General features: G+C 45.3%; 1 protein-coding gene across 1 annotated transcript; it reads left to right on the plus strand.

Moving 5' to 3' along the window:
- The first annotated feature begins 15,534 nt into the window (after window positions 1–15,534).
- LOC137360536 (probable G-protein coupled receptor 139) lies at window positions 15,535–21,392 on the plus strand. Its single transcript, XM_068025938.1, has 2 exons — window positions 15,535–15,604; window positions 20,488–21,392. Exons 1-2 carry the CDS (start codon window positions 15,535–15,537, stop codon window positions 21,390–21,392), a joined length of 975 nt encoding a protein of 324 aa, XP_067882039.1.
- Window positions 21,393–72,089: the final 50,697 nt, after the last annotated feature.

Below are 72,089 nucleotides of genomic sequence, written 5' to 3' on the forward strand. Positions count from 1 at the left end.
CAAAACACATTTCATCATCAGAATTGCAATGGAAGTTTCATCAGTTAATTCTGAAGAACTGTTCACACCGCTACTCGTGATTAAGGCAGCATAGTGCTGCAGTGGGTTCAATTCTGGGTACTGCCTGTGCGGAGTGGGCTTTCGCTGGGTGCTCTGGTTTCCTCCCACAGCCAAAGTCTTGCAGGTTGATAGGTAAGTTGGCCATTGTAAATTTCCCCTAGTATAGGTAGGGAAATTGAGGGAAGGTGGGTGTGTGGTAAGAATATGGGATTAATGTAGGATTACTATAAATGGGTGGTTGATGGTCGGTACAGACTCAGTGGGCCGAAAGGCCTGTTGCAGTGCTGTATCTCTAAACAAATGTAGTGTAAAGTGAAGCATCGCAACAATGCGTTCTATTTTAAGATGTAAGACAGTGTCAGTGAATTCATCCACAGTGAAACAGAGAAGAAGTTGTGAAAGAGACAGCACAAAATTCAGTTTAGTTGGCAGGCATCTGATGCAGCATCAGATACTCACAGAATAAAATAATATTTCACAACAGCCATAAATAAACAACCAATAAATAGATTGAAATCCCAGTTAAACTGAACAATTCTTTTTGTGGGTTTTTGTGTAACACTGAAACCTTGAGATGTCCCATTATCAATCACTGAAAAGACATTCAGGCAGACATTCCAGGACATTCCAGGTTCCGACAAAGGGTCACTGACCCGAAACGTTAACTCTGCTTCTCTTTCCACAGATGCTGCCAGACCCGCTGAGTGAATCCAGCATTTCTTGTTTTTATTCCAGGACATGCTAACCTTACAGCATAAATATTGTAACTGCACCTGTTAGTCTGATTCCTGCTCTTAGCCCAGACACAAGACTCTAAAACAGTCAGTCCAAAACATTCAGACAAAAAAGCAGCAACATTTCTAGGGTTGGACACCATTATTTCAATAATACAGCTGCTACAAAACTGATTTTTAAAAAAACAGACAGAGTACATGCCATCATTAAACTGCTGGAACTGAATGACAATTTCATAAAACACACTGTGGCAAAAAATACTGTACACAGTAGCACCGTTAGCATGGTTTTTAAACCATAAACAGACTCGATAATGGCATACCAGGAACTCCAACAGCTGCAAGGATGGGATAGTAAATTTCTTCTATCTGATGCAACACTGCGCGCCCCATGTCTGTGAGAAGCAGCGATTTCTGCTTGCCTGGAAGCCACAGCTTTGGCAGGGATTCTAAGCTGATCCTTTCTAATGTCTGCTAATTTATACAGGAGATACGTCCCCACTGACATGGTTATGCCCTGATCGTTGCTATTAGTTACACTCAATTGAACAAACAGATTATATCAGCTGCTATGATTCAGATGTAAATAATCATTTGAATAAATCACAAACACCTCAATGTCCAATGTACTATTTTAGTTGGACATCTCTCAGCAATAAAGAGGAAAGCTCTTCTCATTTTAGGACTGAAAGCACAATAATTAGTATTTTAACTTACAGTTTTCATACGATTGCATTAACTGTGTTCACTCCTGCCGATTCAGTTATCAATGGTGGTGATTTATTCGCAGTGTACGCTGAATCCAGGTACACAAGCAGACCTGTTCCACTCTTTTCCTGCAATTTCCCAGTTAAAAGATGAACTTTGAGATTCTGAAACTGGGACAGTTTAAGCTCACATTCAGGATTGCAGCCTAGTAAAGACTGTGGGTGATATTAGAGGACGGGCACTGAACGTGTCCCTTTGACGTTCCTCTCTCTGCAATGTTACTGCAGATATTTACCTGTTTATTCTGCATTGGGTAAAGGCTGCAGCAGAACTAGAGCCTCCTGACTCCATTCCTTCTTGTCACTCCTGACTTGGGACACAGATTCCACTTTCCATCAACGTCAACTGATCTAAATCTCTCTCTTTCATGTCCAGCCCCATCAAGTCCCAGTTCCTCATCATCCACACCCTCACTGACCTACATTGATTCCCAGTTCATCAACATCTTAAATTTAAAATTCTCATCCTTGGGATAAAATCCCTCCGTGTCCTCACCACTACACATCTCCAGCCTCTCCTCCAAACCTGCAGCAAACTCAACCATGATCGGCCCATAGCTCTGACATTGCTCTCCTTTGGTGGGACTTCCTTCATTTGGCTGCATTATCACAGATCTGTTTGTGGCCAGAGCATCACCGCAGTGGATTCTCTTCCCACAGCAGCATCATTACCTCTGGAATCCATGAACTTTCCATTCTTGCTCACTCCTCTTCCTCACCTAAATGTTGCCCATGAATGAAATCACCTGCAGGCAATAGATCAGCTTCTACAACATGCAGCACCAGCTCTGCACAATCTGCATCGACCCTCCACTACCTCTGCGTTTCAGACTATTTTTTTAATTCTTGGGATGTGAACGTCGCTGACAAGGTCAGCATTAAATGCCCATCCCTCATTGCCCTTGAAAGGCGTTTGTGAGCTGCCATCTTGAAACACTGAACTCTCTGTGTTGTAGATTCATCACAGTGTAGTTCGGGAAGGAGTTTCAGGATTTTTACCCAGCGATAATGAAGGAACAACGATATAGTTCCAATTCAGGATAATTTGCGCCTTTGAGTGTAACTTGCGGGTTTCGATGTTCCCATGTGCTGCTGACCTTGCCCTTGTCTAGTTCATAGATGTTGCGGGTTTGGAAGGTGTTGTCAAAGCAGCCTTAGGCGAGATGCTACAGTGTGTCTGGTATCTGGTGCACACTGTTGCTACTATGCGTTGCTGTGGAGGGTGTGAATGTTTAAGGAGGTGGAATGTTTAATCAAGTGGGCTGCTTTGTCCTGGATGGTGTCGAGATTCTTGAGTGTTGTTTGAGCTGCACTCACCCAGGCAAAATGGTAGTATTCTGTGACCCGCTTGACGTGCCCTGTAGATAGTGGACAAACATTGGGAGCCAGGAGTTGAAACCCTAAACTCTGGTGTGCTCTTGTAGCTGCAGTATATGGCTGCTCCAGTTAAGTTTCTTGTCAATGGTAACCCCCAGGATCCTGATGGTAGAGGATTCAGTAATGGCAAATCCATTGAATGGCAAGGGAAAATGGTTAGATTCTCCCTTGTTTGAGATGGTCATTGCCTGCACTTGCGTGGCAAAAATGTTAATTGTCACTTATCTGCTTAAGCCTGAATGTTGTGCAGGTCTTGTTGCATGTGAGCAATTATGTGAATGGTGCTGAACGCTGTGCAATCATCAATGAAGATTAAATTCCTGTTTCAGTTAAGAGGTAAGTTACGTTTCTTCCATTTTTAAACAGGAGCATACTAACACTCTGGGAATGTCTGTAGCTAGTTAATTAGGTAGCTAGCTTTCACTGGTTTCCGAGCTGGAGCAGAGCTGTTTTCAGAGTATAAATTGAGGGGACACTCGGTGCTCCTTGCCTGCATTAGGTGTGAAGAAGGGAGTTTGGTAAATGAGTGAATTTTAAGGGTTATCTCTTCAGACTAGTTTTTGTTTTGTTTACATCTCGCAATTAATTGAAAGTCCTGTTTGAGTTAAGAGGTAAGTTAGGTTTCTTGAAGTTTTAAACAGGGGTAGACTCACATGCTGAGAATAGCTGTAGCTGGTTAATTAGGTAGCTAGCTTAAACTGGTTTTAAACAAAAGACTTGCAGGTTGATAGGTAAACTGGCTATTGTAAATTGTCCCTCATGTAGGTAGGTGGTAGGAGAATTGAGGGAAGGTGGAGATGTGGTAGGGAATATGGGATTAAAGTTGGATTAGTATAAATGGGTGGTTGATGGTCGGCACAGACTCGGTGGGCCGAAGGGCCTGCTTCAGAGCTGTATCCCTCTATGACTCTATGACTCTATGGTTTCTGAGCTACAGCAGAGTTCCAGCAGAGCTGACAGCATTTTCCTTCAGAGTATAAATTGAAGGGACTCTCAATGCTGCTAGTCTGCTTTGAGTGTTGCTGGAGGGCACTGAGTGTTAAAGTATTTCGGTAACTGAGGGAGATCGGTAAGGAGGCATAAATTAACAAGAAAATAAATTTGGGTTCACAAATTATGAAGTGGAAGTTTGTTGCGTGAGGGAGGGCTCCTTTTTTTATTCTACCTTATAAGCCTCCAGTAGCTGCCTCTCTGTCTGGTACAGGGGAAGAAGTTGATTTGTGAGTACCTGGCAAGTTATTTTACTTCTCATTGTAATAAATATATTTTTTTAAGTTACAGTATGGCTGCTCAGTTGGCCTAGTGGAATATACATCATCCGGTATGTGGGAAGTCATGGACACACGTGTCCTAAATGAACACATCTGTAGGAAGTGTTACTGGCTGCAGAAGCTTGAGCTCCGGCTTTCAGAACTCGAGCGGCAGCTGGAGTTACTGTTGTGCATCTGGGAGGCAGAGGACTACGTGGATAGCATTTTTAGGGAGGTGGTCACACCGCAGCTTAGGGGAATGCAGGCAGAAAGGAAATGGGCGACCGCCAGGCTGTCTAAGAGGGCCAGGCAGGCAATGCAGGAGTCCCCTGAGTCGATCTTGCTTGCTAATCGGTTTTCCAGTTTGGATACTGGTGAGAGCGACGGTTCCTTAGCAGAGTGCAGCCAGACCAAGGTCTGTAGCACCACGGCTGGCTCATATGCACAAGAGGGGAGAATGAAGAGTGGAAGAGCAATAATGATAGGGGATTCGATAGTCAGGGGATCAGGCAGGCGTTTCTGCGGAAGTAAATGTGACTCCAGTATGATGTGTTGCCTCTCTGATGCCAGGGTCAAGGATGTGACTAGACTCTGTGTCGCTGTTCTGATCTCCCTGACTGTAGGCTCTTTGACCAAATGTCGCTTTCTCCTTGTAATCTCTCTCTTTGCAGAGGGACTGCGACCATATTCTGTGTTCCTATTAAGCTCTCTCTCTCTCTCTCTCTCTGATTAGGGACTGTGAATTCATTGTGTGTACATGCTTTGATCAGTCTCGCTGTCGGGAGTGTGGTCCGACGTTGTGTCCGTTTCCGATATCTCTCTCTCTCTGTTTGAGTGTGGACTCTGACCACAGAATTTGATCCTGTTCTGATATCCCTCAGTGTGGCGATTATCACAAGAGGCTTTGTTCATGTCCGTCTGTGTCCCTGTTTTGATATTTCTCTGAATAAGGACTGTGATGAGATTTCACACTCCTATTCTAATCTCCCGTTCTCTCTCTGTCTGTCTATCTGTCTCTCTCCCTCTTACTCTCCCTCTCTCTCTCCCTCTCTCTCTTTCAGAAGAGACTTGGACCACAGCTTGTTTTCGTCTCTTGGGAACAATTAGAAAAATTACATTTAGCCAGCTGAGACATTGTGCAATCAGATTTAATAGAATGATACCAGAAACTGATATTATTCTTATCAGAACACAGTAAACAGTCCGTGGCTTTTTTTTTCCTCATTAGAAAACAGAGGAACTGATGTATGAATTAGTAGACATATCTAAAATCATAATACAATTTGAGAGAGTAGACTGAGAGAGAATGCAGGCCTGACAGTGGTAAGGAAACGTTTAATTGCACAAAACAACCTGCAAGATACGCATAGATAATTATAACTAAGCATGATTAATGGTTTGGATGAAATGGTTGCAGCGACATCCATTCCTCAGGTATTGGCTTTCAATCCTTTGGACAGGATTGTAACTGCAGTGAGACAAGGACACCAGCAGATGGAGATGGTGAGAGAGGGACAGTAACTGCAGTGAGACAGGGACACCAGCAGATGGTGATGCTGAGAGAGGGACAGTAACTGCAGTGAGACAGGGACACCAGCAGATGGAGATGGTGAGAGAGGGACAGTAACTGCAGTGAGACAGGGACACCAGCAGATGGTGATGGTGAGAGGGGGACAGTAACTGCAGTGAGACAGGGACACCAGCAGATGGTGATGCTGAGAGAGGGACAGTAACTGCAGTGAGACAGGGACACCAGCAGATGGTGATGCTGAGAGAGGGACAGTAACTGCAGTGAGACAGGGACACCAGCAGATGGTGATGGTGAGAGGGGGACAGTAACTGCAGTGAGACAGGGACACCAGCAGATGGTGATGGTGAGAGGGGGACAGTAACTGCAGTGAGACAGGGACACCAGCAGATGGTGATGCTGAGAGAGGGACAGTAACTGCAGTGAGACAGGGACACCAGCAGATGGTGATGGTGAGAGGGGGACAGTAACTGCAGTGAGACAGGGACACCAGCAGATGGTGATGCTGAGAGAGGGACAGTAACTGCAGTGAGACAGGGACACCAGCAGATGGTGATGGTGAGAGGGGGACAGTAACTGCAGTGAGACAAGGACACCAGCAGATGGAGATGGTGAGTGGGGGACAGTAACTGCAGTGAGACAGGGACACCAGCAGATGGTGATGCTGAGAGAGGGACAGTAACTGCAGTGAGACAGGGACACCAGCAGATGGAGATGGTGAGAGAGGGACAGTAACTGCAGTGAGACAGGGACACCAGCAGATGGTGATGGTGAGAGGGGGACAGGAACTGCAGTGAGACAGGGACACCAGCAGATGGAGATGGTGAGAGGGGGACAGTAACTGCAGTGAGACAGTGGCACCAGCAGATGGAAATGGTGAGAGGGGGACAGGAACTGCAATGAGACAGGGACACCAGCAGATGGAGATGGTGAGAGGCGGACAGTAACTGCAGTGAGACAGTGGCACCAGCAGATGGAACTGCTGAGCCATTTCTGATGGGAGGCTGTGTTACTGAGAGTTTGAAATTTTACAAAAGTTTCATGAGTTTACTTCCTGTAAACGTGAGATGCTTAAGAAAATAAGTTCAATACAATTTGTGTTAAATGGCTTTTACCCTACTATGTAAACACATTAAACTGGTTGCTGTTTGGAAAATTATCATGAATGATTCAAGGTAATATATAAATAAACAACAGCATCAAATAAAACAAACAATCATTTATAAATTTAAAAAACTCTCTATATAAGTTAAAAAGAAAATGTGTGTCTTTAAGATTCTGTTAAAAACAATGCACCTTTAAGGGAGAAGGATGTTCTGGAGACAGTGTGTCACAGCAGCATTTTTGTTACCATGGGCAACAGCAGGCGAGAGAGGTCACATGGTATGATGCTTCTATAATAAAAGCAAAATACTGCAGATGCTGGAAATCTGAAATAAAAACAAGAAATGCTGGAAATACTCAGCAGGTCTGGCAGCATCTGTGGAGAGAGAAGCAGAGTTAACGTTTCGGGTCAGTGACTCTTCTTTGGAAGTGTGTTTCTACTTGGCTGTGTGTGAAAATGGCAGAAACCAGCTAATGCCAGTTCGTTTTGGAGAGACTTTCCAGTAAGGTGAACTGAAGAAAAGGAATTGTTTTATTCTCTCTTAGCAAAAATTCTACAAGGTGCTACAAGCCGAGTTAATTCCCTGAGTAAAGAAGAAAAGCAGTTCTTTTTCAAGAAATTATTTGTATTGCTGTGCTCATCGCTCAAAGAACTGTTTAATGCTGCTGCAGCCGAAGTGTTTGAATGCCTATCAATAACAGAGTATTTTCATCAAATCCGGGTGACTACTTCGATTGAACATTGACTATTTTCACTTTAGAGAACCTCATTCATCAGGAACGCAACACACAAAGACGTTCTTATTTTATTTATTCTTAAGAGACATCTTATGGAGATGGTGAGAGGGGGACAGTAACTGCAGTGAGACAGTGACACCAGCAGATGGAAATGCTGAGCCATTTCTGATGGGAGACTCTGTTACTGAGAGGTTGAAAGTTTACAAAAGTTGGGGTGGATTGAAAGGGAGAATGTAAGATATATTAATTTGATGTAATCCTTCACTGCTGTGTACACAAACAGAGAAAGATGGATGCGTAGAGTGAAATGTTGGTAGAGAGGGAGAAATGTGGATGAGGTTGGGGCCCAGGTGGCCGGTTCTGATGATCCAGAAGGAAAACGCTCCATTGTAAACATCCATCAAGCTATTCCACTGTGGGAGCCATCACACCCTCATGATATTGGTGCAGAAATCTTGAAATCTATGTCCCTGGTTATTGACCGCTCTGTTAAGGGAAATGGGGCCTTCCTATCCACTCTATCTCGGCCCATCATCATATTATACACCTCAATTAAATCTCCCCTCAGCCTCCTCTGTTCCAAAGAAAACAATTCCAGCCTGTCTAATCATTCCTCCTCATTAAAATTCTCCATTCCTGACAACATCCTCTGTAAATCTCCTCTGTACCCTCTCTAGTGTGATCACATCCTTCCTGTAATGTGGTGACCAGAACTGTACACAATACTCTAGCTGTGGTTTAACTAGTGTTTTATACAGTTCTGGCATAACCTCCCTGCTTTTATTTTCTATACATCGGCCATTAACGGAAAGTATTCCGTAAGCCTTCTTAACCACCTTATCCACCTGTCCTGTTACCCTCAGGAATCAGTGGACATTCACTCCAAGGTCCCTCTGTTCACAGTCCAAGAGAGATAATGTTGGAGAGAGAGAGATGGAGTGTGAAACATCAGGGGACAGAGGAGGAAATATGTCTCTCACTTACCTATTCTCTCTCTGTCTCTGTCTCCCTCTGAACCCTCTCAATCCCAATCTCTGCCTGTGTCATACATTCAACCTTTCTGTCTCTCTCTATCTCTGTCTGTTTCAGACAGTGTAGAGCGAGATTCACTCTGTATCCACCCCATGATGTTCCTGCCCTGGGAGTGGTCTCTGCTTCTGCTGCATTTCACCCGGTCTCAGTTTGAACTGCACAAGACCATTTCTCTGTTTATATGAAAGTAGGCCCTGTATTTACTCTGTATCTAACCCCATGCTGCCCCTGTCCTGGGAGTGTGTGATGGGACAGTGCAGAGGGAAATTTACTCTGTGTCTAACCCCACACTGTACTTGGCTTGGGAGTGTTTAATGGGATAGTGTAGATGGAGCTTTACTCTGTATCCCTGGAATTTAGAAGATTAAGGCGTGATTTGATAGTTTTCAAGATAATAAGGGAAACTGATCGGGTAGACAGAGAGAAACTATTCCCACTGGCTGCAGAGTCAGGAACTTGTGGACAGAGTCTGAAAATCTAAACATAGTCTAAAAACCATTCAGGAGTGAAATGAAGAAACACTTCAACACACCAGTTGTGGTATCAGTTTGGAAATCTCTTCCACAAACAGCAATTGATGCTGAGACACTTGTTAATTTTTAAAGCATAGTTTGAAGGTTTTTAGCTCACAAAAGGTATTAAGTGATATGTAAAGTCCCCTCAGAATCTTGTATGTTTCAATAAGATCACCTCTCATTCTTCGAAACTCCAATGTGTCTAAGCCCAACCTGTTCCACCATTCCTCAGAGATAACCCCTTTATCCCAGGAATCAGCCCAGTGAACCTTCTCTGAACTGATTCCAATCCATCCAGGCCTGACCATATATCCACTTTCAAAGCTGCCAAACACCTTAATATTTCCCCTCTCACTCTGTTTAATCCCATCCAATATGTCACACTCCTCCTCTTTAACTACAATGTCTGCATGGTTCCCCATCTTTTATCAACACATACACAAAGTATTCATTAAGAACCATGCCCACATCATCCACCTCCACAGGTAGGAAGAAGGAGGAGAGGCAATCTAAACTAAAGGATACATTTATAAAGGGGTTAACGTTATATGCCTTTTCCTTTGCTTTGATATAATCTTTGATTTCTATTGTTAGCAACGGTTGGAACAATTTACTGAGGTTCTGTCAAGGTCCCCTCACATTCTTTATCTGTATCTCTCTGTCTCAGAGAGATGGTGAAAAAACTATTGATGTGTTTTGTTCAGTTAAGTTTGATGTCAATCTTTCCCCAGGATGTTGATGTTGGGGATTCAGCGATGGGATAATGCTTTGAATGCCATGGGGAGGTGGTTGGATTCTCTCTTGTTGCAGATGGTCATTGCCTGGCACTTGTGTGACATGAATGTTACTTGCCACTGGTCAGCCCAAGCCTGAATGTTGTCTGGGTCTTGGTGCATGTGGCTCTGGATTGCTTGATTATCTGAGGCAAAATACTGTGGATGCTGGAAATCTGGAAACCATCGAGCTGAATCACTACCTCTGTTTCTCTCTCCATAGATGCTGCTTGCCCTGCTCAGTACATCCAGCATTTTCTGCTTTGCTCTCAGCTGAAGATAGTTGGGCTGAGGACACTACCCTGATAAACGCCTGCAGTGAAGGCCTGGGACTGAGATAATTGACTTCCAACAACCACAACCATCTGACTTTGTGCTCGGTATGATTCCAACCAATGGAGAGCTTTACCCCTGATTCCCACTGTCTTCAAGTTTACTCGGGCTCCTCGATGCCACACTCGGTCAAACACTGGCTTGATGTTAAGGTCAGTTTCTCTTCCCGGTAGCAGACAGGAGTGAATCATTCCCATAGACCCGTTGTGTACTGAACATGTTCTGAATCTTCACAGCCTGATACAGGACTGTACGTGGCCAATTAATGTAGCCCAACAAACACTCCCAGAGCAGGTTCAGCACAGCTTAGGAACAGAGTACAGTTCCTTCAATATTCTCTCTCTGTCTCTCCCTCCTGCAATCTCTGACATTAGGAGAGAGACAGAGGGAGAGAGGGTTTGATATGAAGGCAGAGAGAGGGCTGTAGAGAGGGACAAATTTGGAGGGAGAGAAATTGTTGAGGTGGATGGAAAGGATAATGTAAGATATATTAATTTGATGTAATCCTTCACTGCTGTGTACACAAACATATTCGAGATAGGTATGGAGAGAAAGAACATCAGCAGAGGGAGAAATGTAGAGGAAGTTGGGGCCCGGGTGGACACTTTTGATGATCCAGAGGGAATAGCCTCCATTTTAAATATCCAGCTAGCTATTCCACTGTGGGAGCCATCACACCCTCATGATATTAGAATCATGGAGTGAAACAGTACTGAAACAGGCCCTTCGGCCCACCAAGTCTGTGCCGACCAACAACCATCTATTTATAGTAATCCGTCATTAATCCCATATTCCCTACCATATTGGTTGTGGAAATTTCATGCTGGCTTATTGGTTAATTTTTAAACCTGTGATTGATAGATTCTTGTTAACCAAAGGTATGAAGCGATAAGGGGCAAAGGCAGGCTATATGGTGTAAGTTAGATCACAAATCAGCCCTGATCTCATTGAATGCCGGAACAGAGTTGTGGGGTTAAACTGCATCCTCCTCTTCCAACATCCCCTGTTAAATATCCTTCTTTCTCTGTCAGTCACCCTGTCAGTCTGTGTCTCTTTGTTTCTCTCTTTCTGTCTGTTTCAGACAGTGTCTAGTGAGATTCACTCTGTATCCACCCCATGATGTTCCTGCCTTCGGAGTGTGTGATGTGACAGCAGGGAGGGAAATTTACTCTGTGTCAAACCCAACATTGTGCTTAGCTTGGGAATGTTTAATGGGACAGTGTAGCTGGAGCTTTACTGTGTATCCCTGGAATTTAGAAGGTTATGGGGTGATTTGATGAAGGTTTACAAAATAATAAGGGAAACTGATAGCGTGGACAGAGAGTAACTATTCCCAGTGGCTGCAGAGTCAGGAACTTGGGGCATAGTCTAAAAATATAAACAGTGGCCACTTTGACTTCATCCCATCGTGTCATATGTACATTCTCACATGTAGCAGGTATAGCAGCACATATATAACAGGATAGCAGGTCTAACTGTAGTCATAGTATTCAGCTGAAAATTGATCAGTTACATTGTTATTTCAGTCTATATTTACAGTACACACGGTACCTTATTGTTGCAATAAGTTCATATAGTATCTATTCATCCCACTGGGGCAAATTGTCACTGGCTCAACATTCTCACCAAATACTAAAGCATTCCACAATGCAAGACTCTCAAATTCAACACAAGTTTCCTTTTTTCGATTCTCACTGGCCGGTTCTGATTCTCCGAGGGATTACTGATACTTATCCTCCACATGAGCAGTCGTCCTAATCCCGTGTGCCTGCCCCGTTCCAAACCCGGCATCCGCTTGCATTAAGGCAAGTGATACAGGAACGTCTCAGTGACTGAGGCAGGTGAGACTTGAGCCTGAGCCGGGCACAGTGAGTGACCCGGGTTAATCCGACACTCCAGGTAAAAGGTGGTAGTAGTTTGGAACGTGTCTTCTGGACACGCACATTGATGCAAAATCAATTGTCATTTTTAAATTGAAGATTGATCTCATCAAATGCCTTTTAAAAATTGTAATATTCTTCTTTCGCTCTCTGTCCCTGAGTCACTCTGTTTCTCTGTTTGTGTGTGTCTATCCCTGTTTCTCTCTCCTCTCTCAGATCCTTGGTAAAACTCCACATACATCAGTTTGCCATTTGAAGTCAGCTGCTTTTGGTTTCACCGCATCTGCAGAGGTTGCACTTCCTTATGCAGGCTGGCAAGAAACCTGTATTCCACAGTTGGCTCCAATGTTCCCGTGAAAATTTAGAAGTTGTGCGTGTCCAGTTTTTTTTCCATGAGCTGTCCCTTGAAATATTTGAACAATCTTTGAAGACGTGTGCTATTTATTGTGGAACAGGATCTGGGTGGGACCTTTGAGACTGCTACACGCAGATTTGCAGAAACACAGACTGACACTCTCCCTCCCAATCTCTTTCTCTTTCTCTCTGGTACTCTCTCTCCCCATTGCTATCCTTCCCTCTCTCTGTTACTCTCCATATCTATCGCCGTCTTTCTCACTGTTACTCTCTCCATCTGGATGGAGGAGGAGAAAGAAAGGCTTATATAGAGGCAGATTGATGCTAAATCAATTGTTCATTTTTAAATCTCAGATTGACCTTGTCGAATGGTTTTTGGAAATTGAAATATTCTTCTGACACTCTTTGTCCCTTGGGCTCTGTGTGTGTCTGTGTGTGTGTGTCTCTGTCTGTCTGTGTCTCTGTCTGTCTGTGTCTCTGTCTCTGTGTCTCTGTCTCTGTGTCTCTGCCTGTGTCTCTGTCTGTGTCTCTGTGTCTGTGTGTCTGTCTCTGTCTGTGTGTATGTCTGTCTCTGTCTGTGTGTGTGTGTGTTTGTGCGTGTCTGTCTCTGTTTCTCTCTCTGGATTTTAACTGCCTTCTGAAATTTTCAAGCAAACCAATCAGTTAGGAGCAACTAGCTATGGTCAATAAACGTTAGCATTGCCAGCAATGACACCATCCCTGCTTTTTTTTAAAATAGGGAGTCTAAATGGGTTAAAGGGAATACTGTGGCTAGCTGGTATAGATGGAGTAAAGGGAACATTGTGCATAATTTGGTTGGACGGACTGAAAAGTGTAATGTGGATAAGTTGGCTTGCCAAGCGAAACAGAACAGCATGAATAGAAGGGTTGAATGGCACACTGTGAATACTTGGTCTAGGTGGACTGAAGGTAACACTGCGGATAGGTGATCGAGATGGGATGAAGGAAACAAGCTGGTTAGATCGGCTGAGGAGAACACTCTTGATCGAGATGGACCAAATGTCTTCTCCTGCCTGAAAGAAAAATGCTATTATGTCACAATGCGCAATATCTAAATCCAGCTAAATCTGTTCCAATTACAGATCATGGCCACAACAACTGTGTATAACCCTTAATCTTGTCTTCTTAAGACTTTAATTCAAAAAAAATCACCGTGCTGAAAAAGCAGGAACAATCTTGATCTTTGTAAATGTGAGGGACTGAATTTCTTTTAATGGGTGCTCAGGATTTGGGCAATGTTGACCAGACCCCATTTGTCGACCATCCCCGGTTGCCATTAAAGCTGAGCTTTCTGCTTAAACTGTGCAGTCCTTGTGGTGATTCCACAATGGTGTGCCATACAGGGCCCCAGCTGCCAAGATTGAGGCACACATTATTTCGCCACATGAACATTAATACTTGAAACTGCGTCTGAGAAGAAAACAGGTCCTACCACATGGAATTGCCAAGCGCCTGACAGAAAGACATTTTCATAGTAACAGATAGTACTTGGAATGGACAAAAGGTGACACTCCCTGCTCCTATTTAATCCACAATGGAATTTTCATTACTGGAAGTTGAAGGTGGAGAGACTAGCATTCCAGGTTAATGCCTGCAATGGCCGAACCCACAAACAGACGCGGGCAGACCAGTTTATTTACATGACTAACTGACAGTTGGAGTTTTTTTTTTAATTTGATCTTGCCACAGAGAATAGCAACTGAAAAAGCTCTTTACCTTTGGACTGAGAACTTCTGTCTCTCCTGTCTGCTCTCATTTCTTTCTCATGGATATGAAGACCCATTGAAGACACGTGAATACCTAGAGAGAAACGACCCCTACATTAAACAAGGTTTAAGAAGAATACTGGGCTCCAACGAAAAGCAAGATTACTTCCAAAAGGACTACAGTGAGCTCGAAGCACAGTAAACAAGAAACTCTTCTGATATTGCCTCAAACCTCTCTATTCTTCTTCTGCTCTTTTCTATCCCAATTCACATGTGCATGCTGGCGTGGACGTGTCGTAGATCTGTAGGCATTAACTGTATTGGAGCTTAAGTTTAAGTTTTAATAAATTCCACTTTTCTTTTTTAAACCTAAGGAGGCCTATTTGTGCTCATCTCTTTGCCTTATAATTGGAAAGCTGTAAACAAGGATTCACCAAGCGGGAGCTCAAAACACAATACGTTTAAAAATTAAACACTGATACAATAAGCCCAGGTGAAGGCTGAAAAAACCCTTAGACACCTTTCAGACCTAGTCGTAACAGGTGTTAAACATTGAGTTCCAGGGATTTGACCAGTGATGATCAAGGAACAGCGTTCAATGTCGCTGTCAGAATGATGGTTAACTCGAAAGGAAATGCTCAAAATAATTTGCAGAACAAAGCCCCCACAGTTAAATGTTCTCAGGTCTAAGTCCATTGCACATGAATTGGAGTTAGAAAAGGTGGAGTGTATGTTCATTTAATAATATTACTTTAACAACAGCTGCGTTACTACCATGAAAGCTCATTTCTTTGTTCTGAACAATATGGCAGCTGTCTGCTTTGTGGCGCAGTGGTTAGCACCGCAGCCTCACAGCTCCAGTGACCCGGGTTCCGTTATGGATACTGCCTGTGCGGAGTTTGCAAGTTCTCCCTGTGACCATGTGGGTTTCCACCGGGTGCTCCGGTTTCCTCCCACAGCCAAACACTTGCTGGTTGATAGGTAAATTGGCCATTGTAAATTGCTGCTCGTGTGGGTAGGTGGTAGGAGAATGGTGGGGATGTGGTAGGGAATATGGGGTTAATCTAGGATTAGTATAAATGGGTGGTTGTTGGTCGACACAGACACAGTGGGCCGAAGGGCCTGTTTCAGTGCTGTATCTCTAAATAAATAAAATAAAATTGATTATACTTCAAAATAATCTTTGGAATAAAAGTTGGCTGCTTGTTCAAATTATTGTAATTAATATTGCTTGTTATCCAATCAGGCTAATTGTCTCACTGGAGGTTTCCCTTCAATATAAATACTGTTTGCTTTAAACATATTGCGGAATCTGGTCAGTCAGAATCACTGAGCTCACACCAACAGTCTGTTCTCACAGAAATGAGGTACCCAGTAATCTTTCAGATAGAACGCATTTTTTACCCTGCTCTGGCAGCTATTGGCGTTATTGGTAAGACTTTAGATACAGTATTAATATTGCAAACAAATGTTTCACTGTTACTGCTCTTGCCCTTTGCGGAATTGTAACATATTTGCCTTGCTCTGTGCATTACAAATGCCTATAAACAGTGCTACTAGTTGACCCAATAGCATTTTTGCTGTTTACTGAAGGAGGTATAATTATTAAACTTCTAATGTATCTTTATCTCCATTATAGTATTATTTCTGAGTTCTTTCTCTTTGCGAACTGCTGTGCAATCGCACTTCCAGAGAATCAAATGATAAGTGTCCATTAAATAGATTATGCAGCCTTATTTTATATAATGGTAAGTGGAGTATGGTCAATATAGAACAATAAAGTTTCAAGTTCCGCTGTCATCTCATATTTGTATTTCTAGTGAAAGCTATAAGTTAATATTTTGTTTGGATTCATTGAAAGATGTGATCAAATGGACTTTCTCTCATTGGTTGTGCTTGTTAATAATTCTATTCTGAGAAGAGTAAAAAGTAAAATGTTACAATATTATTTTGTATCATTATACATTGCAACCCATACATACTTAAGTTCGTTATTAACTTAGAGATGCGAACAACCAGATTAACACCATCCAGATTTGTTCATATACATCACTGGATGTGTGATTTATTATCTTCTATGTATAATCATACTCATGATGACTGTCATCAACAATTGTGCAATTCTGTAATGTGAGTGGCAAAAATTCATCTCGGGGCACGTCGCAACACTGGCTGTTTTGGATTTTGTGCTCGTTGTCTGCAGCACCCGATATTTAGGTCCTTTGCAATCAATTCCATTAAATACCACGCGCTTCATATTGTAGCTAATAATCCAATACTGCTCTTTTGCCCTAATCTAACACAGCATGAAAATAATTCTGTCTTTTTTGTTAGAATAGAGTTACAGCAATAACACATTCAGTGCCTTTTTTTCATTAAATTCATTTCATAGATGTGGGCGTCGCTGGCCAGGCTAACATTTATTGCCCATTCCTAATTTCCCTTGAACCACTGCAGTCCATGCTAGGAAGGGTGTTCAAGGATTTTAACCCAGCGACAGTGAAGGAACGGTGATATCGTTCAAAGTCAGGATGATGTGTGGCTTGGAGGGGAACTTACACGTGAGGGTGTTCCCATGCATCTGCTGCCCTTGTCCTTCCAGGTGGTAGTGGCCGTGGGTTTGGAAAGTGTTGCCTGAGTAGCCTTGCTGTGTTGCGGCAGTCCATCTTATAAATGGTACACACTGCTGCCGCTGTGCATCGGTGGTGGAGGGAGTGAATGTTTGCGGACCGAATACAAATCAAGAAGGTTGCTTTGTCCTGGATGGTGTCGCGCTTCGAGTGTTATTGGAACTGCACCCATCCAGGCAAGTGGAGAGTATTCCATCACACTCCTGACTTGTACCTTGTTGATGGTGGACAGGTTTGTGGAGGCAAGAGGTGAGTTACTCGCCACAGGATTCCAAGCTTCTGACCTGCTCTTGTGTCCACGGTATTTATATGGCTGCTCCAGTTCAGTTGCTGGTAAATGGCAACCCCCAGGATGTTGATAGTGGGGGATTCAGTTTTCACAATGCCGTTGAATATCAGGGGGAGGAGGTTATATTATGTATTGTTGGAGATGGTCCTTGCATTTATGTGGTGCGATTGTTACTTGCTACATATCAGCCCAAGCTTGGATATTTTCCAGGTCTTGCTGCATTTCCACATGGACTGCTTCAGTATCTGAGGAGTCACGAATGGTGATGAACATTGTGCAATCATCAGCGAGCATCCCCATTTCTGACCTTATGATTGAAGGAAGGTCATTGAGGAAGCAGCTGAAGATGGTTGGGTGTTGGACAGGACCTTTAGGAATACCTGCAGAGACGTTCTGGAACTGATATGATTGACCTCCAGCAACCACAACCATCTTCCATTGCACTAGGTATGATTCCAACCGCCAGAGAGTTTTGTCCCTGATTCCCATTGACTCCTGTTTTGCTCGGGCTCCTTGATGCCATACTCGGTCAAATTCTGCCTTGATGTCAACGGCAGTCACTCTCACCTCACCTCTTGAGTTCAGCTGTTTTGTCCATGCCTGAACCAAGACTGTAATGAGGTCAGGAGCTGAGCAGTCCTGGCGGAAACCAAACTGAGCGTCACTGAGCAGGTTATGTTTATTCATTTTAAAAAAAAAGAAACCCTGATGGCTTATTTCTCCACTCCTTCAGTTTGTGAACCCTGATATTCAAAGAACAACAACAACACTGCAGTTAAAGTTTGAAAAAAAAGATGTAGTGTTTATTAACACACCCTCTTAGTCCCTGGAGGGGGTGAACTTTGCAACGCCTGCTCATAAACATATAATTCAAGGTAAAGGCATCAAAACGGTCAAGGACATTTACCGAGTAGAAAATAGCTTTATTACAAACTAACGGGGGTCCCTGTTGAAAACTGAGTCCGATTTTCTTTTCAACTAACTTAAAAGTCCAAAGCTGGAATTACCCGATTGGATATGCCGAATTGAGGAGAAGTGGTAGGAAATGTCTCTTAAACTTTCTTCTTATGCACTTTCAGAGACAAACTGAGGCAGTTCGATTTCTGATTCCATCCTTATTGACGAGACAGAAACTGACAGGGCTTTGACAAATTTCTTGCTACTTTTTTAGACTGTGGCTTTGGACTTCACCTTGTGGGCCACGGAGATAACGAGGTGCACGGCTTCAAGGCAGCTGTTTCTTGTGAGAGCTATTCTCTTTCAAATGACACTGTTTCAAAATTAGACATGCTAAAAAGGGTGGTTTCTAGGTCATGTGACTTCAAGTAGCAGTCCCACGTTCTGTTGGTGAAGTAATCGTCCCTTCCACATCCATTTTAAGTAAGTTGAACACAGTGGGATATCAACCTAACATACTGTGTATAATGGCAGCATACAATAACACCCAACTGCACAAAAATACCATAATTTACATTTGTTGTTCATCCATTCGTGACAATTCGCCTTTGAGAAGTTGGTGGTGGGACTTCTTCTTAAACATCTGTAGTCCATGAGGTGAATGTGCCCCACAGTTCTGCATTTTATTAATTGAGAAGACTTAATGGCTATCTGGGTCATTTCAAAGGGCGATTAAGAGTTGACCAGACTGAAAAGGAATTGTCGGTTTTCTTCACTAAAAGGTATTCATGAACCAGTTGCCTTTTCACTACAATCCAATGCTATCATGGTTACTTATACTGACAACAGTTTTTTTTAAATTTCATTTGCTTATACAGCAAAGAAAGAGGGCATCAGTTCCATCTTACCAGTGCCTCTGACAGAGCTATCGAATAGTCAACTTCACTGCTCTTTACTCATATCATAGCTCTGCAATTCAAAACTTCTCTGAAAGTTACAATTGAATGTGTTTCCTCCAGCCTTTCATGCCATGCATTTCAGACCATAGCAATTCTTTGAGCAATAGAAAAATCCCAATCTGCGCTTTTTTTTTGCGAGTTACCTTAAAACTGCACTTTTTCTCCTGTCACTTCAGACGAGGGGCACTTTTTAATGCACTACCAAAACTCTTCATTGCTTTGACATCTTCCATTACATCTCATTTTTATTATTCTTTACTCCAAGGAGAATGAGCTCAGTTTCCCACTCTCTTCACATAGTTGAAGTTATTCTCTCCTGGACCTATTCTATTAAATGTCATCAGCATCCTCTCTTTAAAGGCTTTGGATACTTCCTGAATTGTGGCGCCCAGAAGTGAAGACAATAAACTAGCTGATGTACTTGAAAAGTAGCTGATTTTATCTCCAAACTGGCATTTACGTTCCGACTACTCCATTAATATAATCGCTATAAAAACACACATTATAAATTTTCAGTCACCCCTATCTCTCTATTGTTGTTTTTAGGCTCCTCACCTTCTCTTGTCTACTACCTGTCCTTTCCTCCAACTGTCTCCTCCAATCTATGCACATGTGTCAATGTGGCTAATACAAGTTAGAAAGAATGGTATCCAGAGACCTCGGCCAATGACACAACAGCCATTTCCCTACACTCGACCTCCCTGACCCACCCTCTCTCCCCCTTCAAAAACCCATGAGTATGTTGAGCCTAATGCCAAGATGCCGAGCTGACCCATTGATTCACTGTCGCTGGTCTGTATCTTTGCCTTTCGTTAGATTCTCCAGTATAATTTCATTAATCTTCAAACAATCTGTTTATCCTATTCAATATAATGTAATCTTCTGATTGCATTATTGATTTATTTCATTGCTCATTATGATCTATGACTTTGATTGTGGTTGACTGCTTGCTGAGACTCTTGGTTCCAGCCACCATACCCCAGTCAAGGCTGCTCCAGCCCTGGAAGCAGGACAGAAAAAGGAAACAAACCAAATCCCGAGCTCCAAGCATCTCAGCTGTGGGGAAGGGTGGAAGAGTCTGCGGTTGTTGGCTTTGGAGAAGGATAGACAATGGAACGATTATTCAAACATTCATGACCCTTAATTAAATAGATAAAGATAGATGGTTGCTTCTAATTGCCGTCCACACATTAGCTGCTTTGTTGAATTTAGTTTAACTCAATTTCACAACTTGCGCAGGTGATTCATTCAAGGATGACATCCTTCCACTAAAGTATTTCAATTTTTTATCTTCTTCATCTAATTGTTCTATTCATTCTTGACTTTTATTGCTAATCTTCTGTTTTTGCGCCATTGATTGATTGCATGGTATTTTTGTACTCCTTGAAATTTCAAAATGTTAATTGGCATTATATTGTTCTCAGAACAAATATTAAAATAGATTCAATGACTGCATTTGTAACTTTGTAAACCTATTAATCTGATGCTTTTGCTGTGATTTCAGACACTAAATGATCCCGTTTCATTATTTTTCTTACAGTTAACTTAGTGGCAATTGTGATCCTGAACAGAGGGAATTGCGGCCTGTCAAAATGCATCACCCGCTATCTGGTTGCAATGTCAGCAGCAGATCTACTGCTCGTCATCTTGAATATTATACTGAATCGAATTAATAATATTTATTTCCCAGTTAGTTTCTTGTTTATCACTCCTGTGTGTGCGGTGAGAGTCGTCTTGCTTCTTGCAGCCCTGGACTGTTCAGTCTGGTTCACAGTCGCTTTCACATTTGATCGGTTTGTAGCCATTTGCTGCCAGAAGCTAAAACTAAGGTATTGCACCAAGAAAACTGCGGCTGTAATTATAGTAGTTGTGAGTGTTGTCAGCTGTGTGCGGTGCATTCCCCGGTACTTTGTATTTGTTCCTTTAATTGTCATTCACAACGTACCATGGTTTTGCGTTATAGCCCCAAACTATTATACCTCACTCTTTTGGACAGCGTATGAGTGGATTGACAGTATTATAACACCACTGCTTCCATTTGTTTTCATTTTGGTGTTCAATGCACTGACTGTCAAAAATATTATAACAGCCAATCGACTCCGGAGAGGGCTCCGGGGCCATGGCAGTGGGCAGAACCATATTGATCCAGAATTGGAGAACCGAAGGAAATCCATTATTTTGCTTTTTGCCTTGTCCACCAATTTCATACTGCTGTGGATTACATATGTTGTACATTCTTTAAACTGGAAGGCTAGAAGCTATAATTATATAGATAAAAATCTTAGCGATCCAATATATGTTGCTCAGCAATTTGGATATATGCTGCGGCTTCTGAGTTCGTGTACCAACACCTGCATTTATGCACTAACCCAGACTAAATTCAGGGAGGAGTTAAAGAATGGGGTGAAATATCCGTTTGTTCTCATTGTTAAATTATTTAAGTAACAATATCAAAGCAACTTGCAGCAGGTGCTGCATTTCTAGTGCTACAACTCAGACCCATTTCAGATTGCATTCCAAATGTCACAGTACACACACTAACAACTTTGATCTACGATTGGCAGACATGTCTTCAAAGATGTGGGCCAAGAATCTTGAATCCCACCCCTAACACCTTTGCTTCTCCAGCTCTCTCTCTCTCATTCTTTAAGAGCTTCCTTAGCAGCCACTTTTAACCCTGCTTTTTTCAACCCTGCTAGTACCTCATGCTTAAGCTTGGCAATCATTCTAGTTGGATTTTGCCTCTATGCAATGTCATAGTTTTTCCCCCCAGCATTAAAGCAGCAACCGTTGCTGTATTCTTCTTTTTAATTATATACTTGGTCTTTCCTGAATTGTATTCACCTTTCCGAGTGATGTGTTCTTCATCACACTGCAGACCTGAGGCTTGTATACATTGGGTAGGCTTTCAGATATCAGGATCTAGGCCAGCAACCAGTACCCAACCAGTGATTTGCCAAGATGTTTACACTGGGGAGAAATTGCCTAAATCTGTCGTGTGAAAGACATTTTATTACATCCAGTTACGAGATGGCCACGTTTATAAGGTTGTATTTTGGGTGGACTGCCTGTTTTGAGTGACAGGTTCCGGGATATATTAGGACAACATCAGCCTCCATTCTTTCTTTCCATGCGGCTGGTTTGTGAAGGTGAGTTTCTGTGTCTCAGTCTCTGTGTCCAGGTGAATTGTAAGCTGATTACAGTGTGTGTGTGTGGGTGTGAGAGAGTCCAGTCTGAATCCCCCTATCTCTGTCCCAGTCCTGACCCTTTTCTCCAAATCCCACTCCAATGCCCATTTCCAGGATCTTTTCCCCATGGATGAGCTGATGGAGGGAAGGTGTTAGAGTCCAACGATGGAACGCAGACAGTGTGGGATGGTGAGTATCACATTTTTATTGTCTCTCTCTGCCTTTCTCCCTTCTTCTGACTCCGTCTCTTTCACTCACTCCTCTGACTCAATCTCTCTCTGACTCAATCTCTCTCTGACTGCATTTCTCTCTCTCTCTCTCTCTGACTGCAACTCTCTCTCTCTCTCTCTCTCTCTGACTGCAACTCTCTCTCTCTCTCTCTCTCTCTCTCTGACTGCAACTCACTCTCTCTCTCTCTCTCTCTCTCTCTGACTGCAACTCACTCTCTCTCTCTCTCTCTGACTGCAACTCACTCTCTCTCTCTCTCTCTCTCTCTCTGACTGCAACTCACTCTCTCTCTCTCTCTCTCTCTCTCTGACTGCAACTCTCTCTCTCTCTCTCTCTCTCTGACTGCAACTCTCTCTCTCTCTCTCTCTCTCTCTGACTGCATCTCTCTCTCTCTGACTTGTGTCTCTGTTCTTTCCCTCCACTTTTTTCTCCTCATATTTCTCTCTCTTTCTGTCTTTGTCTTTGTATCCTTTTCTCTCTCGTTCTCTTTAATTTCCCCCCGCAATTTACCTCCCCCCCCCCCGCAATTTACCTCCCCCCCCCCCGCAATTTACCTCCCCCCCCCCCGCAATTTACCTCCCCCCCCCCCCGCAATTTACCTCCCCCCCCCCCGCAATTTACCTCCCCCCCCCCCGCGCAATTTATCCCCCCCCGCAATTTATCTCCCCCTTTTACAGACCCCAACCCAATCTAAATAATCCTCATCTACAGACCCCCATCTAATACCCTCACTATCAACAGATCCCCATCTAATACCCCCCGCAATCTAAATAATCCTCATCTACAGACCCCTATCTGATATCTCCTGTTAACAGACCCCCATCTAATCCCCTCACTGTCAACAGACCCCCATCTAATTATCCCCTTCCCCCTGTTACAACACATCCCATCTGGATACCACCCCCCCCCCGGGACCAGCCTGCCATCTAGATCCTCTCCCCCCCCCGCTCAGGAACAGGCTCCCATCTGGATGCCCCCACCCCCCCCCTCCCCCCCCCCCCCCGCCAGGAACAGACTCCCATCTAAATACCCCCCGGGGACAGACCCCCATCTCAATATCCCAGGACAGACTCCCATCTAAATACCCCCCCCGGGAACTGACTCCCATCTCAATAGTCTTGGGGACAGACTCCAATCTAAATACCCCACCCCCCCTGGGGACCGACTGCCATCTCAATACCCCCGGGACAGGCTCCCATCTAAATACCCCCCCATCCCCGGCCGGGACAGACTCCCATCTAAATACCCCCCCATCCCCGGGAACAGACTCCCATCCGAATAACCCCCTCTCCCCCCACCCCCCCCGCCCTTAACTGACCCCAATCTAATTCTCCCCCCTGTAAACACTCCCTCCCTTTCTAAATACCCTCCCATAAATTTTATCCCCTGCAATATTTCCCCCTCGGAAAACATCCCCCCCCCCCTTGTACAGACCGCGACCCAATCTAAACAATCCTCATCTACAGACCCCTATCTGATATCTCCTGTTAACAGACCCCCATCTACTACCCTCACTATCAACAGACCCCCATCTAATTATCCCCTTCCCCCTGTTACAACACATCCCATCTGGATACCACCCCCCCCCCTCCCCCCCCCCGGGACCAGCCTGCCATCTAGATCCTCTCCCCCCCCCCCCCCCCCCGCTCAGGAACAGGCTCCCATCTGGATGCCCCCACCCCCCGCCAGGAACAGACTCCCATCTAAATACCCCCCGGGGACAGACCCCCATCTCAATATCCCAGGACAGACTCCCATCTAAATACCCCACCCACCTGGGGACAGACTGCCATCTCAATACCCCTGCCCCCGGGACAGACTCCCATCTAGATTTCCCCCCCCAGGAACAGGCTCCCATCTAGATAACCCCCCCCCCCACGAACAGACTCCCATCTAGATAACCCCCCCCCCCCCACCCCCGGAGACAGACCCCCACCTCAATACCCCACCCACCCCCAGGACAGACTCCCATCTAAATACCCCCCCCGGGAACTGACTCCCATCTCAATAGTCTTGGGGACAGACTCCAATCTAAATACCCCACCCCCCCTGGGGACCGACTGCCATCTCAATACCCCCGGGACAGGCTCCCATCTAAATACCCCCCCTCATCCCCGGGAACTGACTCCCATCTCAATACCCTTGGGGACAGACTCCCATCTAAATACCCCCCCATCCCCAGCCGGGACAGACTCCCATCTAAATACCCCCCCCCATCCCCGGGAACAGACTCCCATCTGAATAACCCCCCTCTCCCCCCACCCCCCCCGCCCTTAACTGACCCCAATCTAATTCTCCCCCCTGTAAACACTCCCTCCCTTTCTAAATACCCTCCCGTAAATTTTATCCCCTGCAATATTTCCCCCTCGGAAAACATTCTCCCCCCCCCCCCCCCTTGTACAGACCGCAACCCAATCTAAACAATCCTCATCTACAGACCCCTATCTGATATCTCCTGTTAACAGACCCCCATCTACTACCCTCACTATCAACAGACCCCCATCTAATTATCCCCTTCCCCCAGTTACAACACATCCCATCTAGATACCACCCCCCCCCGGGAACAGCCTGCCATCTAGATCCTCTTTCTCCCCCCCCCACCCCTCAGGAACAGGCTCCCATCTAGATACCCCCCCTGGAGACAGACCCCCATCTCAATACCCCACCCACCCCCAGGACAGACCCCCATTTCAATACCCCCACCCCCGGGACAGACTCCCATCTAAATACCCCCCGGGGACAGACCCCCATCTCAATACCCCCGCCCCCAGGACAGACTCTCATCTAAATACCCCCCGGGAACTGACCTCCATCTCAATACCCTTGGGGACAGACTCCCATCTAAATACCCCACCCACCTGGAGACAGACTGCCATCTCAATACCCCTGCCCCCGGGACAGACTCCCATCTAAATACTTCCCCCCTCCCCGGGAACTGACTCCCATCTCAATACCCTTGGGGACAGACTCCCATCTAAATACCGCACCCACCTGGGGACAGACTGCCATCTCAATACCCCTGCCCCCGGGACAGACTCCCATCTAAATACTTCCCCCCTCCCCGGGAACTGACTCCCATCTCAATACCCTTGGGGACAGACTCCCATCTAAATACCCCACCCACGTGGGGACAGACTGCCATCTCAATACCCCCGCCCCCCGGGACAGACTCCCATCTGAATAACCCCCCCCCCCCCACCATTAACTGACCCCAATCCAATTCTCCCCCCTGTAAAGACTCCCTCCCTTTCTAAATACCCTCCCTGTCCTGTAAAAGCCCTGTATCATCTCCCCTGTGAACAGCCACCCCCGCACGCCCCCCCCCCCTCTGTAACTCCCGTCTCAGTCACCAGCCCCCTCTACCCCCACCCCCTGTGTAATTCCCACCTCCATCACTTTCCTGGGTTTGCTTCCGTCTCCCGACAGTCTTTAATTCACTTTAATTCCTGGTCTGGATAAGCCACTGGAATTCCATCAAGTTGCTCCCAGACCCCCGGCACCTTTAACTCATGTCCGTCCAGACACAGGGCCGGGTGCTTAGCAAGGACTTCCAGAGGCTAACTGGCATCCTGAGACTTTAACGCACAGGAAGATCCCAGCCCCAGACGCATCCCTCTCTGCAGAAAGGTGTTTAACCCGTTCTCCCCATCGGCTTCAGGGACTCAAACAGAGGGAGACGCACACAAAACACACACACACACACTGACTGGCACAGAGATGGGAAGAGGCCATTCAGCCCTTAGATCCTGTCCCACCCATGTTAGATCATGGCTGATCTGTCCCTTCCCTCATCGGGCCACAAGGAGACACAGACAGTCGGGAGCAGATTCACAGAGAGGCAAAGAAACACTGGGCTGGACTCTGACTTGGTACCAATGGTGCAAACCAGGGTGGAGGGGAGGAGGGTGGTTGTGAATCAGCTGTCCGTTCAGCATCTCTCCCCTGTTTTTACCTCAATGGGAGCAAAACTGGACAGAGATGGAAAGCAGGATCCCGGTTCACAATCACCCTGTAAAACACCAAGGCAGGGAGTTCAAATCCACCCCCAGACAGAGGGGGAGACACAGAAAACAGATCCCGGGATTCGGACAGAACAGAGAGAGAGAAATGGAAAGGGAGATGGAGAATGAGATGCAGGGAGTCTGAAACCAGTGAGAGAAACTGAGAACAGAGGGTCAGAAATACAGAGAAGGACAGAGAGAGAAATGGAGACATACACAGAGAGAGAGCTGGAGGTGTAGACAGAGAATGCAACAGCGATGTGGATATTGAGAAAGATCCCAGACAAAGAGAGAGATGCAGAGACAGAAAGATGTAGAGGGGCAGAGATACAAAGTAAGAAGTGTTAACAGAATAGAAAGGGGTGTCCCGGGACAGGGGGGAGGGAAATGCAGAGATAATCTTGCAGGAAAGGAGGAGCAGAGATGGAAAGATTCAGGGATTTGGAAGTGAGTGAGAGAAGAAATGGACTGAGAGAGAGACTGATAAAGATGCAGAGAGTTGCAGAAAGAGAGTGACAATGGAAACTTGTGAGACTCCAGAGAGAGGCAGAGATAGAAAGGATGTTGAGATTCAGAGATAGGGATTTAAAGATGTGAAGAAACAGAGCTAGGAACAAGGAGGAAGGTGCAGGGAACAAGTTGCAGCAAGAGATGGAGAGAGGGAAATCTATGGGATTACATTGACTGTTCTGGAGCAGCACTTCCCAAACTATTTCCTTTGGAGCACCATCCAGCCCCCTCCCTTGTGTAAAAAATCCACAGATCCCAAAAACAGAAAAATCAGAAATCTGAAATTAACACCGTGCTGGAAATACTGAGCATTTCCAGAACTTTGTTTTTCTATCAGCCCCGAAATAACACAGTCTTCTTTTCTGTATCTAGAAATGAATTTGACAATGACACATATATTTTTATTATTATTTTCCCGCTCTGGTTAAAGCTCTTGTCTGAGAATTCAGACGTGCCAAAAGATTCTCCCTCTGCATCATCACAGCTGCAGCTTCCGAAAAGATTCTCCTTGGGAATAAGAGAAATAAAATTGATTCAAACAAAGCGAAGCATTTTTTGCACAGAAATAAAACACAGCGAGAGCCCAGGACTCTCTCAAACTCAGTGACATAAAACAATCTCTCAGTGACTTACAAACACATCCCCTGACACAGATCCAGAGACTGGGAAGTGTGGATGTGTTTACTCTGTCACTTCCTGCTGTCTCTCTCTCCCCCCCCCCTCTCTCTCTCTCTCTCTCTCTCTCTATTTCTCTGTGTGTCTCTCTACATTTGTTTCTGCCTCATTGTAAAAGCACACAAACACTGGAGACCCCCATCCCCTCTCCCGTAGAAGGATAGAGAGAGAAATCCACATTCCCATCCCTGAAAATCTGAATTCAAATGGTCCCCCGGTGTTTCATTTCACTGTCAAATTCAGCCCACAGCCTAAAACACCAGCATTATTCGGGAATGAGAACAAGCCTTTACAAACCTTCACATTTCACCCATTTCATTGCTGATTCACATGTATTTGACACTCAATTCATTAATTTTTAAAGTGGTCGTCACTGTTGCAACGTTGGAAATGCTGTAGACCATTGGTGCACAGCTCGATCCCACAAGCAGCAGTCTGATAAGTTGGCTACCCCTTCTCTCCCCCTCTGATTCCCTCCATGTTTCCCTCACTCTCCTGCATGTCTCTCCCTCCTGTTACACTCATTCAGAGAGACAGATGGAGAGAGAGACAAATTCACGGCACTGCCCAAAACACCAGCATTATTCGGGAATTATACCGGCTTCAAACTCCGGACTTTAATTCCAGGCCTTCAGGAGAGCTTTACACAATGAATTCACTTCTAAAAGCCAGTCACTGTTACAATGCAGGGAATTCAGCAAGGAAGCTGTACACAGCAAGATCCCAGCAATGGTGACACTTCAAAAGTCAGTTTACCATGATTTTGAGTGTGCATTTCTCTCTCTCTCTGTCTTTCTCCATCTTTATCTGCCTTCCCTCCCTCATCCACACTCTGCCTGTCTCTCTCTCTCTCTCTGTTTAACCTGCCACCTCCAGCTGTTTCTCTCTTTCCCTCTTTTTCTCTCCATCTGTTTCTGCCTCAGTGTTGTAAGGTAGGAATGGATGCAAGGAATGTATGCACAGCAGGATCCCATAATGTGATCATAGCCAGATATCCCATCACAGTCCTCAGAAAATGCTAAACTCCATCTTTAAACTTCTAACAAGTCTTTATACAGCTTCACGTTCAGCTCTTGTAACTGCTGTAAAATTGTTGTGAAAACAGAGAAATCCACACTCAGACCCTCAGGAAGCTGAATTTTAAAGTGTCCTCATTGTTTTCATGTTGGAAATGATGCACAGCAAGATCCCACAAGCTGCAATGTGATAATAGCCACATTTCAGTCCCCAGAAAAGGGTGAAACTCCCTCTTTAAACTGGGAACAAGCTGCTGATTTTGTCTCACCATTTCAAATAACGACAAATCACATTGCTGTGTGTGGCATGTTTTTTTTCATTTATTAAAGGTTTAATTGGAGAAGGTGAGTGTGAAACTGAGACAGAAGAGAAAGCATGGGGGGAGATAAGAGACACAGGGAAAGAATGTGGAGACAGAGAAAGCTCAGACCTACAGTAAAATGAATTAAAATGGGCACCGTGCATCTTATTTAACTGTTATCTTCATAGCATTGCCCAAAACACCAGCAAACCTCACAGACAGGGCTGGAAGGAGCAAGTGGCAAACGGGACTCCCTCCTGGGGCTGCTCCTGTAACCCCAGGCTTTCAAGCTGTTTAAAACTCCAGAAGCCCCAATCCAACATGAAGTGGTTAACCCAGGGCCCCAGAGTGGGAATTAAACCTCCGGCTAATAAACAGACACAACTCACGTGGGCCCTTTGGGTGCAGCCTGTGGACAAGGCCTCAGTCCGTCCTGTTGGGAGGAAGCTCCTGTCCAAGGATTCCTCGTCCCAAACTTTCCCTCTTTTCACCTTCACCATGCAGTTTTCAGAATGAAAATTCCTGAAGGCAAGAGGGAGGGAGAGAAAATTGATGAAAAGGCATGGTTTAACAAAATAGCACAGCAAGAGCCCAGGAATTGCCCTCGGTTACACAGACAGTCGCTCAGCAACACCCAAATACAAACAAATCACAGTTAATAAACCAGGGGATAAAAGGATTGGGACTGCAACCTCCACCTCTGTGTGTGTGTGTGTGTGTGTCTGTCTGTCTGTCTGTCTCTGTATCTCTCTCTGTTCCTGTCACATTTGTCCCCTGTCTCTCTTTCTCCATAATCTGTTTTTGTCCCTCTATCTCATATGTAATGTTGACTGAAAATAGCTCTGAAATATTTCTGTCTCACCATTTAAAACAACAACAAATCACACAGCTGTGTCTGTTTTTAACTATTCAAGGTTTAAATAGAGAGACAGAGGGAAAGAAAGCTGGAGAGAGACAGCGAGAGAAATCGAAACTCTGAACTTCTGTCAAATGAACTGAAATGAATCGGGAACATTTGACGCTCTGAATTGATTGTTAAAGTGCTCGTCACTATTACAATGTTGGAAGCACTGCGTGCCATTTGTGCACAGCAAGATCCCACAATTTCATTTCACCCTCAAATTCACGACACTGCCCAAAACACCATCATTACTCAGGAATTATACTGGCTTCAAGCTCAGGACTTTAATTCCAGGCCTTCAGAGAATGCAAATATGCAGATAATCTGTTTTTTGTGCACAGCAAGATCCCAGCAATGATGACACTTCAATATTCAGTGTGCCAATCTTTTGAGTGGATTTCTCTCCATCTCTCTCTCTCTGTCTTTCTCTGAATTCCCTCCCTCACCCACACTCTGCCTGTTTCTCTCTCTCCCTCTCTCTGTTCAACCTGCCACCTCCAGCTGTTACTCACTCTCCCTCTTTTTTTCTCCATCTGTTTCTGCCTCAGTGTTGTAATGTAGGAATTGATGCAGGGAATGTATGCACAGCAGGATCCCACAATGTGATATTCACCAGATATCCCATCACAGTCCTCAGAAAATGCTAAACTCCATCTTTAAACATATAACAAGCCTTTATACAGCTTCACGTTCCCCTCAGGAGCAGTTAACACTCAATTAATTCATTTTTAAAGTGGTCCTCAATGTTTCAATGCAGGAAACCTGCAGGCAATCTGTGCACAGCAAGTGGCAAATAGGACTCCCTCCTGGGGCTGCTCCTTTAACCCCAGGCTTTCAACCTATTTAAAACTCCAGGGCTTCAATCCAATTTGTGCACAGCAAGATCCCAGAGGCAGCAATATGATAATATGCAGAGAATCTCTTTCCAGTGATGTAAGTTTAGAGATCCCAGAGGGAGGGACATTCCTGCAGTTTGAAAATCTCAAACACCCCTCTCCCTGTCTTTCTCCTGCTCCCTCCCCGAACTCCTCCACATCTCTTTCTTTCTCTCTCGATCTGGGATTTAATCTAGATTGAAACATCCGCTGAAATGTTTCTGTCACCGTTTAAAATAACCACACATCACATTCGAGTCATCGAGAGATACAGCACAAAAACAGGCCCTTTGGCCCAAAGCTGACCATCAGCCACCCATCTATGCTAATCCTACATTAATGCCATTTTTCCCCCTCACTTCCCCACCTTCCCTCAATTCTCCGACCACCTACCTAGACGAGGGGCAATTTTTATAACGGCCAATTTACCTATCAACCCGCAAGTCTTTGGCATGTGGCAGGAAACCAGAGCACCCGGAGGAAACCCACACGGAGAACTTGCAAACTCCGCACAGGCAGTACCCAGAACCCAACCTGGGTTGCTGGAGCTGTGAGGCTGCGGTACTAACCACTTAGCCGCTGCAGGAAAATCCCTCCCTCTGCCATCCCTAAACTTACATCACTGAAAACACATTATCTGCATCTTATCATATTGCTGCCTGTGGGATCTTGCTGTGCACACATTGTGGCACCAATTGATTAATGGTTAAAATAGAGAGAGTGCGGGGGAGAGAAAAGTAGAGGACGATGGAGAGAAAACACAGAGAAATCCACAATCTGACCCTCAGGAAGCTGAATTTTAAAGTGTCCTCATTGCTGTGCAGGAAATGCTGCTGGGCACAAGATGCACAGCAAGATCCCACAAGCTGCAATGTGATAATAGCTAGATTTCAGTCCCCAGAAAGGGTGGAAATCCCTCTTTAAACTGGGAACAAGCTGCTGATTCTGTCTCTCCATTTCAAATAACGACAAATTACATTGCTGTGTGTGGCATGTTTTTTATTGATTAAAGGTTTAATTGGAGAAAGAGAGTGTGAAACTGAGACAGAGAAAAGAAAGCATGGGGGGAGATAGAGAGACAGGGAAAGAATGTGGAGACAGAGATAAAGCTCAGACCTACAGTAAAATGGGCACCGTGCATCTTATTTCACTGTTAGCTTCATAGCATTGCCCAAAACACCAGCAAACCTCTCAGACAGGGCTGGAAGGAGCAAGTGGCAAATGGGACTCCCTCCTGGGGCTGCTCCTTTAACCCCAGGCTTTCAATATGTATATAGCTCCAGGAGCCCCAATCCAACATGAAATGGTTCACCAAGGGCCCCAGACAGGAAATTAAACCTGAGGCTAATAAACAGACACAACTCACGTGGGCCCTTTGGGTGCAGCCTGTGGACAAGGCCTCAGTCCGTCCCCTCAGGAGGAATCTCCTGTCGAGGGATTCCTCGTCCCACACTTTCCCTATTTTCACCTTCACGATGCAGTTTTCAGAAAGAAATTTCCTAAGGCAAGAGGGAGGGAGAGAGAATTGATGAAAAGGCATTGGTAAACAAAATAGCACAGCAAGAGCCCAGGAATTGCCCTCGGTTCCACAGACACTCTCTCAGCAACACCCAAATACAAACAAATCACAGTTAATAAACCAGAGGATAAAAGGATTGGGACAGCAACCTCCGTGTGTGTGTGTGTGTGTCTGTCTTTCTCTCTCTCCCCTGTTTCTGTATCTCTCTCTCTTCCTGTCTCATTCGTCCCCTGTCTCTCTTTCTCCATATCTGTTTTTGTCCCTCTATCTCATATGTAATGTTGACTGAAAATAGCTCTGAAATATTTCTGTCTCACCATTTAAAACAACAACAAATCACACAGCTGTGTGTGTTTTTAACTACTCAAGGTTTAAATAGAGAGACCGAGGGAAAGAAAGCTGGAGAGAGACAGAGAGAGAAATCAAAACTCAGAACTTCAGTAAAATGAATTGTTTGAATCGGGAACATTTGACACTCAGTGAACTGTTTAAGTGTTTGTCACTATTACAATGTTAGAAGCACTGCATGCCAGAAAGGAAATTGAACCTCGGGCTAATAAACAGACACAACTCACGTGGGCCCTTTGGGTGCAGCCTGTGGACAAGGCCTCAGTCCGTCCCCTCTGGAGGAAGCTCCTGTTCAAGGATTCCTCGTCCCAAACTTTCCCTCTTTGCACCTTCACGGTGCAGTTTTCAGAATGAAAATTCCTCAGGGGAAAGAAGGAGAAAAAAATTGGATTAAAATACAAAGCGAGGACATTTTTAAACAACATAGCATAACAAGAGCCCAGGGTTTCCTCTCTCAGTTACACAGACAATCAGCAATATTCAAATACAATCAAATCACAGTTATAAACCAGATTGAGACAGAGAGAACACACACACACACAGATACACAGACACACACACTGAACCAGACTGGGGAATGTGTCTACTCTCTCTGGAGAGAGAGTGAAAGGTGGGTTTTGTGATTGGAACTGAGATCTTCAAACCCAGTTTATATCCTGAGTGAGCTGTTTGCAAACTCCACCCCTTGAGCCTCTGACATGTTGGGCTGTCTCTCAACCTCCTGCCTCGGGGGAGGGGGCCTGTCCATTGATATGTTAATCCCAGGACAGGATCTTCCTGACTTTTACAGTCCATTGATATGTTAATCCCAGGACAGGACCTTCCTGACTCTTCCAGTCCATTGATATGTTAATCCCAGCACAGCAATGCTTTCAGCCATCTCTTAGTTCATTTTAAACCTTTAATTCTTTCCCTGCAGTTTGAAAATATCAAACACTGATCCAACCCTCCCCCCTAAAACCCTCGCACTAAACCCACAAAAAAGACAGAGGCGCAAGGGAAGAGCCAACTGTGTAACAGCCCCGACAATCAAATTCTTCTGCAGCACCTGTGGAAGAGCCTGTCACTCTAGAATTGGCCTTTCTAGCCACTCCAGGCTCTGCTCCACATACCACTGACCACCTCCAGGCGCTTACCCATTGTCTCTCGAGATAAGGAGGCCAAAGAAGAAACCCACAATACAGGACTGGGCAGATAATGGGGATTGTTACTGAGGTTGTGTTTGGGGATTTTTACTGACATCAGTGTGAATTTTAAAGTGTCTCCCCTTCCCTTACTTCTAAAGTCTCTCAGGGTTGTTGTTGTGTGCTGACAGCTTTTCCAGTGTCCAGTCACTTTCAACTTTTAATAAAATCTGTGGAACACAAATAAATGTCAAGTTTCTCCGACAAGCTGTTTTGTCCTCCCTCTTTCACTGTCTTTCTCTGTCACTGCCCTATCTCTCTGTCTCTCTCAGGACTGGGCAGACACTGGGAATTGTTACTGAGGTTCTGTTGGTCATTTTTACTGACATCAGTGTGGATTGTAAAATATGTCTGTGTGTGTGGATGTGTGTCTGTGTGTGTCTCTGTGTCCCTTTATGTATGTGTCTGTGTGTGTGTCTCTGTGTGTCACTTTATGTGTGTGTCTGGATCTGTGTGTGTGAGAGGGAGAATATCAGGGTCAGCTCTCTCTCCTTCTCTCTCTGTTTCTCCTTCTCGCTCTATCTCTCCCTCTCTCAGTCCGCCGCTCTCAGAGAAACATAGAAAATAGGAGCAGGAGCAGGCCATTCGGCCCTTCGGGCCTGCTCTGCCATTCAATAAAGATCATGACCGATGGTCTAATTCAGTGCCCTGTTCCCACTTTCTCCCCATAGCCCTAGATCCCTTTGGCATTGAGAAATATATTGTGTCTCCCTCACCATCGCTGCCTTTCCATCTCTCTGTATCTCTCTCTCTCACTGTCTCTGTATCTTCCTCTCTATATCTCTGTCTCCCTCGCTATTTCTGCCTCTTCATCTCTGTCTCTTTCACTGTCCCTCCATGTGTCTTTCCCTCCCTGTCACTCCCTCTCTCCTTCTCTCTGTCTCGCCCTCTCTCTCCTTCTCTCTCACTGTCCCTCCATCTGTCTTTCAATCCCTGTCACTCCCTCTCTCTCCTTCTATCTCTGTCTCTGCCACTATCTGTCTTTCCCTCTCTGTCTCTCCCTCTCTCTCCTTCTATCTCTGTCTCTCCCTCTCTCCATCCATCTGTCTTTCCCTCCCTGTCACTCCCTCTCTCTCCTTCTATCTCTCTCGCTCCCTCTCTTTCTCTGCCTCTGTCCATAACTCTGTCTGTGTCTCCAGATACCATTTCTCCCTTTCTCTTTCCCCCTCTCTCTTTTCATCTCTCCATTCCTTCCTCGCTCCCAGGACAGCAATGGTTTCAACCATTTTTCTTTCTTTCTTTATCCCTCCCTTTCTGTCCCACTCTCTCCTATCTCAGTCACTGCCTCTCTCTCTGTCTCCCTCTGTCCCTCCATCTGTCTTTCCCTCTCTGCCACTCCCTCTCTCTCCTTCTATCTCTGTCTCTGCCACTCTCTGTCCCTCCATCTGTCTTTCCCTCTGTCTCTCCCTCTCTCTCCTTCTATCTCTCTCTCTGCCTCTCTCTCTGTCCCTCCATCTGTCTTTCCCTCTCTGTCTCTCCCTCTCTCTCCTTCTCTCTCTGTCTCTCCCTCTCTCCATCCATCTGTCTTTCCCTCCCTGACACTCCCTCTCTCTCCTTCTATCTCTGTCTCTGCCACTCTCTGTCTCTCCCTCTCCCTCTCTGTCCCCCCCTCTCTGTCACCCCCTCTCCCTCTCTGTCACCCCCTCTCCCTCTCTGTCACCCCCTCTCCCTCTCTGTCACCCCCTCTCCCTCTCTGTCACTCCCACTCCCTCTCTGTCACTCCCTCTCCCTCTCTGTCACTCCCTCTCCCTCTCTGTCACCCCCACTCCCTCTCTGTCACTCCCTCTCTGTCACTCCCTCTCTGTCACTCCCTCTCTGTCACCCCCTCTCCCTCTCTGTCACTCCCTCTCTGTCACTCCCTCTCTGTGACTCCCTCTCTGTCACTCCCTCTCCCTCTCTGTCACTCCGTCTTTACCTATCTCTGTTTGCCTCTCTCTCTGTCCCTCAATCTGTCTACCCCCCAAGCCCGTGACTCCATCTCTCTCCTTCTATCTCTGTCACTGCCTCTCTCTCTCTCTCTCCCACCATCTTTCCTTCACTCCCTGTCACTCCATCTCTCTCCCTGTCTCTCTCTCTCTGTCCCTCCATCTGTCTTTCCCTCCCTGTCACACCCTCTCTCTCCTTCTATCTCTGCCTCTCTCTCTGTCTCTCCAACTGCCTTTCCCTCTCTGTCTCTCCCACTCTCTCCTTCTCTCTCTGTCTCTGCCTCTCTCTCTGTCTCTCTCTCTTTCCCTCTCTGTCACTCCCTCTGTCTCTGTCTCTCTCTCTCTCTCTCTCTGTCCCTCCATCTGTCTTTCCCTCCCTGACACTCCCTCTCTCTCCTTCTATCTCTGTCTCTCTCCCTGTCCCTCCATCTGTCTTTCCCTCTCTGTCTCTCCCTCTCTCTCCTTCTATCTCTCTCTCTGTCCCTCCATCTGTCGTTCCCTTCCTGACACTCCCTCTCTCCATCTCTCTCTGTCTCTCTCTCTCTCTGTCCCTCCATCTGTCTTTCCCTCTCTGTCTCTCCATCTCCCTCCTTCTATCTCTGTCTCTCCTTCTCCCTCTGTCTCTCACTCTGTCCCTCCATCTGTCTTTCCTTTTCTGACACTCCTTCTATCTCTCCTTCTATCTCTCCTTCTATCTCTCCTTCTGCCCCCCTCTCTCTGCCCCCCTCTCTCTGCCCCCCTCTCTCTGCCCCCCTCTCTCTGCCCCCCTCTCTCTGCCCCCCTCTCTCTGCCCCCCTCTGCCTGCCCCTCTCTCTCCTTCTATCTCTGTCTCTCTCTGTCTCTCCATCTGTCTTTCCCTCTCTGTCTCTCCCCCTCTTGCCTTCTCTCTCTCTCTCTCTGCCTCTCTCTCTGCCTCTCTCTCTGTCTCTCTCTCTGTCTCCTTCTATCTCTGTCTCACTCTCTCTGTCCCTCCATCTGTCTTTCCCTCCCTGTCACACCCTCTCTCTCCTTCTATCTCTGCCTCTCTCTCTGTCTCTCCAACTGCCTTTCCCTCTCTGTCTCTCCCACTCTCTCCTTCTCTCTCTGTCTCTGCCTCTCTCTCTGTCTCTCTCTCTTTCCCTCTCTGTCACTCCCTCTGTCTCTGTCTCTCTCTCTCTCTCTCTCTGTCCCTCCATCTGTCTTTCCCTCCCTGACACTCCCTCTCTCTCCTTCTATCTCTGTCTCTCTCCCTGTCCCTCCATCTGTCTTTCCCTCTCTGTCTCTCCCTCTCTCTCCTTCTCTCTCTCTCTCTGTCCCTCCATCTGTCTTTCCCTCTCTGTCTCTCCATCTCCCTCCTTCTATCTCTGTCTCTCCTTCTCCCTCTGTCTCTCACTCTGTCCCTCCATCTGTCTTTCCTTTTCTGACACTCCTTCTATCTCTCCTTCTATCTCTCCTTCTATCTCTCCTTCTATCTCTCCTTCTGCCCCCCTCTCTCTGCCCCCCTCTCTCTGCCCCCCTCTCTCTGCCCCCCTCTCTCTGCCCCCCTCTCTCTGCCCCTCTCTCTCCTTCTATCTCTGTCTCTCTCTCTCTGTCTCTCCATCTGTCTTTCCCTCTCTGTCTCTCCCCCTCTTGCCTTCTCTGCCTCTCTCTCTGCCTCTCTCTCTGCCTCTCTCTCTGCCTCTCTCTCTGTCCCTCCTTCTGTCACTCCCTCTCTCTTCTTCTCGCTCTGTCCCTCCATCTGTCTTTCCCTCTCTGTCTCTCCCTCTTTCTCCTTCTATCTCTGTCTCTCCCTCTGTACCTCTATCTGTCTTTCCCTCTCTGTCTCTCCCTCTTTCTTCTTCTATCTCTGTCTCTCTCTCTCTGTACCTCTATCTGTCTTTCCCTCTCTGTCACTCCCTCTCTCTCCAACTATCTCTGTCTCTCCCTCTGTACCTCTATCTGTCTTTCCCTCTCTGTCTCTCCCTCTTTCTCCTTCTATCTCTGTCTCTCTCTCTCTGTCCCTCCATCTGTCTTTCCCTCTCTGTCTCTCCCTCTTTCTCCTTCTATCTCTGTCTCTCTCCCTCTGTACCTCTATCTGTCTTTCCCTCTCTGTCACTCCCTCTCTCTCCAACTATCTCTGTCTCTCCCTCTGTACCTCTATCTGTCTTTCCCTCTCTGTCTCTCCCTCTTTCTCCTTCTATCTCTGTCTCTCTCTCTCTGTCTCTCCATCTGTCTTTCCCTCTCTGTCTCTCCCACTCTCTCCTTCTCTCTCTCTCTCTGCCTCTCTCTCTCTGTCTCTCTCTCTTTCCCTCTCTGTCACTCCGTCTGTCTCTGTCTCTCTCTCTCTCTCTGTCCCTCCATCTGTCTTTCCCTCCCTGACACTCCCTCTCTCTCCTTCTATCTCTCTCTCTGTCCCTCCATCTGTCGTTCCCTTCCTGACACTCCTTCTATCTCTCCTTCTGCCCCTCTCCTTCTGCCCCTCTCCTTCTGCCCCTCTCCTTCTGCCCCTCTCCTTCTGCCCCCCTCCTTCTGCCCCCCTCCCTCTGCCCCCCTCCCTCTGCCCCCCTCCCTCTGCCCCCCTCCCTCTGCCTCCCTCTGCCTGCCCCTCTCTCTCCTTCTCTCTCTGCCTTCTCTCTCTGCCTTCTCTCTCTGCCTTCTCTCTCTGCCTTCTCTCTCTGCCTTCTCTCTCTGCCTCTCTCTCTGCCTCTCCTTCTGTCACTCCCTCTCTCTTCTTCTCGCTCTGTCCCTCCATCTGTCTTTCCCTCTCTGTCTCTCCCTCTTTCTCCTTCTATCTCTGTCTCTCTCTCTCTGTCCCTCCATCTGTCTTTCCCTCTCTGTCTCTCCCTCTTTCTCCTTCTATCTCTGTCTCTCTCTCTCTGTCCCTCCATCTGTTTTTCCCTCTCTGTCTCTCCCACTCTCTCCTTCTCTCTCTCTCTCTGCCTCTCTCTCTCTGTCTCTCTCTCTTTCCCTCTCTGTCACTCCCTCTGTCTCTGTCTCTCTCTCTCTCTCTCTGTCCCTCCATCTGTCTTTCCCTCCCTGACATTCCCTCTCTCTCCTTCTATCTCTGTCTCTCTCCCTGTCCCTCCATCTGTCTTTCCCTCTCTGTCTCTCCCTCTCTCTCCTTCTATCTCTCTCTCTGTCCCTCCATCTGTCGTTCCCTTCCTGACACTCCCTCTCTCCATCTCTCTCTGTCTCTATCTCTCTCTGTCCCTCCATCTGTCTTTCCCTCTCTGTCTCTCCATCTCCCTCCTTCTATCTCTGTCTCTCCTTCTCCCTCTGTCTCTCACTCTGTCCCTCCATCTGTCTTTCCTTTTCTGACACTCCTTCTATCTCTCCTTCTATCTCTCCTTCTGCCCCCCACTCCCTGCCCCCCACTCCCTGCCCCCCACTCCCTGCCCCCCTCTGCCTGCCCCTCTCTCTCCTTCTATCTCTGTCTCTCTCTCTCTGTCTCTCCATCTGTCTTTCCCTCTCTGTCTCTCCATCTGTCTTTCCCTCTCTGTCTCTCCCCCTCTTGCCTTCTCTCTCTCTCTCTGCCTCTCTCTCTGTCTCTCTCTCTGTCCCTCCTTCTGTCACTCCCTCTCTCTTCTTCTCGCTCTGTCCCTCCATCTGTCTTTCCCTCTCTGTCTCTCCCTCTTTCTCCTTCTATCTCTGTCTCTCTCTCTCTGTCCCTCCATCTGTCTTTCCCTCTCTGTCTCTCCCTCTCTCTCCTTCTATCTCTGTCTCACTCTCTCTGTCCCTCCATCTGTCTTTCCCTCTCTGTCTCTCCCTCTATCTCTGTCTCTCTCTCTCTGTCCCTCCATCTGTCCTTCTCTCCCTGTCAGATCATCTCTGTCTCTCCATCTTCTTTTCCCTCCCTATCACTCCCTCTCTCTCCTTCTATCTCTGTCTCACTCTCTCTGTCCCTCCATCTGTCTTTCCCTCTCTGTCACTCCCTCTCTCTCCTTCTATCTATCTCTGTCTCTCTCTCTCTCTGTCCCTCCATCTGTCTTTCCCCCCGTCACTCCCTCTCCTTCCTTCTATCTCTGTCTCTCCATCTCCCTCTGTCTCACTCTGTCCCTCCATCTGTCTTTCCTTTTCTGACACTCCTTCTATCTCCCCTTCTATCTCCCCTTCTATCTCCCCTTCTATCTCCCCTTCTATCTCCCCTTCTATCCCTCTCTCTGCCCCTCTGTCTTTCCCTCTCTCTCCTTCTATCTCTGTCTCTCTCTCTCTGTCTCTCCATCTGTCTTTCCCTCTCTGTTTCTCCCCCTCTTGCCTTCTCTCTCTGTCTCTCTCTCTGTCCCTCCTTCTGTCACTCCCTCTCTGTCTCTCCCTCTATCTCCTTCTATCTCTGCCTCTCTCTGTCTCTCCAACTGACTTTTCATCTCTGTCTCTCCCACTCTCTGCTTCTATCTCTGCCTCTGCCTCTCTCTGTCCCTCCATCTGTCTTTCCCTCCCTGTCACACCCTCTCTCTCCTTCCATCTCTGCCTCTCTCTCTGTCTCTCCAACTGCCTTTCACTCTCTGTCTCTCCCACTCTCTCCTTCTCTCTCTGTCTCTGCCTCTCTCTGTCTCTCTCTCTCTCTCTCTGTCCCTCCATCTGTCTTTCCCTCCCTGACACTCCCTCTCTCTCCTTCTATCTCTCTCTCTGTCCCTCCGTCTGTCTTTCCCTTCCTGACACTCCCTCTCTCCTTCTCTCTCTGTCTCTCTCTCTCTCTGTCCCTCCATCTGTCTTTCCCTCTGTCTGTCCCTCTCTCTCCTTCTATCTCTGTTTCTCTGTCTCTCCCTCCCTCTCTGTCTCTCCCTCCCTCTCTGTCTCTGCCCCTCTCTCTTTCCCTCCATCTGTCTTTCCCTCCCTGACTCCCTCTCCCTCTTTCTATCTCTGTCTCTCCATCTATCCCTCCATCTGTCCTTCCCTCCCTGTTACTCCATCTCTCCTTCTCTCTCTGTCTCTCACTCTGTCCCTCCATCTGTCTTTCCCTCCTTGACACTCTCTCTCTCCTTCTATCTCTGTCTCTCTCTCTCTGTCCCTCCATCTGTCTTTCCCTCTCTGTCTCTCAGTCTCCCTCCTTCTATCTCTCTCTCCCTCCCTGTCTCTCTCTCTCCCTCCCTGTCTCTCTCTCTCCCTCCCTGTCTCTCTCTCTCCCTCCCTGTCTCTCTCTCGCACTCTCTCTGAATCGGCCTCTCTCTCTGTCCCTCCATCTGTCTTTCCCTCTCTGTCTCTCCATCTCCCTCCTTCTATCTCTGTCACTCCTTCTCCCTCTGTCTCTCACTCTGTCCCTCCATCTGTCTTTCCTTTTCTGACACTCCTTCTATCTCTCCGTCTTTCCCTCTCCGTCTTTCCCTCTCCGTCTTTCCCTCTCCGTCTTTCCCTCTCTCTCCTTCTATCTCTGTCTGTCTCTCTCTCTCTGTCCCTCCATCTGTCCTTCTCTCCCTGTCAGATCATCTCTCTGTCTTTCCATCTTCTTTTCCCTCCCTATCACTCCCTCTCTCTTTCTATCTATCTCGGTCTCTCTCTCTGTTCCTCCATCTGTCTTTCCCTCTCTGTCTCTCCCTCTCCCTCCTTCTATCTCTGTCTCTCCTTCTCCCTCTGTCTCTCACTCTGTCCCTCCATCTGTCTTTCCTTTTCTGACACTCCTTCTATCTCTCCTTCTGCCCCCCTCTCCCTGCCCCCTTCTCCCTGCCCCTCTCCGTCTTTCCCTCTCTCTCCCCCTCTTGCCTTCTCTCTCTCTCTCTCTCTCTGTCTCTCTCTCTGTCCCTCCTTCTGTCTTTCCCTCTCTGTGTCTCCCTCTCTCTCCTTCTATCTCTGTCTCTCTCTCTGTACCTCTATCTGTCTTTCCCTCTCTGTCTCTCCCTCTCTCTCCTTCTATCTCTGTCTCTCTCTCTGTACCTCTATCTGTCTTTCCCTCTCTGTCTCTCCCTCTCTCTCCTTCTATCTCTGTCTCTCTCTCTGTCCCTCCATCTGTCCTTCCCTCTCTGTCTCTCCCTCTCTCTCCTTCTATCTCTGTCTCTCTCTCTGTCCCTCCATCTGTCCTTCTCTCCCTGTCAGATCATCTCTCTGTCTCTCCATCTTCTTTTCCCTCCCTATCACTCCCTCTCTCTCCTTCTATCTCTGTCTCTCTCTCTCTGTCCCTCTATCTGTCTTTCCCTCTCTGTCTCTCCCTCTCTCTCCTTCTATCTCTGTCTCTCTCTCTGTCCCTCCATCTGTCCTTCTCTCCCTGTCAGATCATCTCTCTGTCTCTCCATCTTCTTTTCCCTCCCTATCACTCCCTCTCTCTCCTTCTATCTCTGTCTCTCTCTCTCTGTCCCTCCATCTGTCTTTCCCTCTCTGTCTCTCCCTCTCTCTCCTTCTATCTCTGTCTCTCTCTCTCTGTACCTCTATCTGTCTTTCCCTCTCTGTCTCTCCCTCTCTCTCCTTCTATCTCTGTCTCTCTCTCTGTCCCTCCATCTGTCTTTCCCTCTCTGTCTCTCCCTCTCTCTCCTTCTATCTCTGTCTCTCTCTCTGTCCCTCCATCTGTCTTTCCCTCTCTGTCTCTCCCTCTCTCTCCTTCTATCTCTGTCTCTCTCTCTCTGTACCTCTATCTGTCTTTCCCTCTCTGTCTCTCCCTCTCTCTCCTTCTATCTCTGTCTCTCTCTCTGTCCCTCCATCTGTCTTTCCCTCTCTGTCTCTCCCTCTCTCTCCTTCTATCTCTGTCTCTCTCTCTGTCCCTCCATCTGTCTTTCCTTTTCTGACACTCCTTCTATCTCCCATTCTATTCTCCCATTCTATTCTCCCATTCTATTCTCCCATTCTATTCTCCCTTCTATCCCTCTCTCTCCTTCTATCTCTGTCTCTCTCTCTCTGTCTCTCTCTCTGTCCCTCCTTCTGTCACTCCCTCTCTGTCTCTCCCTCTATCTCCTATCTCTGCCTCTCTCTCTGTCTCTCCAACTGACTTTTCATCTCTGTCTCTCCCACTCTCTGCTTCTATCTCTGTCTCTGCCTCTCTCTGTCCCTCCATCTGTCTTTCCCTCTCTGTCTCTCCCTCTCTCTCCTTCTATCTCTGTCTCTCCCTCCATGTGTCTTTCCCTCCCTGACACGGCCTCTGTCTCCTTCTATCTCTGTATCTCTCTCTGTCCCTGCATCTGTCTTTCCCTCTCTGTCTCTCCCTCTCTCTCCTTCTATCTCTGTCTCTCTCTGTCTGTCCCTCCATCTGTCTTTCCCTCTCTGTCTCTCCGTCTGTCTTGCCCGCCCTGACACTCCCTCTCTCTCCTTCCATCTGTCTCTCTCTCTCTCTGTCTCTCCATCTGTCTTTCCCGCCCTGTCACTCCCTCTCTCTCCTTCTATTTCTGTCTCTCTCTCTGTCTCTCCATCTGTCTTTCCTTCTCTGTCTCTCCCTTTCTCTCCTTCTATCTCTGTCTCTCTCTCTGCTATCACTGACACTAGGAGAGCGACAGAGGGAGGGTGGGTTAGATATGAAGGCATAGAGAGGGCTGTAGAGAGGGACAAAATAGGAGAGAGATTGTTGAGATCCATGAAGAGGATAATGTAAGATATGTTAATTTGATGTAATCCTTCACTGCTGTGGACACAAACATATAAGAGATAGGTATGGAGAGAAAAAAAACATCGGGAGAGGGGGAAATGTAGATGAAGTTGGAGCCCAGGCGGACAGTTTTGATAATACAGAAGGAATAGCCACCATTTTAAATATTCAGCAAGCTATTCCACTGTGGGAGCCATCACACCCTCACGATATTGGTTGTGGAAATTTCATGCTGGCATATTGGTTAATTTCTAATCCTGTGATTGATAGATTCTTGTTTACCAAAGGTATTAAGAGATAAGGGGCAAAGGCAGGATATATGGTGTAAGTTACATCACAGATCAGCCAAGATTTCATTGGATGCCGGAACAGAGTTGTGGGGTTAAATTGCATCCTCCTCTTCCAACATCTCCTGTTAAATATCCTTCTTTCTCTGTCAGTCTGTGTCTCTGTTTCTCTCTTTCTGTCTGTCTCTCTCTGTCTGTTTCGGACAGTGTCTAGTGAGATTCGCTCTGTATCCACCCCATGATGTTCCTGCCTTCGGAGTGTGTGATGGGACAGCGTAGAGGGAAATTTAGTCTGTCAAACCCAACATTGTGCTTGGCTTGGAAATGTTTAATGGGACAGTGTAGCTGGAGCTTTACTGTGTATCCCTGGAATTTAGAAGGTTATGGGGTGATTTGATGAAGGTTTACAAAAATAAGGAAAACTGATAGGGTGGACGTGGAGTAAATATTCCCACTGGCTGTGGAGTCAGGAACTTGTGGGCATTGTCTAAAAATCTAAACGTAGTCTCTAAACCTTTCAGGAGTGAAATGAAGAAACACTTCAACACACCAGGTGTGGTATCAGTTTGGAACTCTCTTCCATAATCAGCAATTGATGCTGAGACACTTGTAAATTTTTAAATCTGAGATTGATAGATTTTTGTTAACCAAAGGTATTAAGAAATAAAGGGCAAAGGTGGGATATATGGTGTTAGTTAGATCACAGATCAGCCCTGATCTGACTGAATGCTGGAACAGGGTCGAGGGGTTAAATTGCCTCCTCATCTTCCTATGTCTGATGTTAAATATCCTTCTTTCTCTCTCAGTCACCCTATCAGTCTGTTTCTCTCTGTTTCTCTCTTTCTCTCTCTCACTGTGTCTGTTTCGGACAGTGTAGAGTGAGATTCACACTGTATCCACCCCATCATGTTCCTGTCCTGGGACTGTTGGATGGGACAGTGTAGAAGGAGCATTACTTTGTATCTAATCCATGCTGTCCCTGTCTGGGGAATGTTGATGGGAGAGTGGAAACAGAGAGGTCTGGAACCAGGGTCCTCATGAAGAGGACTTAATGGTGTCTCCTAATTGACCAGTTAGCAATATTGGTGCTCCAGGGATGAAAGGGGCTCTGGCTGAGTGGATACGACATTGGCTGAGAGAGTGGACAATGGTTGCTTCAGACTGGAGGGAGGTATACAGTGGAGGTTTATATTCGGACCACTGATCTTTTTGATATATACTAATGACTTGGACTTGTGTTTCCAGGGCATAACTTTAATGTTTGCCAATGTTTGTGTCATCTGCAATGTAATAAACAGGGAAGGGACGAGTAGCAGACTTCAGGAGGATAGAGGCAGTCTGGTGAAATGGAACACACAAGAACAAATGAATTAGGAGCAGGAGTAGGCCATTCGGCCCCTTGAGCCTGCTCTGCCATTCAATGGCTGATCTGATTGTGAACTCAACTCCACTTTCCTGTCTGCATCCCATAACCCTTGACTCCCTAAATTGATCTAAAATCTATCGAACTCAGCCTTGAATATATTCAATGATCCAGCCTCCACTGCTCTCTGGGGAAGAGAATTCCACAGACTAACCACCCTCTGAAAGAAAAACATTTGTCCTCATCTCACTTTGAAATGGACGTCCCTAATTTTTAAACTATGTCCCCTAGTTCTAGTCTCCCCAACAAGGGGACACATCCTCTCAGCATCCAGCCTGTCCTGTCCTCTCGGGACCTGAGATGTTTCACTCAGATCACCTCTCATTCTTCTAAACTCCAGTGGGTATAGACACAACCTGTTCAACCTTTCCTCATAAGATAACCCCTTCATCCCAGGAATCAGCCCAGTGAACCTTCTCTGAACTACTTCGAATGCAATTATATAATTGCTTCAGTAAGGAGACCAAAATTGTCCACAATCTTGCAGACATCGTCTGACTTATGCCCTGTACAGCTGCAGTAACACTTCCCTACTTTTATATTCTATTCACCTTGCAATAAACAACAACATTCCATTTGCCTTCCTAATCACTCGCTGTAACTGCATGGTAACATTTTGTCATTCATGTACCAGGACACCCAGATCCCTCTGTACCGTACAGTTCTGCAGTCTCTCTCCATTTCAATAATATACTGATTTTTATTCTTCCTACTAAAGTGAACAAGCTCACATTTTCCCACATTATACTCCATCTGCCAATTTTTTGCTCACTCACTTAACCTATCGAAATCTCATTGTAGACTTTATGTCCTCTTGACAGCTGGTGAAATGGTCAGACACATGGTAGGTTAACTTCAATGCTGAGAAATGTCAAATGATGCATTTAGGAAGGAAGGCTGAGGAGAAGCGATATAAACTAAATAGTCCAATGTTAAAATGGATGCTGGTTCAGAGAGATCTGGAATTTCATTTGTGTCACTTTTTAAATCTGAAAGATTCAATTTGGGGCTTGCAATCTCTCAGTTGAATTTAGCTTCATCCTGAAAAGTGTTAGCAAACATGTTGGGAAATGTGTCAAAAGCTGTTTCCATTCAGACATTCCTGCATTGTGGAAGTGTGAGCTATCTTTGCAGAGACAGGAAATCGGGGTGTTTGAATGGACCTGCAGGTTTTGGTTGATGCAATGAGGTGAGAATTTGAATTGTGTCCCTTGCAGATACACAGAATTGAAGGTATTTACAGAACACCACATGAAGTAGTTTACCAATGTCTGACAAACTTCAAAGACTTCAGACACATGGAAGAAGAGGCGAAGGGAACAATATACAAAACCTGAGACAGTCAGACAACAGCAGCAGGAAAGCGAATTTCTTTTCATGGGTTTTAATTTGAAGGCTTGATCTGATGATTGAAAAAGCAGAAGTTCAAATACCACACTGAGCTGTTGTGAATTTGAATTCTGTTTTTTCTTAAAAAAAAACATAAATCTGAATTTAAAAACCTTTAGGATGGAATGATTCACTCCTATCTAGCAGTGCAAAGCCTGTGTGTGTCTCAGTTTTGCTGTATTTATCAACGATTTAAGATGATGGGGTAGAATGCAACATACCCAAGTTGCCAATGACACAAAGAGAGGCATCATTGTAAGCAGTGTAGCTGGAAGCATAACATTGCAAAGAGATATCGGAAGTGAATGGGCAAAACTGTGGGAGATAGATTTCAATGTCATCAAAAGAAGACCAGAACAGAGTACTGTATAAATGGTGAAAAATGAGAAGCACTGGAGGTCCAAAGAGTCTTGGGGGGTGGGCGGTGGGGGGGGGGGTCCATGTCCATTTGAGTGCAATGTAGATTTACCAGAATGATAACTGGACTCCAAGGGTTAAATGACAAGGTGATATTACACAAACTAGGGATTTATTGCCTGGAATTTAGGGAGATCAAGGTGATTTGTTCAAAGGTGTTGAGATATTTAGGGGAACTGATGGCTTAGTTTGGGAGAAACTATTTCGGCAGCTTGGGAACATAGGAACAGGAGGAGGCCATTCAGCCCATCGAGCCTGCTCCGCCATTCAATACTATCATGGCTCATCATCCACTTCAATGCCTTTTTCCCAGACTGAGCTTCCAAAGCCCACTGGGGTAGAGAATTCCAAAAATTCACAACCCTCTGAGCAAAGAAATTTCTCCCCATCTCTGACCGAAGTGGCTTCCCCCTTATTTTGAAAATATGTCCCCTGGTTCTAGAATCCCCAACCAAAGGAGACATCTTACCTGCATCTAACCTGTCTATCCCTTTAAGTATTTAGTATGTTTCGATAAGATCACCTCTCATTCTTCTAAACTCCAATGAGTTTAGGCCCAACCTGTTCAACCATTCCTCATGAGACAACCCCTTCATCCCAGGAATCAGCCGAGTGAACCTTCTCTGAACTGGTTCCAATGCATCCAGGCCTGACCATTTATCCACTTTCAAAGTTGCCAAACACCTTAGTATTTCCCTCTCACTCTGTTTATCCCATCCAATATTTCACACTCCTCCTCTTTAACTACAATATCTGCATCGTTCCCACTCTTTTATAAAGACGGACACAGAGAATTCATTGAGAACCATTCCATACATCTCCCACCTCCACACACACATTCCCTTTTTGGTCCCTAATACTCTATCCTTAGTAATTCTCTTGCTCTTCATGTATTTATAAAACATCTTTGTGATTTCTTTGCTTTTAATGGTAATGTTATTTTCCGGCCATTTCTTTGCTCTCCTAATTTGCTTTTTAATTTCACCCCTGAACTTTCTACACTCCTCCCAGCTTTCTGTGGTATTGAGCTCTCGGTATTTGACATAAGCTTCCCTCTTGTGCCTTATTGTATCCGGTTTGATCCTTGGCATCCAAGGGGCTCTAGATTTGGGAGTCCCACCCTGTTTGTCTTTGTGTGAACATATTTGATGTCAACCCTCAGTAACTCTCACTGCTCTGACACTGATTGACCTTCAAGTAGCTGATTCCAGTCCACTTTGTTAAAATCCCCCATCTCTGGAACCACCATCCGCTCTGCTCCCTCCAATGGACCCTCACATCCTTCCTAAAGTGTGGTCAGCAGAATTGGATGCAGTATTCTGGTCATGGCCCAACCAGAGGCTTATAAACATTCATCATAATTTTCATGCTTTTGTACTCAAAACCTCTATTTATGAAGCCCAAGATCCCATATGCTTTGCTGACTACATTCTCAATATGTCCTGCCACCTTCACATGTATCCCCAGGTCTCTCTGTCCCTAGAACTGGGCCATTAAGTCTATATTCCCTCTCCCTATCCCTTCTGCCCACCTCACATTTCCCTGTATTAAATTCCTTCTGCCATTTGTCTGCCCATCCCACTCACTTATCCATGTTCTGTTGTAGTCGATTGGTGTCATCCTCACTGTTTGCATCTCCTCCAAGTTTGGGATCATGGGCAAATATTGAAATTTTACAAGAAGCACTGACTTTTGGGGAACACTGCTGTCTACCATCTTCCAGTCTGAGAAACAACCATTTACCACAACTCGCTGTTTTCTGTCCTTTCTCCAATTTTTGATCCAAGCTGACACGAGCCCTCCTATCCCATGAGTCTCAGTTTTGTTTCCCAAATTTTTATGTGCTACTTTGTTAAATGCTTTCTTAAAATTCATATAAAATCCATTGCAATCCCTTCATCAACCTTCTCTGTTACTTCATCAAATCCATGCTGGCTATCCCTAATTAACGCAAACCTCTCCAAGTGCCTGTTGAATTTTTTCTCTTTCAATGATTTCTCCAATTGTCCTTTTGAAAGTTACTATTGAATTTGTCTCCACCACTATCAGACATTGCATTTCAAATCTGAAGCACTTGTGTCAAAAAAAAATTTCTCATGTCACCAATGTTTGTTTTTGCCGATCACCTTCAATCTGTGCTCTCTGGTTATCAATCCTTCAGCCTTTGGAAACACTTTCTCTTTATTTCCTCCACCTAAAGCTTTCATGATTTTAAACACCTTGATCAAATCTCCTTTTAATCTTCTCTGCTCTAAGGAGAACAAGCCCAGTTTCTCCAGTCTATCAGCGCAACTGTAATAATCTCATCCAGGAACCATTCGAGTAAATCTCTTCTGTACATTCACCAAAGTCTCCATGTCTTTCCTAAAGTGTGGTCCCAGAATTGGACACAATACTGCAGCCGAGGACAAACTATTATTTTGTAAAGGTTTAGCATCACTTCCTGACTTTTACACTCTCGACCTGTTTATAAAGCACAGGATCCCATCGGCTTTATTAACCCATCAGCAAAGGGGGGAAATTCTACCAGAACAATTGATCAGTTCCCTTAGACATGAATCTGTGAGTCGTTCCAAGGCTGGCGGGAGGGTTTAGAGAGAACCCCAACCTGGTCATTTTTTTCAAAGAGAAAACCATCAATGCATTGGCAGGGATATTAATAAAGCCCTTCGGAAGACAGGAGGAGGCCATTCGTCCACTCGAGACTGTCCTGCCCATTCATTCAGGTCATGGCTGAAAAGCTCCTTTTCCACATCGAGCTGTCTCGGCTCTGTAAACATTAATACCCTTTCCTAACAAATCTACCGACAATCAGGAATTAATGTCACTGCTTGTTCACACTGGGGAATTCCTTCCCTTTCTCTCATTCCTGCTTAAAGACGTTCCTTAAAACTAACCTCTTTGACCAAGCTTTTGGTCATCAACCTTAATCACAATTTCTGTGGGTTTGGTGTCAGATTTTGTTTTATAATGCACCCTGTGTAGCGCCTTTGGGACTTTTTATCCTTAACTTCTCCTTCACTCCGTCTCTCTCTCTCTCGCTCACTCTCTTTCTCCCCATCTCTCCCTCTCGCGCTCTCTTCATTCCCCCACCACCTCTCTCTCTCTCTCTCCTTCTCCCCCCTCACCCCTGTCTTTCCCTCTCTCTCTCTCTTTAACCCCCCAACCCCCTCTCTCTCTTTCTCCCCCTCACCCTCCCCCATCTCTCTCTCTATATCTCTTTCTCCCCCTCACCCCCTGTCTCTCTCTCTATCTCTTTCTCCCCCTCACCCCCTGTCTTTCTCTCTCTCTCTCTCTCTCTCTCTCTCTCTCCCTCTCTCTTTCTCCCCCTCACCCCCATCTCTCTCTCTCCTCACCTCTAAGACAAGTATATCCTTCCTTCAGTATTGAGACCAGGAACGTACACAGTGCTCCAGGGCTCACCAAACCCTGTACCATTACAGCAAGACTTCCTCACTCTTGTACTCTAACCCCTTTGCAATAAAGGCCAACACTCCATTTGCTGCACCTGCATGTTAACTTTGTGATTTGTGTTCAAGGCCACCCAAATCCCTCTGAACACTAACATTTAATAGTTTCTCACCATTTGAAAAATGTTCTGTGTTTCTATTCTTCCTGCCAAAGTGAAGAACCTCACATCTCTCCACATCATATTCCAGCTGCCACTTTCCTGCCCACTCACTTCACCTGTCCATCTCCCCTTTGCAGTCTCTTTGTGCCCTCCTCACAGCTCACTGTCCCACCTAACTTTGTATCATCAGCCCATATAAACCGAACATAGGCCGTGTTTGAGAGAGGCACTTTTGTCCTGACAAGTATTAAGATACAACGTCTTGATATTTTGTGAGGATATTTTGTCAATCTGATTTCACAGGGACCAGGAGAATTTTGGCTTTGCTTTCCTTGTCCTTGGGGTCAGGGGGTTATGGGTCAATCTCAGTGTCTGTGACCCCTGACCCAGCACTGTGGCCCCATGGGGGGTGGGGGGGGGGGCGAGCAGGGAGAGGGTCAGTCCCAACCTCTTAAAGGGACCCCGCACCTGCTCTTTAGGTTTCAACATTCCAGTGAGTCAGTAGGAGTTTGAACAAGGATGGGAACAAAGTCTTTCTGAATTTTCCAATATTTATTTATTCAGTGATGTCAATAAACAGCAAATTATCTGTCAATCCCAAATTCACACAAGTAATATTGTGAATTCGGGTTAATAATTTTAAAGGAGAACCTGTTGTTAATTAATTCCATTTCATTTGTCAAATATATCATCAGGACCTTGTTTAGTTCAGGATGTAATATTAATAAATCCCTTAGGAAGACAGGAGGAGGCCGTTCAGCCCCTCGAGCCTGTTCCATCCCTTTGGGATGTTTTATTCCTCTCCCTCTCCGCGTGTGAATCTCTCTCTCCGTCCCTTACCCTGTCTCTCTCTCTCCCTCAGCACATCGCTTTCTCCCTCGCCCGATCTGTATCTCTCTACCTCATCCCATCTCTATATCTTTCTCTCTCACTCTCTCCCTCCATCTCTCGCTCTCTCCCTCTCTCTCTCTCTCTCAGAAGAGGACCGAAGAATCAGTGTACGATAAGACAGTAGGAGGTGATACGACCCATTGAATTTGTGCAGTCTCTTTTGAAGAGCAGTCCAGTTTTTATATTTATTCTTTGATGGGATGTGGGCGTCGCAGGTCAGGCCAGCATTTATTGCCCATCCCTAATTGCCCTTGAACTGAGTGGCTTGCTAGGCCATTTCGAGGGCATGTAAGAGTCAACCACATTGCTGTGGATCTGGAGTCACATGTAGGCCAGACCAGGTAAGGACAGCAGATTTCCTTCCCTAAAGGACATTAGTGAACCAGATGGGTTTTTACAACAATCGACAATGATTTCATGGCCATCATTAGACTAGCTTTTAAATTCCAGATTTATTAATTGAATTCAAATTCCACCTTCTGCTGTGGTGGGATTCGAACCCATGTCTCCAGAGCAACACCTGGGTCTCTGGGTTGCTAGTACAGTGACAATACCAGTACGCCACCGCCTCCCACGTCTCCAGTTAGTCGCACTCTCCCGCTCTTCCCCCATCACTTCATTGTTTTTTTTGTCATTGACTGTCCATATCTTGTCTTGGGAATGCAGTATATAGCACATTCCATAGCGATGTCTGTGAAGTGTTTATTTGTACAAGTGAATTGACCATTTAATATTTTAAACTTATTTAACCCTTGTGTTCCCACAAAGATCAAGCTAGCAAATTCAACAGTGGCCACTTTGACTTCATCCCATCGTGTCTTATGTACATTCTCACAGGATAGCAGGTCTAACTGTAGTCATAGTATTCAGCTGAACATTGATCAGGTACATTGTTATTTCAGTCTATATTTACAGTACACACGGTACCTTACTGTTGTAATAAGTTCATATAGTATCATTTCATCCACTGGGGCAAAATGTCACTGGCTCAATATTCTCACTAAACACTGAAGCATTCCAGAAAGCGAGGCTCACAAATTCAACACTAGTTTCCTTTTTTTGATTCTCCCTGGCCTGTTCTGATTCTCTGAGGGATTACTGATACTTATCCTCCACATGAGCAGTCGTTCTAATCCCGAGTGCCTGTTCCGCTCCCAAACCCAGAATCCGCTTACATTAAGGAGAGTGATCCAGGAACGTCTCAGTGACTGAGGCAGGTGAGACTTGAGCCTGAGCCAAGCACAGTGAGTGACCCGGGTTAATCCGACACTCCAGGTAAAAGGTGGTAGTAGTTTGGAACGTGTCTTCTGCACACGCACATTGATGCAAAATCAATTGTCATTTTTAAATTGAAGATTGATCTCATCAGATGCCTTTTGAAAATTGAAATATTCTTCTTTCGCTCTCTCTCCCTGAGTCACTCTGTTTCTCTGTTTGTGTGTGTTTCTCTGTGTGTGTCTATCCCTGTTTCTCTCTCCTCTCTCAGATCCTTGGTAAAACTCCACATCCATCAGTTTGCCATTTGAAGTCAGCTGCTTTTGGTTTCACCGCATCTGCAGAGGTTGCACTTCCTTATGCAGGCTGGCAAGAAACCTGTATTCCGCAGTTGGCTCCAATGATCCTGTGAAAATTTAGATGTTGTGCGTGTGCAGTTTTTTTTCGTGAGCTGTCCCTTGAAATTTTTGAAGAATCTTTGAAAACGTGTGCTATTTATTTTGGAACAGGATCTTCAGGGGACCTTTGAGGCTGCTACACGCAGATTTGCAGGAACATTGACTGACACTCTCCCTCCCAATCTCTTCCTCTTTCTCTCTCTCTGGTACTCTCTCTCCCCATTGCTATCCTTCCCTCTCTCTGTTACTCTCCATATCTATTCTTGTTTTTCTCAGTTATTCTCTCCATCTGGATGGAGGAGGAGAAAGAGAGGCATTTTAGAGGCAGTTTTACTCTGTATCTAACCCCACACTGTACCAGCCACCTCATTCTAGACTCCCCCACACGGGGAACATCCTGCCTGCATCCGTCCCCTCAGAATCTTGTATGTTTCAATAAGATCACCTCTCATTCTTCTAAACTCCAATGTGTATAAGCCCAACCTGTTCCACCATTCCTCAGAGATAACCCCTTCATCCCAGGAATCAGCCCAGTGAACCTTCTCTGAGCTGATTCCAATCCATCCAGGCCTGACCATATATCCATTTCCAAAGCTGCCAAACACCTTAATATTTCCCCTCTCACTCTGTTTAATCCCATCCAATATGTCACACTCCTCCTCTTTAACTACAATGTCTGCATGGTTCCCCATCTTTTATCAACACATACACAAAGTATTCATTAAGAACCATGCCCACATCATCCACCTCCACAGGTAGGAAGAAGGAGGAGAGGCAATCTAAACTAAAGGATACAGTTATAAAGGGGTTAACGTTATATGCCTTTTCCTTTGCTTTGATATAATCTTTGATTTCTATTGTTAGCAACGGTTGGAACAAATTACTGAGGTTCTGTCAAGGTCCCCTCACATTCTTTATCTGTATCTCTCTGTCTCAGAGAGATGGTGAAAAAACTATTGATGTGTTTCGTTCAGTTAAGTTTGATGTCAATCTTTCTCCAGGATGTTGATGTTGGGGATTCAGCGATGGGATAATGCTTTAAATGCCATGGGGAGGTGGTTGGATTCTCTCTTGTTGCAGATGGTCATTGCCTGGCACTTGTGTGGCATGAATGTAACTTGCCACTGGTCGGCCCAAGCCTGAATGTTGTCTGGGTCTTGGTGCATGTGACTCTAGATTGCTTGATTATCTGAGGCAAAATACTGTGGATGCAGGAAATCTGGAAACCATCGAGCTGAATCGCTACCTCTGCTTCTCTCTCCACAGATGCTGCCTGACCTGCTCAGTATTTCCAACATTTTTTTGCTGGGGTTTCACCATCTGAGGAGTTGCGAATGGAACTGAACACTGCGCAATCATCAGAGAACATCCCCACTTCAGACCTTATGATGGAGGGCAGGTCATTGAGGAAGCAGCTGAAGATGGTTGGGTCCAGGACACTACCCTGAGGAACTCCTGCAGTGATGTCCTGGGACTGAGATGATTGACCTCCAACAACCACAACCATCTTCCTTTGTGCTCGGTATGACTCTAACCAGCAGATTCCCACTGACTTCAGTTTTACTCGGGCTCCTCGATGCCACGCTCAGTCAAATGCTGCCATGATGTTAAGGTCAGTCTCTCTTCCCAGTAGCAGACAGGAGTGAATCATTCCCATGGACCCGTTGTGTACTGAACATGCTCTGCTTCTTCACAGCCTGATACAGGACTGTACGTGGCCGATTAATGTAGCCCATCAAACACTCTGAGAGCAGGTTCAGCACAGCTTAGGAACAGAGTACAGTTCCTTCAATATTCTCTCTCTGTCTCTCCCTCCTGCAATCTCTGACACTAGGAGAGAGACAGAGGGAGAGAGGGTTAGATATGCAGACAAAGAGAGTGCTGCAGAGAGGGACAAGGTTGGAGAGAGAAAGATTGATGGGGTGGATTGAAAGGGAGAATGTAAGATGTGTTAATTTGAAATAATCCTTCACTGCTGTGTGCACAAACATTTAAGAGATAGTTATGGAGAGAGAAACATCGGGAGAGATCCAGAGGGAATATCCTCCATTTTAAACATCCAGAAAGCTATTCCACTGTGGGAGGCATCACACTATCATGATATTGGTTGTGGACATTTTGAAATCTATGCCCCTCCCTTATGGACCTCCTGTGCGAAGGGAAATATGTCCTTCCTATCCACTCTATCGAGGCCCCTCATAATTTTATATACTTCTACTCAATCTCCCTTCACCCTCCTCTGTTCCAAAGAAAACAACCCCAGTCTGTCCAATCATTCCTTTGGATTTCTTTGCAATTTTGGAACTCTCTTCTGCAAACAGGAATTCATGCTGGCTTAAGTGTTCATTTTAATATCCGGGATTGATAGATTATTGTTAACCAAAGGTATTTGGAGATGAGGGGCAACGGTGGGATATAAGGTGTTAGTTAGATCACAGATCAGCCCTGATCTCATTGAATGCTGGAAGAGGGTTGAGGGGTTAAATTGCCTCCTCCTCTTCCTATGTCCTATGTTCAATATCCTTCTTTCACTTTCAGTCACCCTATCTGTCTGTCTCTCTCTATTTCTCTCTCTCTCTCTCTGTTTTGGGCAGTGCAGAGCGAGATTCACTCTGTATCCACCCCATGATGTTCCTGCCCCGGGTGTCGTCTCTGCTTATGCTGCATTTCACCCGGTCTCAGTTTGTACTGCACAAGACCATTTCTCTGTTTATATGAAAGTAGGCCCTGTATTTACTCTGTATCTCACCCCATGCTGCCCCTGTCCTGGGAGTGTGTGATAGGACAGTGCAGAGGGAAACTTACTGTGTGTCTAATCCCACACTGTGCTTGGTTTGGGAGTGTTTAATGGGGACAGTGTAGATGGAGCTTTACTCTGTATCCCCTGGAACTTAGAAGGTTAAGGGGTAATTAGATCAAAGTTTTCAGAATAATAAGGGAAACTGACAGACAGCGAAAAACTATTCCCACTGGCTGCAGAATCTCGAACTTGTGGGCATAGTCTAAAAATCTAAACATAGTCTAAAACCATTCAGGAGTGAAATGAAGAAACACTTCAACACACCAGTTGTGGTATCAGTTTGGAAATCTCTTCCACAAACAGCAATTGATGCTGAGACACTTGTTAATTTTTAAATCTGAGATTGATATATTTTTGTTAAAGCTATGAAGAGATCTGGGGCCAAGAGAGGTATATGGAGTTAGATCACAGAGCAACCATGATCTTTTTGAATGACAAGACAGGGTTGAGGGGCCAAATGGCCTCATCCTCTTCCAATATCCTCCAACAAATATCCTGCTATCACTCTCTGTGTCTGGGTCACCCTCTCGGTCTGTGTCTCCCTCTTTGTCTCTCTTTCCGTCTGTCTGTCTCTCTCTCCCTCCTCTCTCAGAATATTTGTGGATATCCACAAACATCAGTCAGCCATTTTAGGTTTGTTCGGTGGCCATTTTATGTTACCACAACACTGGGAGATTTATTTCAGAGACTGATTCCTCACTAATGTACTGTTAGTGCTTTAAACTGTGACAGAGACACAGACATGGAAACACTGAGACACACAGTACCAAACAGGAGTGAATCATTCCCTTGTCCCCATTGTACTGTGTGTGTACAGGCGCTGATACTGTATTAAATTCATTCCCGGGATCTGGGCATCACTGACAAGACCAGCATTTATTGTCTAATTTCCCTGAAGGTGGTGATGAGCTGATCCCCTCATTGACCCTCCTAGTTACACCACAAAAAACTACAGTCAATCTAGTCTGACACGATCTTCACTTAACAAATCTATGTTGACTGTGCTTGATTAATCTGCACCTTTCTAAATGACCATTACTACTGTTTATCAGAATTTATCCCAATCATTTACCCTCCACTGAGGTTAGGCTGAGTGGCCTGTAATTACTCAATTTATCTCTTTCTCCCTTTTTAACCAATGGTACAACTTTAGCAGGCCTCCAGTCCTTTCCTTCTTTAATTCTCCCTGGTCTCTCTCTCCTACACTCCCTTCTTTGTCTGCCTCTCCTACACTCCCTTCTTTGTCTCTCTCTCCTTCCCTCCCTCTCTGTTTCTCTCCTTCCCTCCCTCTCTGTTTCTCTCTCTCTCTGTCTCTCCCTCTTTCACTGTCACTCCTCCTCTCTTTCTTTGCCTCTGTGCATGACTCTGTCTCTCTCACACCATGTCTCCCTTTCTCTCTGTCTCCATCTCTCTCTGCCTCTCCATCTCCCTCTCTTTTGCTCCCTCTCTGGCTCTCTCTCTCCTTCTTTTACTCTGTTTCTCCCAAACTCTCTTTCTCTCCCTCTGTCCATGACTCAGTTTGTCTCTCTCTAACACAATCTCTGCCTCTCTCTCTTTGTCTCTCTCTCTCTCTCCCTCTCTGTCTGTCTCTCTCCCTCTATATCTCTGTCACCCCTCTCTGCCTCTCCGTTTCTCTGTCTGTCCCTATCCATCTGTCTCTGTCAGTGTCTCTGTCTCTCTCCCCTCTTTCTCTCTCTCTCTCTCTCTCTCTCTGCAGTACCCCACAAGTCACAGCCTGCCAACCTGACAATGACCCATTTATTCCTACCCTCTGTTTCCTGTCCATTAACCAGTTCTCAATTCATGCCAATATATTCCCCCCAATCCCATGTGCTCTAATTTTGATTACTAACCTCTTGTGTGGGATCTAATCAAAAGCTTTCTGAAAATCTAAATCTACCATATCCACCGGTTCCCCCTTATCTATTCCGCTAGTTTCATCCTCAAAAAACTCCCAACAGTTTTCTTAAAGATGAATTCCCTTTCATAAATCCATGTTTACTCTGACCAATCCTACCATTATTTTCCAAGTGTCCGGTAATCACATCCTTTATTATAGATTCGAGCATTTTCCCTATGACTGATGTTAGACTAACAGGTCCGTAGTTCCCCATTTTCTCTCTCCCTCCTTTTGTAAATAGTGGGGTTACATTTGCTACCTTCCAATCTGCAGGAACCATTCCAGAGTCTATTGAATTTTGAAAGATGACCACCAATGCATCAACTATCTCTGCAGACACCTCTTTCAACACTCTGGGATGGAGATCATCGGGTCCAGGGGATTCATTTACTTTAAGACCCATTCATTATTCTAGTACTTTTTTTTACTAATATTTATATCTTGCAGTTCCTCATTTACACTAGTTCCTTGATTCTCCATTATTTCTGGGAGGTTTTTAATATTTTCCTCTGTGAAGACAGACACAAAGTATTTGTTTAGTTTCTCTGCCATTGTCCTATGATGAGAGGCTGAGTAAATTGGACCTGTATTCTCTGGAGTTTAGAAGAATGAGAGGTGATCTCATTGAAACATATCAGATTCTAAAGAGACTGGATAGGGTCGACACTGAGAGATTATTTCCACTGGTCGGGAAATGAAAGGCTCCCTTATCCCTTCCTAACCAGCTTATCCACCTGTCCTGTCAGCCTCAGGAATCAGTGAACATCAGTGAGCTTTACTCTGTATCCCTGGAATTTAGAAGGTTAAGGGGTGATCTGATGAAAGTTTAAAGTGGTGGATGGGGTGCCTATCAAGTGGGCTGCTTTGTCCTGGATGGTGTCGAGCTTCTGGAGTCTTGTACATATTGCACTCATCCAGGCAGGTGGAGAGATACCATCACACACCTGACTTGTGTTTTGTAGGTGGTGGAAATGCTGTGGGGAGTCAGGGGGTGAGTCACTTGTAGCCACAGTTTTGATGTGATTTCTTCAGTTCAGTTCCTGGTCAATGTCTCCCCAGGATGTTGATGCTGGGGGAATCAGTGATGGGATAATGCTTTGAAGACCATGGGGAGGTGGTTGGATTCTCTCTTGTTGCAGATGCTCATTGCCTGTCTGTGTGTTCTTTTCTGTGTTTGTGTTTTTCTGTGTTCTGGGACAAATTTCCTCATCGGGACGTCATAATGGTGCCTCATAATTGACCAGTTAGCAAAATGAATGCTCATGGAATGAACGGGACAGGGACAGAGTGGATATGACATTGGCTAAGGGACAGAACACAGAGTAGTGGTGAATGGTTGGTTCAGACTGGAGGACGGTATCTATGCCTGACATAATCTTATACACTTCTATTCAATCTCCCCTCAATCTCCTTTGTTCGAAGGAGACCAAACCCAGCTTTTCCAACCTCACCTTGTAGCTAAAATCCCCCATCCCTGAAACCATTCTGGTCAATGTCTGCACCCTCTCAAGAACCCTCACCTCCTTCCTAAAGTGTGGTGACCAGAACTGGACACAATTCTCCAGTTGGGGCCTAACTAGAGCTTTATAAATGTTCAGCATAACCTCCCCGCTTTTGTACTCCCTGTATACAGTGTACATTGTGGTATAGGGATATTCCCCAGGGCTTTGGATTAGGACCACTGATCTTTTTGATATATATGAATGACTTGGACTTGGGTTTACAGGGCATAACTTCAACATTGTGCCATCTGTAATAAACAGGGAAGGGAATAGTAGTCGACTTCAGGAGGATAGAGGCAGTCTGGTGAAATGGTCAGACACATGGTAGGTTAACTTCAATGCTGAGAAATGTAAAATGATGCATTTTGGAAGGAAAGCTGAGGAGAAGCGATATAAACTAAATGGTGCAATGTTAAAATGGGTGCAGGGACAGAGAGATCTGGGATTTCATTTGTGTCACTTTTTACATCTAAAAGATTCAATTTGGGGCTTGCAATCTCTCAGTTGAATTTAGCTTCATCCTGAAAAGTGTTAGCAAACATGTTGGGAAATGTGTCAAAAGCTGTTTCCATTCAGACATTCCTGCATTGTGGAAGTGTGAGCTATCTTTGCAGAGACAGGAAATAGAGTTGTTTGAATGGACCTGCAGCTTTTGGTTGTTGCAATGAGGTGAGAATTTGAATTGTGTCCCTTGCAGATGCACAGAATTGAAGGTATTTACAGAACACCACATGAAGTAGTTTACCAATGTCTGACAAACTTCAAAGACTTCAGACATATGGAAGTAGAGGTGAAGGGAACAATATACAAAACCTGAGACAGTCAGACAACAGCAGTAGGAAAGCGAATTTCTTTTTATGGGTTTTAATTTGAAGGCCTGATCTGATGATTGAAAAAGCAGAAGTTCAAATCCCACAGTGGGCTGTTGTGAATTTGAATTCTGTTTTTTCTTAAAAAAAAACATAAATCTGAATTAAAAAACCTCGAGGATGCAATGATTCACTCCTGTCTACTAGTGCAAAGCCTGTGTGTGTCTCAGTTTTGCTGTATTTATCAACGATTTAAGATGATGGGGTAGAAGGCAACATACCCAAGTTGCCAATGACACAAAAGCAGGCATCATTGTAAGCAGTGTAGCTGGAAACATCAAATTGCAAAGAGATATTAATATCTTAAATAAATGGGCAAAACTGTGGTCGATTTCAATGTCAGCAAAAGAAGACCAGAACAGAGTACTGTATAAATGGTGAAAAACGAGAAACACTGGAGGTCCAAAGAGTCTTGGGGGGGCCTCTGTCCATTTGAGTGCAGTGTAGATTTACCAGAATGATAACTGGACTCCAAGGGTTATATTACGAGGTGATATTACACAAACTAGGGATGCATTCCCTGGAACTTAGGAGGATGAAGGTGATTTGTTCAAAGGTGTTGAGATATTAAGGGGAACTGATGGCGTAGTTTGGGAGAAGCTATTTTGGCAACTTGGGAACATAGGAACAGGAGTAGGCCATTCAGCCCATCGGGCCTGCTCCGCCATTCAATACTATCATGGCTGACCCACTTCAATGCCTCTTTCCCAGACTGAGCTGCCACATCCCACTGGGGGAGAGCATTCCAAAGATTCACAACCCTCAAGCAATGAAATTTCTCCTCATCTCTGTCCTAAGTGGCTTCCCCTTATTTTGAAATTGTGTCCCCTGGTTCTAGACTCCTGAACCAAAGGAGACATCTTATCCTTCCGCCATTTGAAGCACTTTCTCTTTATTTCCTCCATCTAAAGCTTTCATGATTTTAAACACCTCGATCAAATCTCCTTTTAATCTTCTCTGCTCTAAGGAGAACAAGCCCAGCTTCTCCAGTCTATCAGTGTAACTATAATAATCTCAACCAGGAACCGTTCTAGTAAATCGCCTCCATCCATTCACCAAAGCCCCCATGTCCTTCCTAAAGTGTGGTCCCAGAATTGGACACAATACTGCAGCCGAGGACAAACTATTATTTTATAAAGGTTTAGCATCACATCCTGACTTTTACACTCTCGACCTGTTTATAAAGCTCAGGATCCCATCGGCTTTATTAACCCATCAGCAAAGGGGGGAAATTCTACCAGAACAATTGATCAGTTCCCTTAGACATGAATCTGTGAGTCGTTCCAAGGCTGGCGGGAGGGTTTAGAGAGAACCCCAACCTGGTCATTTTTTTCAAAGAGAAAACCATCAATGCATTGGCAGGGATATTAATAAAGCCCTTCGGAAGACAGGAGGAGGCCATTCGTCCACTCGAGACTGTCCTGCCCATTCATTCAGGTCATGGCTGAAAAGCTCCTTTTCCACCTCGAGCTGTCTCGGCTCTGTAAACATTAATACCCTTTCCTAACAAATCTACCGACAATCAGGAATTAATATCACTGCTTGTTCACACTGGGGAATTCCTTCCCTATCTCTCATTCCTGCTTAAAGACGTTCCTTGAAACTAACCTCTTTGACCAAGCTTTTGGTCATCAACCTTAATCACAATTTCTGTGGGTTTGGTGTCAGATTTTGTTTTATAATGCACCCTGTGTAGCGCCTTTGGGACTTTTTATCCTTAACTTCTCCTTCACTCCGTCTGTCTCTCTCTCACTCTTTCTCCCCATCTCTCCCTCTCGCGCTCTCTTCATCCCCCCAACACCCCTCTCTCTCTCTCTCCTTCTCCCCCCTCACCCCTGTCTTTCCCTCTCTCTCTCTTTAACCCCCCAACCCCCCTCTCTCTTTCTCCCTCTCACCCTCCCCCGTCTCTCTCTCTGTCTCTCTCTCCCCCTCACCCCCTGTCTCTCTCTCTATCTCTTTCTCCCCCTCACCCCCTGTCTTTCTCTCTCTCTCTCTCTCTCTCTCTCTCTCTCTCTTTCTCCCTCTCACCCTCCCCCGTCTCTCTCTCTGTCTCTCTCTCCCCCTCACCCCCTGTCTCTCTCTCTATCTCTTTCTCCCCCTCACCCCCTGTCTTTCTCTCTCTCTCTCTCTCTCTCTCTCTTTCTCCCCCTCACCCCCATCTCTCTCTCTCCTCACCTCTAAGACAAGTATATCCTTCCTTCAGTATTGAGACCAGGACTGTACACAGTGCTCCAGGGCTCACCAAACCCTGTACCATTACAGCAAGACTTCCTCACTCTTGTACTCTAACCCCCTTTGCAATAAAGGCCAACACTCCATTTGCTGCACCTGCATGTTAACTTTGTGATTTGTGTACAAGGACACCCAAACCCCTCTGAACACTAACATTTAATAGTTTCTCACCATTTGAAAAATGTTCTGTGTTTCTATTCTTCCTGCCAAAGTGAAGAACCTCACATCTCTCCACATCATATTCCAGCTGCCACTTTCCTGCCCACTCACTTAACCTGTCCATCTCCCCTTTGCAGTCTCTTTGTGCCCTCCTCACAGCTCACTGTCCCACCTAACTTTGTATCATCAGCCCATATAAACCGAACATAGGCCGTGTTTGAGAGAGGCACTTTTGTCCTGACAAGTATTAAGATACAACGTCTTGATATTTTGTGAGGATATTTTGTCAATCTGATTTCACAGGGACCAGGAGAATTTTTGCTTTGCTTTCCTTGTCCTTGGGGTCAGGGGGTTATGGGTCAATCCCAGTGTCTGTGACCCCTGACCCAGCACTGTGGCCCCATGGGGGGTGGGGGGGGGGTGGGCGAGCAGGGAGAGGGTCAGTCCCAACCTCTTAAAGGGACCCCGCACCTGCTCTTTCGGTTTAAACATTCCAGTGAGTCAGTAGGAGTTTGAACAAGGATGGGAACAAAGTCTTTCTGAATTTTCCAATATTTATTTATTCAGTGATGTCAATAAACAGCAAATTATCTGTCAAGCCCAAATTCACACATGTAATGTTGTGAATTCGGGTTAATAATTTTAAAGGAGAACCTGTTGTTAATTAATTCCATTTCATTTGTCAAAAATATCATCAGGACCTTGTTTAGTTCAGGATGTAATATTAATAAATCCCTTAGGAAGACAGGAGGAGGCCATTCGGCCCCTCGAGCCTGTTCCATCCCTTTGGGATGTTTTATTCCTCTCCCTCTCCGCGTGTGAATCTCTCTCTCCGTCCCTTACCCTGTCTCTCTCTCCCTCAGCACATCGCTTTCTCCCTCGCCCGATCTGTATCTCTCTACCTCATCCCATCTCTATATCTTTCTCTCTCACTCTCTCCCTCCATCTCTCACTCTCTCCCTCTCTCTCTCTCTCAGAAGAGGACCGAAGAATCATAGTGTACGATAAGACAGTAGGAGGTGATACGACCCATTGAATTTGTGCAGTCTCTTTTGAAGAGCAGTCCAGTTTTTATATTTATTCTTTCATGGGATGTGGGCGTCGCAGGTCAGGCCAGCATTTATTGCCCATCCCTAATTGCCCTTGAACTGAGTGGCTTGCTAGGCCATTTCGAGGGCATGTAAGAGTCAACCACATTGCTGTGGATCTGGAGTCACATGTAGGCCAGACCAGGTAAGGACAGCAGATTTCCTTCCCTAAAGGACATTAGTGAACCAGATGGGTTTTTACAACAATCGACAATGATTTCATGGCCATCATTAGACGAGCTTTTAAATTCCAGATTTATTAATTGAATTCAAATTCCACCTTCTGCTGTGGTGGGATTCGAACCCATGTCTCCAGAGCAACACCTGGGTCTCTGGGTTGCTAGTCCAGTGACAATACCAGTACGCCACCGCCTCCCACGTCTCCAGTTCGTCGCACTCTCCCGCTCTTCCCCCATCACTTCATTGTTTTTTTTGTCATTGACTGTCCATATCTTGTCTTGGGAATGCAGTATATAGCACATTCCATAGCGATGTCTGTGAAGTGTTTATTTGGACAAGTGAATTGACCATTTAATATTTTTAACTTATTTAACCCTTGTGTTCCCACAAAGATCAAGCTAGCAAATTCAACAGTGGCCACTTTGACTTCATCCCATCGTGTCTTATGTACATTCTCACAGGATAGCAGGTCTAACTGTAGTCACAGCATTCAGCTGAAAATTGATCAGGTACATTGTTATTTCAGTCTATATTTACAGTACACACGGTACCTTACTGTTGCAATAAGTTCATATAGTATCTATTCATCCACTGGGGCAAAATGTCACTGGCTCAATATTCTCACTAAACACTGAAGCATTCCAGAAAGCGAGGCTCACAAATTCAACACTAGTTTCCTTTTTTTGATTCTCCCTGGCCTGTTCTGATTCTCCGAGGGATTACTGATACTTATCCTCCACATGAGCAGTCGTTCTAATCCCGAGTGCCTGTTCCGCTCCCAAACCCAGAATCCGCTTACATTAAGGAGAGTGATACAGGAACGTCTCAGTGACTGAGGCAGGTGAGACTTGAGCCTGAGCCTAGCACAGTGAGTGACCCGGGTTAATCCGACACTCCAGGTAAAAGGTGGTAGTAGTTTGGAACGTGTCTTCTGCACACGCACATTGATGCAAAATCAATTGTCATTTTTAAATTGAAGATCGATCTCATCAGATGCCTTTTGAAAATTGAAATATTCTTCTTTCGCTCTCTCTCCCTGAGTCACTCTGTTTCTCTGTTTGTGTGTGTTTCTCTGTGTGTGTCTATCCCTGTTTCTCTCTCCTCTCTCAGATCCTTGGTAAAACTCCACATCCATCAGTTTGCCATTTGAAGTCAGCTGCTTTTGGTTTCACCGCATCTGCAGAGGTTGCACTTCCTTATGCAGGCTGGCAAGAAACCTGTATTCCGCAGTTGGCTCCAATGATCCTGTGAAAATTTAGATGTTGTGCGTGTGCCGTTTTTTTTCGTGAGCTGTCCCTTGAAATTTTTGAAGAATCTTTGAAAACGTGTGCTATTTATTTTGGAACAGGATCTTCAGGGGACCTTTGAGGCTGCTACACGCAGATTTGCAGGAACATTGACTGACACTCTCCCTCCCAATCTCTTCCTCTTTCTCTCTCTCTGGTACTCTCTCTCCCCATTGCTATCCTTCCCTCTCTCTGTTACTCTCCATATCTATTCTTGTTTTTCTCACTGTTATTCTCTCCATCTGGATGGAGGAGGAGAAAGAGAGGCATTTTAGAGGCAGTTTTACTCTGTATCTAACCCCACACTGTACCAGCCACCTCATTCTAGACTCCCCCACACGGGGAACATCCTGCCTGCATCCGTCCCCTCAGAATCTTGTATGTTTCAATAAGATCACCTCTCATTCTTCTAAACTCCAATGTGTATAAGCCCAACCTGTTCCACCATTCCTCAGAGATAACCCCTTCATCCCAGGAATCAGCCCAGTGAACCTTCTCTGAGCTGATTCCAATCCATCCAGGCCTGACCATATATCCATTTCCAAAGCTGCCAAACACCTTAATATTTCCCCTCTCACTCTGTTTAATCCCATCCAATATGTCACACTCCTCCTCTTTAACTACAATGTCTGCATGGTTCCCCATCTTTTATCAACACATACACAAAGTATTCATTAAGAACCATGCCCACAACATCCACCTCCACAGGTAGGAAGAAGGAGGAGAGGCAATCTAAACTAAAGGATACAGTTATAAAGGGGTTAACATTATATGCCTTTTCCTTTGCTTTGATATAATCTTTGATTTCTATTGTTAGCAACGGTTGGAACAAATTACTGAGGTTCTGTCAAGGTCCCCTCACATTCTTTATCTGTATCTCTCTGTCTCAGAGATGGTGAAAAAACTATTGATGTGTTTCGTTCAGTTAAGTTTGATGTCAATCTTTCCCCAGGATGTTGATGTTGGGGATTCAGCGATGGGATAATGCTTTGAATGCCATGGGGAGGTGGTTGGATTCTCTCTTGTTGCAGATGGTCATTGCCTGGCACTTGTGTGACATGAATGTTACTTGCCACTGGTCGGCCCAAGCCTGAATGTTGTCTGGGTCTTGGTGCATGTGACTCTAGATTGCTTGATTATCTGAGGCAAAATACTGTGGATGCAGGAAATCTGGAAACCATCGAGCTGAATCACTACCTCTGCTTCTCTCTCCACAGATGCTGCCTGACCTGCTCAGTATTTCCAACATTTTTTGCTGGGATTTCACCATCTGAGGAGTTGCGAATGGAACTGAACACTGCGCAATCATCAGAGAACATCCCCACTTCTGACCTTATGATGGAGGGCAGGTCATTGAGGAAGCAGCTGAAGATGGTTGGGTCCAGGCCAGTACCCTGAGGAACTCCTGCAGTGATGTCCTGGGACTGAGATGATTGACCTCCAACAACCACAACCATCTTCCTTTGTGCTCGGTATGACTCTAACCAGCAGATTCCCACTGACTTCAGTTTTACTCGGGCTCCTCGATGCCACGCTCAGTCAAATGCTGCCATGATGTTAAGGTCAGTCTCTCTTCCCAGTAGCAGACAGGAGTGAATCATTCCCATGGACCCGTTGTGTACTGAACATGATCTGCTTCTTCACAGCCTGATACAGGACTGTACGTGGCCGATTAATGTAGCCCATCAAACACTCCCAGAGCAGGTTCAGCACAGCGTAGGAACAGAGTACAGTTCCTTCAATATTCTCTCTCTGTCTCTCCCTCCTGCAATCTCTGACACTAGGAGAGAGACAGAGGGAGAGAGGGTTAGATATGCAGACAAAGAGAGTGCTGCAGAGAGGGACAAGGTTGGAGAGAGAAAGATTGATGGGGTGGATTGAAAGGGAGAATTTAAGACGTGTTAATTTGAAATAATCCTTCACTGCTGTGTGCACAAACATTTAAGAGATAGTTATGGAGAGAGAAACATCGGGAGAGATCCAGAGGGAATATCCTCCATTTTAAACATCCAGAAAGCTATTCCACTGTGGGAGGCATCACACTATCATGATATTGGTTGTGGACATTTTGAAATCTATGCCCCTCCCTTATGGACCTCCTGTGCGAAGGGAAATATGTCCTTCCTATCCACTCTATCGAGGCCCCTCATAATTTTATATACTTCTACTCAATCTCCCTTCACCCTCCTCTGTTCCAAAGAAAACAACCCCAGCCTGTCCAATCATTCCTTTGGATTTCTTTGCAATTTTGGAACTCTCTTCTGCAAACAGGAATTCATGCTGGCTTAAGTGTTCATTTTAAAATCCGGGACTGATAGATTATTGTTAACCAAAGGTATTTGGAGATAAGGGGCAACGGTGGGATATAAGGTGTTAGTTAGATCACAGATCAGCCCTGATCTCATTGAATGCTGGAAGAGGGTTGAGGGGTTAAATTGCCTCCTCCTCTTCCTATGTCCTATCTTCAATATCCTTCTTTCACTTTCAGTCACCCTATCTATCTGTCTCTCTCTATTTCTCTCTCTCTCTCTGTCTGTTTTGGACTGTGTAGAGCGAGATTCACTCTGTATCCACCCCATGACGTTCCTGCCCTGGGAGTCGTCTCTGCTTATGCTGCATTTCACCCGGTCTCAGTTTGTACTGCACAAGACCATTTCTCTGTTTATATGAAAGTAGGCCCTGTATTTACTCTGTATCTCACCCCATGCTGCCCCTGTCCTGGGAGTGTGTGATAGGACAGTGCAGAGGGAAACTTACTCTGTGTCTAATCCCACACTGTGCTTGGTTTGGGAGTGTTTAATGGGACAGTGTAGATGGAGCTTTACTCTGTATCCCCTGGAACTTAGAAGGTTAAGGGGTAATTAGATCAAAGTTTTCAGAATAATAAGGGAAACTGACAGACAGCGAAAAACTATTCCCACTGGCTGCAGAATCTCGAACTTGTGGGCATAGTCTAAAAATCTAAACATAGTCTAAAACCATTCAGGAGTGAAATGAAGAAACACTTCAACACACCAGTTGTGGTATCAGTTTGGAAATCTCTTCCACAAACAGCAATTGATGCTGAGACACTTGTTAATTTTTAAATCTGAGATTGATATATTTTTGTTGTTAAAGCTATGAAGAGATCTGGGGCCCAGAGAGGTATATGGAGTTAGATCACAGAGCAACCATGATCTTTTTGAATGACAAGACAGGGTTGAGGGGCCAAATGGCCTCATCCTCTTCCAATATCCTCCAACAAATATCCTGCTATCACTCTCTGTGTCTGGGTCACCCTCTCGGTCTGTGTCTCCCTCTTTGTCTCTCTTTCCGTCTGTCTGTCTCTCTCTCCCTCCTCTCTCAGAATATTTGTGGATATCCACAAACATCAGTCAGCCATTTTAGGTTTGTTCGGTGGCCATTTTATGTTACCACAACACTGGGAGATTTATTTCAGAGACTGATTCCTCACTAATGTACTGTTAGTGCTTTAAACTTGACAGAGACACAGACATGGAGACACTGAGACACACAGTACCAAACAGGAGTGAATCATTCCCTTGTCCCCATTGTACTGTGTGTGTACAGGCGCTGATACTGTATTAAATTCATTCCCGGGATCTGGGCATCACTGACAAGACCAGCATTTATTGTCTAATTTCCCTGAAGGTGGTGATGAGCTGATCCCCTCATTGACCCTCCTAGTTACCCCACAGAAAAATACAGTCAATCTAGTCTGACACGATCTTCACTTAACAAATCTATGTTGACTGAGCTTGATTAATCTGCACCTTTCTAAATGACCATTACTACTGTTTATCAGAATTTATCCCAATCATTTGCCCTCCACTGAGGTTAGGCTGAGTGGCCTGTAATTACTCAATTTATCTCTTTCTCCCTTTTTAACCAATGGTACAACTTTAGCAGGCCTCCAGTCCTTTCCTTCTTTAATTCTCCCTGGTCTCTCTCTCCTACACTCCCTTCTTTGTCTCTCTCTCCTTCCCTCCCTCTCTGTTTCTCTCTCTCTCTGTCTCTCCCTCTTTCACTGTCTCTCCCCCTCTCTTTCTTTGCCTCTGTGCATGACTCTGTCTCTCTCACACCATGTCTCCCTTTCTCTCTGTCTCCATCTCTTTCTGCCTCTCCATCTCCCTCTCTTTTGCTCCCTCTCTGGCTCTCTCTCTCCTTCTTTTACTCTGTTTCTCCCGATCTCTCTTTCTCTCCCTCTGTCCATGACTCAGTTTGTCTCTCTCTAACACAATCTCTGCCTCTCTCTCTGTCTCTCTCTCTCTCTCCCTCTCTGTCTGTCTCTCTCCCTCTATATCTCTGTCACCCCTCTCTGCCTCCCCGTTTCTCTGTCTGTCCCTATCCATCTGTCTCTGTCTGTGTCTCTGTCTCTCTCCCCTCTTTCTATCTCTCTCTCTCTCTCTCTGCAGTACCCCACAAGTCACAGCCTGCCAACCTGACAATGACCCATTTATTCCTCCCCTCTGTTTCCTGTCCATTAACCAGTTCTCAATTCATACCAATATAATCCCCCCAATCCCATGTGCTCTAATTTTGATTACTAACTTCTTGTGTGGGATCTAATCAAAAGCTTTCTGAAAATCTAAATCTACCATATCCACCGGTTCCCCCTTATCTATTCCGCTAGTTTCATCCTCAAAAAACTCCCAACAGGTTTCTTAAAGATGATTTCCCTTTCTTAAATCCATGTTTACTCTGACCAATCCTACCATTATTTTCCAAGTGTCCGGTAATCACATCCTTTATTATAGATTCAAGCATTTTCCCTCTGACTGATGTTAGACTAACAGGTCCGTAGTTCCCCATTTTCTCTCTCCCTCCTTTTGTAAATAATGGGGTTACATTTGCTACCTTCCAATCTGCAGGAACCATTCCAGAGTCTATTGAATTTTGAAAGATGACCACCAATGCATCAACTATCTCTGCAGACACCTCTTTCAACACTCTGGGATGGAGATCATCGGGTCCAGGGGATTCATTTACTTTAAGACCCATTCATTATTCTAGTACTTTTTTTTGCGAAAATTTATATCTTGCACTTCCTCATTTACACTAGTTCCTTGATTCTCCATTATTTCTGGGAGGTTTTTAATATTTTCCTCTGTGAAGACAGACACAAAGTATTTGTTTAGTTTCTCTGCCATTGTCCTATGATGAGAGGCTGAGTAAATTGGACCTGTATTCTCTGGAGTTTAGAAGAATGAGAGGTGATCTCATTGAAACATATCAGATTCTAAAGAGACTGGATAGGGTCGACACTGAGAGATTATTTCCACTGGTCGGGAAATGAAAGGCTCCCTTATCCCTTCCTAACCAGCTTATCCACCTGTCCTGTCAGCCTCAGGAATCAGTGAACATCAGTGAGCTTTACTCTGTATCCCTGGAATTTAGAAGGTTAAGGGGTGATCTGATGAAAGTTTAAAGTGGTGGATGGGGTGCCTATCAAGTGGGCTGCTTTGTCCTGGATGGTGTCGAGCTTCTGGAGTGTTGTACATATTGCACTCATCCAGGCAGGTGGAGAGATACCATCACACACCTGACTTGTGTCTTGTAGGTGGTGGAAATGCTGTGGGGAGTCAGGGGGTGAGTCACTTGTAGCCACAGTATTGATGTGATTTCTTCAGTTCAGTTCCTGGTCAATGTCTCCCCAGGATGTTGATGCTGGGGGAATCAGTGATGGGATAATGCTTTGAAGGCCATGGGGAGGTGGTTGGATTCTCTTCTGTTGCAGATGCTCATTGCCTGTCTGTGTGTTTTTTTTCTGTGTTTGTGTTTTTCTGTGCTCTGGGACAAATTTGCTCATCGGGACGTCATAATGGTGCCTCATAATTGGCCAGTTAGCAAAATGAATGCTAATGGAATGAACGGGACAGGGACAGAGTGGATACGACATTGGATAAGGGACAGAACACAGAGTAGTGGTGAATGGTTGGTTCAGAATGGAGGACGGTATCTATGCCTGACATAATCTTATACACTTCTATTCAATCTCCCCTCAATCTCCTTTGTTCGAAGGAGACCAAACCCAGCTTTTCCAACCTAACCTTGGAGATAAAATCCCCCATCCCTGAAACCATTCTGGTAAATGTCTGCACCCTCTCAAGAACCCTCACCTCCTTCCTAAAGTGTGGTAACCAGAACTGGACACAATTCTCCAGTTGGGGCCTAACTAGAGCTTTATAAATGTTCAGCATAACCTCCCTGCTTTTGTACTCCCTGTATACAGTGTACATTGTGGTATAGGGGTATTCCCCAGGGCTTTGGATTAGGACCACTGATCTTTTTGACATATATGAATGACTTGGACTTGGGTTTACAGGGCATATCTTCAACATTGTGCCATCTGTAATAAACAGGGAAGGGAATAGTAGTCGACTTCAGGAGGATCGAGGCAGTCTGGTGAAATGGTCAGACACATGGTAGATTAACCTCAATGCTGAGAAATGTAAAATGATGCATTTTGGAAGGAAGGCTGAGGAGAAGCGATATAAACTAAATGGTACAATGTTAAAATGGGTGCAGGGACAGAGAGATCTGGGATTTCATTTGTCACTTTTTACATCTAAAAGATTCAATTTGGGGCTTGCAATATCTCAGTTGAATTTAGCTTCATCCTGAAAAGTGTTAGCAAACATGTTGGGAAATGTGTCAAAAGCTGTTTCCATTCAGACATTCCTGCATTGTGGAAGTGTGAGCTATCTTTGCAGAGACAGGAAATAGAGTTGTTTGAATGGACCTGCAGGTTTTGGTTGATGCAATAAGGTGAGAATTTGAATTGTGTCCCTTGCAGATACACAGAATTGAAGGTATTTACAGAACACCACATGAAGTAGTTTACCAATGTCTGACAAACTTCAAAGACTTCAGACATATGGAAGTAGAGGTGAAGGGAACAATATACAAAACCTGAGACAGTCAGACAACAGCAGTAGGAAAGCGAATTTCTTTTTATGGGTTTTAATTTGAAGGCCTGATCTGATGATTGAAAAAGCAGAAGTTCAAATCCCACAGTGGGCTGTTGTGAATTTGAATTCTGTTTTTTCTTTAAAAAAAAACATAAATCTGAATTAAAAAACCTCTAGGATGCAATGATTCACTCCTGTCTACTAGTGCAAAGCCTGTGTGTGTCTCAGTTTTGCTGTATTTATCAACGATTTAAGATGATGGGGTAGAAGGCAACATACCCAAGTTGCCAATGACACAAAAACAGGCATCATTGTAAGCAGTGTAGCTGGAAACATCAAACTGCAAAGAGATATTAATATCTTAAATAAATGGGCAAGACTGTGGTCGATTTCAATGTCAGCAAAAGAAGACCAGAACAGAGTACTGTATAAATGGTGAAAAACGAGAAACACTGGAGGTCCAAAGAGTCTTGGGGGGGTCTCTGTCCATTTG

This window comes from Heterodontus francisci, unplaced genomic scaffold, assembly GCF_036365525.1.
Source record: "Heterodontus francisci isolate sHetFra1 unplaced genomic scaffold, sHetFra1.hap1 HAP1_SCAFFOLD_606, whole genome shotgun sequence".
Classification (NCBI taxonomy): Eukaryota; Metazoa; Chordata; class Chondrichthyes; order Heterodontiformes; family Heterodontidae; genus Heterodontus; species Heterodontus francisci.

Coding starts and splice junctions, on each gene's coding strand:
- LOC137360536 (XM_068025938.1), top strand. CDS start 15,535: ATGAGGTACCCAGTAATCTTTCAGATAGAACGCATTTTTTACCCTGCT. Junction 15,605..20,487: donor GGCAGCTATTGGCGTTATTG/GTAAGACTTTAG, acceptor TTTTTCTTACAG/TTAACTTAGTGGCAATTGTG.